This window comes from Choloepus didactylus, chromosome 24 (genome assembly GCF_015220235.1).
Source record: "Choloepus didactylus isolate mChoDid1 chromosome 24, mChoDid1.pri, whole genome shotgun sequence".
Lineage (NCBI taxonomy): Eukaryota > Metazoa > Chordata > Mammalia > Pilosa > Megalonychidae > Choloepus > Choloepus didactylus.
Window position 1 is genome coordinate 17,028,457 of NC_051330.1, and position 68,778 is coordinate 17,097,234.

A 68,778-nucleotide genomic window follows, 5' to 3' on the forward strand; every position below is an offset into this window, starting at 1 on the left:
CTAATGATTATACAGAGATTTCCTTAAATGCCTTGAACCCAAAAGCCTTCTAGACTTTTCCAAAGGGCTCTCATGTGTTGGGACATGTGCTCAATGCTCTCATAGGCAGTTTACAACTCTGCCGTGGCCTTCACTTCTTGAGGACAGCCTCAAGATCAGACAGAGGTGAAAGCTGAGTGCCTCTTCAGGCCTTCCTGATCATGTACACAGTTCCGTGCAGACATGAAGCCTTACAGATTCCCAGGAATAGGTGAGAGCTCTTCAAAACCCACTATGGATATCTCATTTTTCTCCTTTTCCTTTCAGGTCTTGTATGCATTCCAACTTGTAACTCAGCCTCAGGCAGCTATGATGTTAAACAATTACTGCTGATTGTTTTCCTAAAATGTTTGTGGATACCTTTGCTCACATTTCAACAAATGCCCTTTGGATAGTGAGCTCTGAGTCAGGTCAAATAGAGAAGCCTTGAAAATGGAGCTTTCCATTGAGCCTCCAGGCAGATCAAATAGTGACATTCCTCAAGAAATGGGGATTTTGGGGAGAACCAAATACATTTTCCCCTCCAGTGGCAGCCAAGCTGTGGATTTTCACAACTATTATAGTTGTGTAGTTAGTTTCCAAGGCTACTGTAGAGGTGGGGAAAGAGGAATGGGATTAGGGAAAGTTAAAGCACCACAAAGCTCACCATTCTTACTGTGATTTACCTTTTTCTCTTGATAAAACTGATTTTGCTGCAAGCCTTTCTTTCTTAGAAGAGTTCTGAAAAAAAAATGGTTTTGGCAGATTTTCCTAGTGTTCTCATTGCTTTTATGGAGGAGCAGCATTTTTGTGACTCTTACTCCACCATTCTGGGACACTTTCCCACCTGGTTTTCCTTAAAATTAAAAGAGGAAAGGGTTAAAAGGTCTTCATGAATTTTCTGAACAACAATAAAACTGCTCTGTCTCTAGTGGAGTGTAAGCATTAACTAATGTCTGGAATAGTGCATTTATTATTATTTCTTTTAGTGATATTGTTATTGCTATTATTACTTTGTTCAGTCGGTTGCTTTATTAAGAAATTTTTAATGCTTTAAAAAGAACTGGTCCATTTGACATTGTTACCAGAAATGATTGAAAGATCCTATTTCTCTGCATCATCTCCAACCCTTGTTATGTTCCATTTTTTTAATAGCAGCCATTCTAATGGGTGTGAAATGCTATCTCATTGTGGTTTTGACTTGCGTTTCCCCGATGGCTAATGATAATGAACATCTTTTTGTGTGCTTTCTGACCATGTGTATATATTTTCTTTGGAGAGATGCCTATGACTTTTGTGTGTGCTTTCTGACCATTTGTATATATCTTCTTTGTAGAGAAGTCTTTGGCTCATTTTTTTATTTGGTCATTTATCTTTTTCTTGTTAAGTTGAAGGATTTCTTTATATATTCTGGATTTTGAATGCTTATCAGATAGGTGGTTTCCAAATATTAGACTGTCATTTTACTTTCATGATAAAGTCCTTTGAGGCATAAAAATTTTTCATTTTGATGAGGTCCCATTTATTTATTTTTCTTTTGCTGCTTATGCTTTTAGTGTAAAGTCTAAGAAATCACTGCCTAACACAAGGCACTGAGAAGCTTACTTACATTTTCTTCCTGGGTTTTGATAGTTCTAGCACTTATATTAAGGTGTTTGATCCATTTTGAGTTGATTTTTGTATATGGTGTGAGGTGGGGGTCCTCCTTTTTCTTGCAAGTGGGGATCCAGTTTCCCCAGCACTGTTTTTAGTGTTTTGGTAATGGATGGTGGTGATGGTAGCACAGCATTGTGAACACAAGTAACAGCACTGAAATGTATATCTGAATATGATTAAAAGAGAAAATGCTATATTGTATATACGGTTACAGAATAAAAATTTTTAAAAAGAGAAAATGTTATATTGTATATATGGTTACAGAACAAATTTTTTTTTAAGATGTATGGAACTACACTATACAATGGTGAACCTTAAGTTAAACCATTGACTTCAATTAATAGTGCAAGCATAAAAATGTGCTATCATCAATTGTAACAAATGCTCCACACCAATGTAAGGTGTTGTGGTGGGGTGTTTCATGGGAATCCTGTATTTTATGCATGATTGTTCTGTAACACCACAACTTCTCTAACAAAAAAATACTTAAAATTTTTAAAACAAAGGATTGGTGATTCATTCTGGGTTCATTTCTGTGTGTAGGTTAAAATCTAACTCAGAATACATTTGGAACAAATTTTTATTCAAAATATTTAGGAACAAGTTAATATAGAAACTCATTGCCATAACATTCTGGATTACAGAATTAGAAAATGTTTTAAATAAAAATTGATGAAGATTATACCGTTATAATATTGTTTACTGGACACAGTAAAATATCACTTCATTTTCCTTATAAAATTTTTATGCTATTAATTAGAGCAAGATACATTTAAAAACTTTGTAAGTCTGAAAATGTTCCACATTTTCTTTTTACTTTTCATATGCCCTACTATATGGCATTACAAATTTTGACTTGTATTTTAAATTATTCTTTTTTTTGTAATTATATATTTAATATCTAAACATGACCTTATACTGCAAAAAAATCAAATAATTTTTTCTGAATGTTATGGGGGTTATGTTTTTGAAAAAATATATTTAAATGTAAATACGATAACTAACACATTTTACAGCCACTATACTTCAGAAATATTCTCACTTAATCTCTAAAAGTACCCTACTATTATTATTCCCATTTTTCTCACAGAAAATGAAATACATAGAAGTTTGGTGAATTGTGCAAGGTCACATGGTAAGGGAATGGTAGAAACCTCCAACTCAAGCCTCTGTGACACCCAAACCCATGTTCTTTAGACTACACATCATCTAGGGGATTAAATGCCATTTAGCGGTTTTGTGACCTAGCTGAGGTCAGTTACTGTCTCTGAGCCACACTATTCTCATCTTTAAAATGGGGATGATAATAACCATCTTGCAGGGCTGGTGTATAGCTTATAAAGGACTAGCAGCAGGTTGGAGGCATAGCAGAATAGAATTAATAAATCTTAGTGTCCTCAGCATATGAGGTGGTTAACCTAAGGAGAAATTTTTCCTGTATCCACAAATTATTAAAATGCAGGCATATTTTTGTGGCACTTGCATAAGACGCTCAGCCCCCCTATGCAATGCTTTTGGTGGGAAACATACATTTCAGCCTCCCTATCCATTTCTTATCATATTAGGGGTTGTGAAAATGGGCATGAGTTTGCCCATTGGTAAAGCTGAGGCTAGCAGTGATGGCAAGATGAGGATCTTGGAGGAAGGACTCCCTGGAGTTATAGACTAAGAAATGTTGGAAGGGACTTCCTGGTGATTGCTCAGAGATCTTCCTTTCTCTGCCCTGTTGTCCACTAATTACCTGACTGTCGGAATTGTCATTGAGTAGTATTTATCAATTCTGTCCACCTTAACTAGCCCCTGTTCTCTGCTGTAGTGTTGCAGAGAAATTTGGGTTGGGCACAACTGGACTTCCTCAGTACTGTACAGAAGATTGCATCACGGGGACAATATTTATTTGCATTATGAATGAACCCTTTAAAAGATTGAGAAATACTCTTGGCATTAATTACAAGGAATTATCAGATTATTTGGATTAAATTCAGCAGAGGTTCAGATTACCCTCTAGTCAAGCTTCTGAACATGCAAGCACATCCCATAAATAAATGACTAATCATAAGAGATCTAGATTCTAATCATAAGCTTTGAGTTACCACCATCACTATGTTCCTTGCCCTGCCTGTGGTTTCTCCATCTCTACTTGCTCACTGCCCATGTGGCTTTTCTGTAGAGACTATTACCAAACAAGAAATGATTTTGTGGCAGTGATGCTGTGAGCTTTGCTCGTGTGTTAGTACATTAACGGAAACGTGTTGAATGACTGAGTAAACTAATTGATGTAAGTGATCTGGGGTCTTAACTTCTCCTTATCTGATCATTTACTACAAGCAATTCATAATGAACTTCAACATAATTGCTTCTTGGCAAATGATGCTGTCCTTGCCCCTCACCTGGTGCCCTCTTGCCCATGGCTGAGGGATCTGGTATCTTCACAGGGACTTGTCAATGAGTCAAATTCAGGGAGCAAGTGTCTGTAAAATTTCCTCATAAGAGGCAATCAGCACCACCTCTGGGTCCCTGAAAGTGGAGTAAGGCTTTATAATCTTATTGTTTTAACTCCTTCACTCTCACAGCCATAGACATAATTAGAGAAGTTATACACAAAAATGATTCTCAGATATTGTAGTCATATCCAATAAGCCAACAAAGAAGACAAAATGGAATCATAAATAATCAAAAAGAAGGCAGAAAACTAGGAAAGGGGAAAAAGAACAAATAGGACAAACAGATAATAACTTCAAACCTAAGCATATCCATGATCACATTTGAATGTAAATGGTATAAAAATCTATGGTAAAGTTGGATAGCTATTAAATATTGAATTTCTTGTTAACAACTTTCTCACAGAGAAAACTCCATGCCCAGATGGTTTCACTGGTGAGTTTTACCAAACATTTAGTGAAAAATTAGCACCAATTCTTCACAAAATCTTCCAGAAAATTGAAGAAGGAATATTTCCCAATTTATACTATGATACCAGAATTGCTGTGATACCAAAACCAGACAAAAATATTTCAAGAAAAGAAAATGATAGATCAATATCCCTCATGAACATAGATACAAAAATTTTAAACATTTTATTAAATGAACACAGAAGTATATAAACATGAGGATGCATCATAACCAAAGTGGAGTTTCTCTCAGGGAATGCAAGATTAGTTGGACATTTAATATGCTGATCAATGTAAACCATCATATTAACAAATTAAAAACAAAAAAAAGGATGCAATCATCTCAATAGATGAATATAAAGCATTTCACAAAATCCGATATCCATTTCTGATTTACAGAGATGTAATTTGATTTACACATCTGATTTATACATTTACACAATCTGAGGATTAAGACATGGACATTATCTTTTGAAGGACCACTATTCAATATGCTTATGCTTAAAGGTAAAATCTAAAACTATAAAACTTGTAGAAGAAAATCTTTGTCAATTTGTGTTAACAAAATTTTATAGATACTACACCAATACCATAGTGCATAAAAGAAAAGACTGACACATTGGACTTCATTAAAATGAAAAATATTTGCTCTTTGGAAGACATTGTTAAGAGAATAAAAAATCAAACCACAAATTGGGAGAAAATATTTGCAAATCATATACCTGATAAAGGACTTTTTTCTAAAATAAATAAAGAACTCTCGAAATTCAATAATAAGAAAACAAAAACCCAATTTAAAAGTGAGCAAAATATAAATCAGGAATTCTGCTTCCTGATGGTGTCAGGAGCTCTGCTGACACATTATCTTGTGAAATATGCAAAGCAGGGAAAAACAATTTTTAAAAAAGATCAATCATATAAAGTCTGGAAACTGTCCTAAGGACATGCAATGAAAGAATAAATATTTATGCAAGAAAATTTAGTAAAACTTAGATGTTTTAGTTACTCCTCCAGGAAAGTAGGTAGAAAGCCAGGAACTGCGTGGACTGGACACCACAGAGGAATCTGTCTTTGGGCATACTTCATACAACACTCATGAAAATGTCGAACTGCTGAAATCAGCAAAATCTGTAAGTTTTTGCGGCCAGGGGACCCGCGCCCCTCCCTGCCAGGCTCAGTCCCGGGGGAGGAGGGGCTGTCAGCTCCGGGAAGGAGAAGGGAGAACTGCGGTGGCAACCCTTATCAGAAACACATTCTACTGATCCAAACTCCAACCATAGATAGACTGAGACCAGACACCAGAGAATCTGAGAGCAGCCAGCCCAGCAGAGAGGAAACAGGCACAGAAAAAAAAAACAACACGAAAAACTCCAAAATGAAAGCAGAGGATTTTTGGAGTTCTGGTGAACACAGAAAGGGGAAGGGCGGAGCTCAGGCCGTGAGGTGCATATGCAAATCCCAAAGAAAAGCTTATCTCTCTGCCCTGTGGACCTTTCCTTAATGGCCCTGGTTGCTTTGTCTCTTAGCATTTCAATAACCCATTAGATCTCTGAGGAGGGCCCTTTTTTTTTTTTTTTTTTTTTTTTTTTTAATAATTTTTTGTTTTTATAAAAAAATTAATCTAAGAAGCCCAATACAGAAAGCTTCAAAGAATTGCAATTTGAGCATGTCAAGTCAAGAGCAGAACTAAGAGAGCTCTGAGACAAAAGGCAATAATCCAGTGGCTGAGAAAATTCACTAAACACCACAACTTCCCAAGAAAAGGGGGGTGTCCGCTCACAGCCACCATCCTGGTGGACAGGAAACACTCCTGCCCATCGCCAGCCCCATAGCCCAGAGCTGCCCCAGACAACCCAGTGTGACGGAAGTGCTTCAAATAACAGGCACACACCACAAAACTGGGCGTGGACATTAGCCTTCCCTGCAACCTCAGCTGATTGTCCCAGAGTTGGGAAGGTGGAGCAGTGTGAATTAACAAAGCCCCATTCAGCCATCATTTCAGCAGACTGGGAGCCTCCCTACACAGCCCAGCAGCCCAGAACTGCCCTGGGGGGACGGCACTCACCTGTGACATAGCACAGTCATCCCTCAACAGAGGACCCGGGGTGCACAGCCTGGAAGAGGGGCCCACTTGCAAGTCTCAGGAGCCATACGCCAATACCAAGGACTTGTGGGTCAGTGGTAGAGACAAACTGTGGTAGGACTGAACTGAAGGATTAGACTATTGCAGCAGCTTTAAAACTCTAGGATCACCAGGGAGATTTGATTGTTAGGGCCACCCCCCCACTCCAACTGCCCAGAAACACGCTCCACATACAGGGCAGGCAACACCAACTACACACGCAAGCTTGGTACACCAATTGGGCCCCACAAGACTCACTCCCCCACTCACCAAAAAGGCTAAGCAGGGGAGAACTGGCTTGTGGAGAACAGGTGGCTCGTGGACACCACCTGCTGGTTAGTTAGAGAAAGTGTACTCCACGAAGCTGTAGATCTGATAAATTAGAGATAAGGACTTCAATAGGTCTACAAACCCTAAAAGAACCCTATCAAGTTCAGCAAATGCCACGAGGCCAAAAACAACAGAAAATTATAAAGCATATGAAAAAACCAGACGATATGGATAACCCAAGCCCAAGCACCCAAATCAAAAGACCAGAAGAGACACAGCACCTAGAGCAGCTACTCAAAGAACTAAAGATGAACAATGCGACCATAGTACGGGATATAAAGGAAATCAAGAAGACCCTAGAAGAGCATAAAGAAGACATTGCAAGACTAAATAAAAAAATGGATGATCTTATAGAAATTAAAGAAACTGTTGACCAAATTAAAAAGATTCTGGACACTCATAGTACAAAACTAGAGGAAGTTGAACAACGAAACAGTGACCTGGAAGATGACAGAATGGAACATGAAAGCATAAAAGAAAGAATGGGGAAAAAAATTGAAAAAATCGAAATGGACCTCAGGGATATGATAGATAATATGAAACGTCCAAATATAAGACTCATTGGTGTCCCAGAAGGGGAAGAAAAGGGTAAAGGTCTAGGAAGAGTATTCAAAGAAATTGTTGCGGAAAACTTCCCAAATCTTCTAAACAACATAAATACACAAATCATAAATGCTCAGCGAACTCCAAATAGAATAAATCCAAATAAACCCACTCCGAGACATATACTGATCACACTGTCAAACACAGAAGAGAAGGAGCAAGTTCTGAAAGCAGCAAGAGAAAAGCAATTCACCACATACAAAGGAAACAGCATAAGACTAAGTAGTGACTACTCAGCAGCCACCATGGAGGCCAGAAGGCAGTGGCACAATATATTTAAAATTCTGAGTGAGAAAAATTTCCAGCCAAGAATACTTTATCCAGCAAAGCTCTCCTTCAAATTTGAGGGAGAGCTTAAATTTTTCACAGACAAACAAATGCTGAGAGAATTTGCTAACAAGAGACCTGCCCTACTGGAGATACTAAAGGGAGCCCTACAGACAGAGAAACAAAGACAGGACAGAGAGACTTGGAGAAAGGTTCAGTACTAAAGAGATTCGGTATGGGTACAATAAAGGATATTAATAGAGAGAGGGAAAAATATGGCAAACATAAACCAAAGGATAAGATGGCCGATTCAAGAAATGCCTTCACGGTTATAACGTTGAATGTAAATGGATTAAACTCCCCAATTAAAAGATATAGATTTGCAGAATGGATAAAAAAAAATGAACCATCAATATGTTGCATACAAGAGACTCATCTTAGACACAGGGACACAAAGAAACTGAAAGTGAAAGGATGAAAAAAAATATTTCATGCAAGCTACAGCCAAAAGAAAGCAGGTGTAGCAATATTAATCTCAGATAAAATAGACTTCAAATGCAGGGATGTTTTGAGAGACAAAGAAGGCCACTACATACTAATAAAAGGGGCAATTCAGCAAGAAGAAATAACAATCGTAAATGTCTATGCACCCAATCAAGGTGCCACAAAATACATGAGAGAAACACTGGCAAAACTAAAGGAAGCAATTGATGTTTCCACAATAATTGTGGGAGACTTCAACACATCACTCTCTCCTATAGATAGATCAACCAGACAGAAGACCAATAAGGAAATTGAAAACCTAAACAATCTGATAAATGAATTAGATTTAACAGACATATACAGGACATTACATCCCAAATCACCAGGATACACATACTTTTCTAGTGCTCACGGAACTTTCTCCAGAATAGATCATATGCTGGGACATAAAACAAGCCTCAATAAATTTAAAAAGATTGAAATTATTCAAAGCACATTCTCTGACCACAATGGAATACAATTAGAAGTCAATAACCATCAGAGACTTAGAAAATTCACAAATACCTGGAGGTTAAACAACACACTTCTAAACAATCAGTGGGTTAAAGAAGAAATAGCAAGAGAATTTGCTAAATATATAGAGACGAATGAAAATGAGAACACAACATACCAAAACCTATGGGATGCAGCAAAAAGCAGTGCTAAGGGGGAAATTTATAGCACTAAACGCATATATTAGAAAGGAAGAAAGAGCCAAAATCAAAGAACTAATGGATCAACTGAAGAAGCTAGAAAATGAACAGCAAACCAATCCTAAACCAAGTAGAAGAAAAGAAATCACAAGGATTAAAGCAGAAATAAATGACATAGAGAACAAAAAAACAATAGAGAGGATAAATATCACCAAAAGTTGGTTCTTTGAGAAGATCAACAAGATTGACAAGCCCCTAGCTAGACTGACAAAATCAAAAGGAGAGAAGACCCATATAAACAAAATAATGAATGAAAAAGGTGACATAACTGCAGATCCTGAAGAAATTAAAAAAATTATAAGAGGATATTATGAGCAACTGTATGGCAACAAACTGGACAATGTAGAAGAAATGGACAATTTCCTGGAAACATATGAACAACCTAGACTGACCAGAGAAGAAATAGAAGACCTCAACCAACCCATCACAAGCAAAGAGATCCAATCAGTCATCAAAAATCTTCCCACAAATAAATGCCCAGGGCCAGATGGCTTCACAGGGGAATTCTACCAAACTTTCCAGAAAGAACTGACACCAATCTTACTCAAACTCTTTCAAAACATTGAAGAAAATGGAACACTACCTAACTCATTTTATGAAGCTAACATCAATCTAATACCAAAACCAGGCAAAGATGCTACAAAAAAGGAAAACTACCGGCCAATCTCCCTAATGAATATAGATGCAAAAATCCTCAACAAAATACTTGCAAATCAAATTCAAAGACACATTAAAAAAATCATACACCATGACCAAGTGGGGTTCATTCCAGGCATGCAAGGATGGTTCAACATAAGGAAAACAATCAATGTATTACAACACATTAAAAACTCGAAAGGGAAAAATCAATTGATCATCTCAATAGATGCTGAAAAAGCATTTGACAAAATCCAACATCCCTTTTTGATAAAAACACTTCAAAAGGTAGGAATTGAAGGAAACTTCCTCAACATGATAAAGAGCATATATGAAAAATCCACAGCCAGCATAGTACTCAATGGTGAGAGACTGAAAGCCTTCCCTCTAAGATCAGGAACAAGACAAGGATGCCCGCTGTCACCACTGTTATTCAACATTGTGCTGGAAGTGCTAGCCAGGGCAATCCGGCAAGACGAAGAAATAAAAGGCATCCAAATTGGAAAAGAAGAAGTAAAACTGTCATTGTTTGCAGATGATATGATCGTATATCTAGAAAACCCTGAGAAATCGACGATACAGCTACTAGAGCTAATAAACAAATTTAGCAAAGTAGCGGGATACAAGGTTAATGCACATAAGTCAGTCATGTTTCTATATGCTAGAAATGAACAAACTGAAGAGACACTCAAGAAAAAGATACCATTTTCAATAGCAACTAAAAAAATCAAGTACCTAGGAATAAACTTAACCAAAGATGTAAAAGACCTATACAAAGAAAACTACATAACTCTACTAAAAGAAATAGAAGGGGACCTTAAAAGATGGAAAAATATTCCATGTTCATGGATAAGAAGACTAAATGTCATTAAGATGTCAATTCTACCCAAACTCATCTACAGATTCAATGCAATCCCAATCAAAATTCCAACAACCTACTTTGCAGACTTGGAAAAGCTAGTTATCAAACTTATTTGGAAAGGGAAGATGCCTCGAATTGCTAAAGACACTCTAAAAAAGAAAAACGAAGTGGGAGGACTTACACTCCCTGACTTTGAAGCTTATTATAAAACCACAGTTGTCAAAACAGCATGGTACTGGCACAAAGATAGACATATAGATCAATGGAATCGAATTGAGAATTCAGAGATAGACCCTCAGATCTATGGCCGACTGATCTTTGATAAGGCCCCCAAAGTCACCGAACTGAGCCATAATGGTCTTTTCAACAAATGGGGCTGGGAGAGTTGGATATCCATATCCAAAAGAATGAAAGAGGTCCCCTACCTCACCCCCTACACAAAAATTAACTCAAAATGAACCAAAGATCTCAATATAAAAGAAAGTACCATAAAACTCCTAGAAGATAATGTAGGAAAAGATCTTCAAGACCTTGTATTAGGCGGCCACTTCCTAGACTTTACACCCAAAGCACAAGCAACAAAAGAGAAAATAGATAAATGGGAACTCCTCAAGCTTAGAAGTTTCTGCACCTCAAAGGAATTTCTCAAAAAGGTAAAGAGGCAGCCAACTCAATGGGAAAAAATTTTTGGAAACCATGTATCTGACAAAAGACTGATATCTTGCATATATAAAGAAATCCTACAACTCAATGACAATAGTACAGACAGCCCAATTATAAAATGGGCAAAAGATATGAAAAGACATTTCTCTGAAGAGGAAATACAAATGGCCAAGAAACACATGAAAAAATGTTCAGCTTCACTAGGTATTAGAGAGATGCAAATTAAGACCACAATGAGATACCATCTAACACCGGTTAGAATGGCTGCCATTAAACAAACAGGAAACTACAAATGCTGGAGGGGATGTGGAGAAATTGGAACTCTTTTTCATTGCTGGTGGGACTGTATAATGGTTCAGCCACTCTGGAAGTCAGTCTGGCAGTTCCTTAGAAAACTAAATATAGAGTTACCATTCGATCCAGCAATTGCACTTCTCGGTATATACCCGGAAGATCGGAAAGCAGTGACACGAACAGATATCTGCACGCCAATGTTCATAGCAGCATTATTCACAATTGCCAAGAGATGGAAACAACCCAAATGTCCTTCAACAGATGAGTGGATAAATAAAATGTGGTATATACACACGATGGAATACTACGCGGCAGTAAGAAGGAACGATCTCGTGAAACATATGACAACATGGATGAACCTTGAAGACATAATGCTGAGCGAAATAAGCCAGGCACAAAAAGAGAAATATTATATGCTACCACTAATGTGAACTTTGAAAAATGTAAAACAAATGGTTTATAATGTATAATGTAGGGGAACTAGCAGTAGAGAGCAATTAAGGAAGGGGGAACAATAATCCAAGAAGAACAGATAAGCTATTTAACGTTCTGGGGATGCCCAGAAATGACTATGGTCTGTTAATTTTTGATGGATATAGTAGGAACAAGTTCACAGAAATGTTGCTATATTATGTAACTTTCTTGGGGTAAAGTAGGAACATGTTGGAAGTTAAGCAGTTATCTTAGGTTAGTTGTCTTTTTCTTACTCCCTTGTTATGGTCTCTTTGAAATGGTCTTTTATTGTATGTTTGTTTTCTTTTTAACTTTTTTTTTCATACAGTTGATTTAAAAAAGAAGGGAAAGTTAAAAAAAAAAAAAAAGAAAGAAAAACAAGGAAAAAAAAAAGATGTAGTGCCCCCTTGAGGAGCCTGTGGAGAATGCAGGGGTATTCGCCTACCCCACCTCCATGGTTGCTAACATGACCACAGACATAGGGGACTGGTGGTTTGATGGGTTGAGCCCTCTACCATAAGTTTTACCCTTGGGAAGACGGTTGCTGCAAAGGAGAGGCTAGGCCTCCCTATATTTGTGCCTAAGAGTCTCCTCCTGAATGCCTCTTTGTTGCTCAGATGTGGCCCTCTCTCTCTGGCTAAGCCAACTTGAAAGGTGGAATCACTGCCCTCCCCACTACGTGGGATCAGACACCCAGGGGAGTGAATCTCCTTGGCAACGTAGAATATGACTCCCGGGGAGGAATGTAGACCCGGCATCGTGGGACGGAGAACATCTTCTTGACCAAAAGGGGGATGTGAAAGGAAATGAAATAAGCTTCAGTGGCAGAGAGATTCCAAAACGAGCCGAGAGGTCACTCTGGTGGGCACTCTTACGCACACTTTAGACGACCCTTTTTAGGTTCTAAAGAATTGGGGTAGCTGGTGGTGGATACCTGAAACTATCAAACTACAACCCAGAACCCATGAATCTCAAAGACAATTGTATAAAAATGTAGCTTATGAGGGGTGACAATGGGATTGGGAAAGCCATAAGGACCACACTCCACTTTGTCTAGTTTATGGATGGATGAGTAGAAAAATAGGGGAAGGAAACAAACAGACAAAGGTACCCAGTGTTCTTTTTTACTTCAATTGCTCTTTTTCACTCTAATTATTATTCTTGTTATTTTTGTGTGTGTGCTAATGAAGGATTGATTTAGGTGATGAATGTACAACTATGTAATGGTACTGTAAACAATCGAAAGTACGATTTGTTTTGTATGACTGCGTGGTATGTGAATATATCTCAATAAAATGATGATTAAAAAAAAAAAACTTAGTGTGCCAGTTTCAATGTATTATGCCCCCCAAAATGCCATGTTTTTAATGCAATTTTGTAGGGGCAAATGTATTAGTACTGATTGGGGTGGAATCCTTTGATTGAGTGTTTCCATGGAGATGTGACTCTATCAACTATGGGTGAAATGTTGGATTGAATTATTTCCATGGAGTTATGCACCCTGCCCATTCAGGGTGCATCTTAATTTAATCACTGGAGTCCTATAAAAGACCTCCCAAACAAAAGGATCTCAGACCAGCTGAGAGTGACATTTTGTAGAGCAGCTCAGAGAGATATTTTGGAGATGGCCACGGAAAGCAGACTTTTGCTGACACTTTGGAGATGCTAGCCCAGTGTTTGCTCCAGAGAAGCTAAGAGAGGACAAAACACCCCAAGAGCAACATTTTGAAGAATGCACCAGAGCTGAGAGAAGAACTGGAACACAACCTAGGATCAGCAGACACCATCCACATGCCTTTCCAGCTGACAGTTTTTTCCAGATGCCATTGGCCTTCCTTCGCTGAAGGTATACTTGTGTTGATGCCTTAATTTGGACATTTTCATGGCCTTCAGACTGTAAATTTGTAACAAAACATACACCCTTTATAAAAGTGAATCCATTTCTGGTATTTTGCAAAATGGCAGCATTAGCAAACTAGAACACTCAGTAAGAACAGTAAGGGTCTGAAGTATTTGAGCCATACATCTTGCCCTTCCAGCTCAGCTTGATGGAAACTCCACTCTGAGTTAGTATGACCAAGAAGACAGGGCTCTTGCTTCCTTAGCTCCCAATAAAAGGGTACTGCATCTCATCAGAAGGGGTAGGTTGCCAGCATTTCTCAACCCCTACAACTTCATCAAAGAGGCTAAACTCCTGGTGAGTGTGTCCAAGAGATTGGGAGCTTATTTTCTGTAGCCAGCACCCCTCTGCAGGATAGAGATTATGGAACACAGAAAGCTGGGACTCTGGTTTCTCTCCTCAGCTTGCCCATAGAGCAAATGTTCCATAATGGGAGAGGCAAAATAAGGACACCAGAGACTATTTGCTGTTCAGCACAAATAGACTCTGTCCAGGGGTAGAAAGCAGTTCATAAGAAAAGGGAGCTCCATATCTCTTCCCAAAATAACTGACTTTAATATAGATTGTGGGGATGTTCAGGCCTAAGAGTGCTCTTGAAAACAACAGCTCTGATTATTTAAGAGTAACAAACTAAGCAATAGGCCAGCTAATTAACCAGAGAGAGACAGCCAATAAAAGCCCCCTTACCTCCCAAACAACATCCAAATTTAATTGAACCAGACTGCTGAACTGTTGAAGACCCACAGCACTGTCAAAAGCAATACAGCAATCAGTCAGTAATTAGTGACACCTAAGTGATGGGTGTAATACCAAATGAGCATACAGCTTAACAGAGAGATCAAAGAGAGAGACAAAAAGAATTCTGTGAAAAACACTTTCATCTTGGAGTGACTGTGTGCATGATTAGGACTAAGCCTGAATAGCCAAAGCCATCTTGAAAAATAAGAGCAAAGTTGGAAGACTCAAACTTCCTCATTTTAAAACTTATTACAAACACACAGTAATAAAAACAGTATGATACTGGCACAAGGACAGACATATAGACCAATAGAAATGAACAGAGAATTCAAAAATCAACCCTCACATCTTTGAACAATTGACCAAAGGTGCCAAGTTCACTCTGTGGGTGTGCTGGTTTGGATATATTATGTCCCCCACAAAAAGCCATGATCTTTAATCCAATCTTGTGGGATATTGGGATTAGGTTGTCTCCATGGAGATGTGACTTCACCCAACTGTAGGTAAAAATTTTGATTAGATTATTTCCATGGAGGTGTGGACCTGCCCATTCAGTGTGGCTTTTGATTAGTTTACTGGAGCCCTGTAAGTCCTCAGACAGAAGGAGCTCTGTGCTGTAGCCAGGAGAGATATTTTGGAGATGGCCATTGAAAGTAGACTTTTGCTAGTCCAGAGTTTGCCTGGGAGAAACTAAGAGAACACCCCAAGACTCAGAGAAAAATGTCCTGGGAGAAAGCCATTTTGAAGCCAGAACCTGGGATCAGCAGAAGTCAGTCATGTGCCGTCAAAGCTAACAGGTTTTCAGGATGCCATAGACATTTCTCCAGTGAAGGTATACTCATTATTATACCTTGATTTGAACACTTGTATGGCTGTAGAACTGTAAATTTGAAACCAAATAAGCCCCCTTTATAAAAGCCAATCCATTTCTGGTATTTTGCATAATGGCAGCATTAGCAAACTGAAACAGTGGGAAAAGAATAGTCTCTCAACAAATGGTGCTGAGAAAACTGGACGTCTGTGTGCTGAAGGAAGGTGGACCCCTACCTCACTCAAAATGGATCAAAGACTTAAGTATAAGAACTAAAACCACAAAACTCCCAGAAGAAAACATAGGGAAGCATCTTCAGGACCTTGCCTTAGGCGATGGTTTCTCAGACTTTAAACTCAAAGCATGAGCAACAAAAGAAAAAAAAGATACATTGGACTCATCAAAATTTAAAAATTTTGTGTATCAAGGGACATTTTAAAGAAAATGAAAAGACAACCAATAGAATGGGAGAAAATAATTTGGAAACCATATATCCAATAAGGGTTTAGTATACAGAATATATAAAGAAGTCCTTCAACTCAACAACAAAAATAAAAAAACCCAATGTAAAAATGGGAGAAATATTTGAACAGACTTTGCTACAGAGAAGATATACAAATGGTCAATAAATACTTGAAAAGATGCTCAGTGCCATTAAGGAAATGCTATTAGGGTAATCACCACAAGGCCTGTCAGGTTGTCCTCTCATAACCATGCCTACTTCCTTCCCATCCTCTCTCCTTCCTTAACACTTGGCAAACACTGATCTGTTCTCCATTCCTGTACTTTTCTCAGTTCAAGTATGTTATGGAGCCATAAATTTGTAATCTTTGGATAGGGGCTTTTTTTACCCAGGAGAATTCTCCAAAGCTTTATCTAGTTTGCTGTGTGTATCAATAGGTCATTCATTTTTATTCCTAAGGAGTATTCCATGGTACTGATATATCACAGGTTGATTAATCATTCATCCATTCAAGCATATTTGGATTGTTTCCAATTAGGAGTCTTATGAATAAAGCCTCTGTGAAAACTCATGCACAGGTTTTGTATGAACATAAATTTTCCTCTCTCAAGAATAAATGCCCAGGAGTACAATGGCTAGGTCATTTGGTAGTTGCATGTTTAGTTTTTAAAGAAACTGCCAAACTTTTCTGCACATTTTAATTCCCATTGGCAAGGTGTGAGTGATCCAATGTCTCCATATGGTTGCCAATATTCGGTATTGTCACTGTTTTTTATTTTAGCCATTCTGACAGGTATGTAGTGATATCTCATTGTGGTTTTATTTGCATTTCCCTAATGGCTAATGATGTTGCACATCTTTTATATGCTTGTTTGCTATCTGTCTTTCCTCTTCAATGAAATGTCTGTTCATGTCTTTTTGTCCTTTTTCTAATTGCATTGTTTGATTATTTATTGATAATTTTTGAGAATTCTTTATATATTATTCTTCATGCTAGTCCTTTGTTGGATATGTGGTTTGCAAATATTTTCTCCCAATCTATAGCTTGTCTTTCATCTTCTTGAGAGGGTCTTTTTCAGAGCAAAATACTTTTTATTTTGATGAAGTTATCTTTATTAATTTTTCCTTTTATGGGGCATGCTTTTTGTGTCAAGTCTAAGAACTTTTTGTCTAGCCTTAGATCCCCAAGATTTTTTCCTATGATTTTTGTATAAGTTTTATGGTTTTGCATTTGGTATTTGAGTCCATGATCCATTTTGAATTAATGTTTGTATGGGGTATGAGGCATAGGTTGTAGTTTTTTTCCCCCTATGGATGTCCAATTTATCCAATATCATTTATTGAAAATGCTATCTTTCTTCCACTGAATTGTCCTTGCAGCTTTGTCAAAAATAAGTTGGGCATATTTGTGTGGGTCTATTCCATTCCATTGACATACGTGTCTCTCCCTCCACCAATACCCGTCTTGATTAGCAAAGCTGTAGACTAATTCTGGAAATCTGGTAGACTGACTCATCTCAATTTATTCTTCTCTTTCAAAGTTGTTTTAGCTGTTCTTATTGCTCTGATTTTCCCTGTAAATTTTAGAGTAGTCTTGCCTATATCTACAGAAAACCTTATGGAATTTGATAGGAATTATGATAAATGTGCCTATCATTTTGGGTAGAATTGACATCTTTATTATGTTGAGTCTTCCAATCCATGAATATGGTATGCTCTCCATTTATTTAGCTCTTCTTTGATTTCTTTAATCAATATTTTGTAGTCTTCAGCATACAAGATCTGCAAGGCTGGGAAAACAGAGTGGCCTACAGGCATGGAAAGAGTGAGCTTGACCCAGAGGTCGAGGGTGGGCCTTCCACCTCGATGTTCAGGAAATGTGTTGCCACCTCAGGCCTCAAAGAGGATGGAGCACATTCCCAGGGGACTGGGGAGAACCTGGCTGCCACCCCATTGTTTTGAAGAGGTTGAGCATGTGCCCCAGATATGGAAGAGAATCCAGGTGTTGCCCCAATGTTTGAGGAGGGTGGGGCCGAGAAGGTGGTCTCCCCAGTGTGCAGATATGTTGAAGCACTCACCCCAACATTTGGAGACAAAAGGGCTGCCACAAAGGCCCTTAGGAAGGTTAGACTCCTGCTCTCTCAAGACCCAAGGATTCAACATCATTCTGTAAATGACTCTCAGACTTTGAAATCTAATGGAGTTTGTCCTGCAGGTTTTAGGAACTGTTTTGATCCTGTGAACCCTGTTTTCCTTTTCAATTTCTCCTTAGAGCAATGAGAATGTTTATCCTATGAATGTCCCTCCTTTGTATATTGGAAGCATATAACTTGTTCTAAGTTTATAGGTCCACGGTCAGAGGGGAATTTTGCTTTTGGACAGACCACAACTGTAACTGATTTAATGGGATCTTGTTCTTAACTATTGTTTCTGAAATGATTTAAATTTTTGTGATATTGCTGTGGGATGACTGTATTTTGTATATAGAAAGATCATGTCATTTTGGGGTCCAGGGAGTGGAATGTGCCAGGTTGAATGTGTTATGCCCCCCAAAACACCATTATCTTTGATGTAATCTTGTGTGGGCAGACATATCAGTGTTGATAAGATTGTAATTCTTTGAGTGTTTCTGTGGAGATGTGCTCCACCCAACTGTGGGTGATGACTGGTTGGATATTTTCCATGGAGGTGTTACCCCACCCATTCAGGGTGGGTCTGAGTTAAATCACTGGAGCCCTATAAATGAGCTGAAAAACAGAGGGAACCCAGTGCAGCTGAGAGTGACATTTTGAAGAGGAGCTGCAGCCAAAAGGGACACTTTGAAGAATGCACAGGAACTGAGAGAGGAGTTTCAGTTTACAGAGACATTTTGTAGATGACCTTTGAAAGCAGACTTTTGCTCTGGAGAAGCTAAGAGAGGACAAACATCCCAAGAGCACCTAAGAATGGCATTTGAGGAGCTGAAGCCTAGAGAGGAATGTCCTGAGAGAAAATCATTTTGAAACCAGAACTTTGGAGCAGACACTAGCCACGTGCCTTCCCAGCTAACAGAGGTTTTCTGGACACCATTGGCCATCCTCCAGTGAAAGTACCTGATTGCTGATGTGTTACCTTGGACACTTTATGGCCTTAAGACTATAACCGTGTAACCAAATAAACCCCCTTTATAAAAGCCAATCCATCTCTGGTGTTTTGCATTCCAGCAGCATTAGCAAACTACAATACTTTCCTTTGTCCCACCATTCTGTTGAACTCATTTATTGAATTTTTAACTCCTGCTATTGTATTTTTCAGTTCTAAAACTTCCACTTAGTTCTTCTTTACTTTTTATCTCTTTGATGTGATTTTCTATTTTTTCTTTTATTTCAAATGTGTTCATAATTACTGAATCATTTTTAGGTGACTGCTTTAAAATTTTTGTCAGGTAACTCTGATATCTCTGTCACCTCCATGTCACCATCTATTGATTGTCTCTTTTCATGAAGCTTCAGATAAGTGATTTTCAGCTAAAAGTTAGACGTTTTGAGTATTAGTTAATGGGACTCTGGGTATTATTTAAATCCTCTGTTTTAGCTGTCTTCCTCTGTCACTGCTTCAACAGGGGTGGAGGCTGCATCTCATTACTTCCATGTGAGAGGATAAGTTGAAGTTCCCCATTTGGGTTTTGTTGACACCCGGGGGAAGCATCTAGTTCCTGCTGCGTGGGGTGGGAGTTTTAGCTCCCACTAGATGTCCACTGATACCTTCCTGGCTGGGAAGGGTAGGACTGCCTCATAACTGCCCTCTGTATGACCTCCACTGACCCCACAGGGAAAGGAGAGGAACATGGCCTCATCAGTGTTGAGCAGTGGTGGAAGTTCTGACCCCTCACTAGCGGTTCTTCTGACACCACTCCAGCAAGGAGGGGAAGGGGTGCCACCTCCCTGCTGGATGGGAGTGGATGTCCAGGCTGTCCACATAGTATCTGACATCACTGGGAGGGGGGTTTACCTTGCCATCTAGCAGGAATGAAAAATCTGGTACCCTAATGGATCTTCTCTGACAACAGAAGGGGCATTGGGGCATCTTATTATAGCCTGGAAAGGATGGACATCTAGGCTCCCCACACATACTTTATTGGTGTGGGTGAGGTGGGATCACAATATATTCTGTCATTATTTGGCTACAGTAGAGTGGCTATTTTCTAAAAATGTTCTGCCTTGTTAGGCTGGGTTTTTTTAGTACTTTGACTAGGGAGAGAAGGTTTTTGTTGGGGGTTTTATGTCTGTGCCTATAGAGTTTCTGGGTTGCTGGCTTCTCCAGTATCTTGTCTGGGTTATGTGAGGCTGAAAGAAAACCAAGGACACACCATCATGTCATTCTTTGGGTCCCAAGTTCCCTAGCCAGTATGCCTTCCTTCTCCACCTTCCAGAGTCTTATGTTTGTTTTATATGCAATTTCCAAGGTATTTACTTGCATTTCACCAGAAGAACATGGAAAAATACATCTTCTCCATCTTCCCAGAAGCAGAAGTTAAGAGTATATTTTTAGTGCTTGACTTTGCCATTTCTTTTTGCTGACTGGCATATTTATTTGCTCTTTATTTTATTAACAACTTTTATTTTTCATTTTTATCTTAAAAATATCTCTGCATCCAGAGAGCTCCCTCAACTAGAGAACTGGAATGTCTCTCCAGATTCTCAGACTCATCTTTCTGTAAATCCTTCCTGTTATCTGAGATGGCTACCAAACGAGCCAAAGCTTTCCAGGGACTGGGCGTTTTCAGTCTGTGAAATTAAATCAGAAGCCGAGACCCCTGTTCACAGCAGCCTACCATTGGCAATGGACAGCCACAGCACAACCAAAAATTCAATCCAGTTTTCTTTTCTTATTTCATTTTTTTCTATTGAATAGTCAGTGGGCATAATGACATGGATGAGCTTTGCAACTATAATGTTTGTAACCAGAAATACTCCCCAAATCTCTTGGTTCTATAGGGTCTGAGCCCACTCACTTACATCAAAATGGGGCCAACGGTGGCAGAGGTCTTCCTAATCTGTCACCTCCCTAGCAGAACATCTCTGTGAGCCAGACAAAGACATAATGGGGACCCTGACAGGCACCCTGCTTCTTGCTTTTTTTAAGAAAACAAGAAGCTTGCACTGCAGTAGGGAGAAAGGCTCATATAGGTCAGTGCTTTAGAACCATGCTATCATGCCCAATGACTATTCAACAGAAAGAAAAGAAGGAGGAGGAGGAGGAGAAACAGGAGGAGGGGGGATGGTGAGGAGAAGGAGAAAGAGAAGAAAGAAGACAGCAGGAAAACAAATTGGAGTATATTTCTGGTATTTATCATGTAGAAGAATCAACAGGTCACTCTCTATTTGGCAGCTTCACAATGCATCAAAGATCCTTTATTCCAACAGGAAAGACAGATTGCGCATGTCTCCTGCATTTGGATGCATGTATCACCATCCTAAAGACAATCTTGACCACAAACAGAAATATCCAGGAAAAAAAGACACCCCTGAATGCATTTACACTTGACCTATATGTGTGGTGAACACTTTATTTCCCCACAAATGGATCAAGGCAAAGCACATTTCAGGGTTGAAAGGTAAGATGACAAATTGAAGTAAACGTTTTTAAGAAGCAGAATTATAAAATCCGGGAAAGATCAAAGCAGCAGGCACAGCATGTATCCCAAGTACACTTGCTGTTTTTTGTGGAGCAAGCTCAGCAATAGTATTTGCAAACCACTTTGAATTCAGACAAAAGTTCTGACCCAAGACCATGATTCTCACCCCACTGGGCAAGCAGAGCCAAATGCGTGTACATTCTCTCCAGGACTGAAAGGAAAGGTTGGCAGGGTGGATGAGATATGAATATATTAAGTTCCTGGACACTTGGTTTACTAAAGAAAGATTAACAGGTCCTTGATCCGTGAAAGCACTCAGGTTACTGACCCAGTTGTGGTGCAGAGAAAGGACTGCTTGTCGTGCTGGTATGAGGTAGCGACAAACTTGTGGCGAAGGATGTTACAACAAACGCTGCATGGAGCCCTGTGAACTTGCTCTAGCATTTCAGAAAAGCTGCGTGAAGCACACTCACTGGAGAAGTGCCAGTTTGAAGACAGCCTGGCAAAGGAAAGGTTTGGACCAAAGGCTAGTCAATTTCTAGAGCGAACTGACTAACTCCCACTCTTTGACTTTGGTCAAGAGTTGCGCTGGCCTTGCCACCACCGCTGTCAGCAACATTTAGACTAACTCAGGGGAAAGCAGCTGGACTTTTCCTGCCTCCAGGAAGAATGCCAACTGTGGATGACATTTTAGAGCATATAGGGGATTTTCACTTTTTCCAGAAACAAACATTTTTCCTCTTAGCTCTGCTCTCGGCGGCCTTCACCCCTATCTACGTGGGCATCGTCTTCCTGGGGTTCACCCCGGACCACCGCTGCCTGAGCCCCGGGGTGGCCGAGCTGAGCCAGCGGTGTGGCTGGAGCCTGGGAGAGGAGCTGAACTACACGGTGCCCGGCCACGGGGACGCGGGTGGAGCCTTCGCCCGCCAGTGCAGGAGGTACGAGGTGGACTGGAACCAGAGCGCGCTGGGCTGCGTCGACCCGCTGGCCGGACTGGAGGTCAACAGGAGCCTCCTGCCGCTCGCCCCCTGTCAGCATGGCTGGGTGTACGACTCGCCCGGCTCCTCCATCGTGACCGAGGTGAGCTCCCACAGAAACAGATGCTCAGGACTTACACAACAAAGAGGCAAAAAGCTGAACTTTGCTTAAGGAAGAAACCTGTAAGCCCTTGTTCTTAGGACAGTGCTGGGACATGCTCTTTGGACTCAATGTATCTTATAAAATCCTAGTTTCCAAAGGGAAAAGATGCAGCTTCTTATTTACCTGCTTTATGAGTGGTTTAGACTCCATTGAATTCTGACAATAGCAATCCTAGTTTATGCAAGTTTCCATGGTAAGACACAAACAAAAGCATGTCAGAACTCCTGGAAATAATGCTAAGAAAGGGACTTTTTCTGGAACCTCATACCTCTCCTTCTTTGTTCTTCCAACACGCACATGGATACCTGGAAACTTAGATGACTCATCTGATATGATGTACTCTTCCCCTGGTGGCTATTTTTTTTCCTCTTGAATTTGCTCAGAGTGTCCATATAAAACCATTTGGGTTTGGCAATGATGCTATGGTGTTATTATTTTATTAAAAAAATAGAGTCACAATTAAAAGTTAATTGTGATGTTTCATTTCTATAACCATAGAGAAAACAACAACCAAAAAATTGGAGACTCCCTTTCATTCAAGGCAAAGCAAAATGGGGAGATCAAATTATTCTGAAAATATTGAGAAAGCCAGTTGCCTCGCTTCATTTAAAGTGACAGCCTGGATAACGCAAAGATATTCTACATGAACAGACGTTGCTGTAGAGGAGCCTATTTTTAAGGAGCAAAAGGGTCAAATAGCTATGTCAAAGGTGGAGGATCTAATACTTATCACCACACAACTTCAAGAGGTCTTAAAGCATGGAACCTCATTCCCTCATAGAGAGATGGGGAAACTGAGGCTCAAAGCAAAGAAAAGTTTTGTCCAAGGCCAGAGACTAAATAAGCAGATTAGCTCTAGAAGCGTTTTCCAACTTTCAGGCCAGCACCTGTTGTCCCTACTGCAAAAAAAAGAAAAAGGCATAGTCTTTAATAAGACACTCCTAACCCCCTACATTTAAAGAGACACTTCATAGCAAAGAGACATTGAACAGCCCAACTTCCTAGTGGCAGCGTTTGTTGACTTCATGTTGACATATCTGTTTGCCTCTGTGCATTAAAATTAGAAAGGGAAAAATGCCTCATATATATGTCTATGAATGTAGTAATTATCCAATTTCAGCTAATTTAGCCAGCCTTATGGTTTAGCTTAATGACATACTCCCAGATGAAATGCAAAACAGTTTGAGAAACAAATCTTCTGGCTGTGTAAAGAAAATAAACCCAGCAAGAAAACAGTTGGTTTATTGCCATTCAGCCACATCAGTTCAACTCAAGTAATATTTAATGAGTGCCCCAGGCTGAGCTGTGTTGAACAGGATTCTAACTGGATTTTCTCTTCTTTCTTTTCTGGAATGCATCACACGCTTTGGCAGTTTAACCTCGTGTGTTCCAACTCCTGGAAGCTGGACCTGTTTCAGTCAGGAGTGAACGTAGGATTTTTTATCGGTTCTGTGGGTATCGGCTACATAGCAGACAGGTAGGTGAAGCACAAACGTGGTAGGATTCAAACAATCCCTCAGATTCGGAAAACACCCAGATACACCTGCCCTGCATAAATACCACCCTTTCCCCAAGTTTACACAGATTACACTTTTCTTGGCCTCAATGTCAATTTTCTTTACAATCTTACATATTTTTCTGCTGCTTTCATAAAAATAACCAGCATCCTCGTTTTCAAAATCCCAGGGGTCATAGAGCAATGTTTCAGCCTTAGGTTGCAATTTTTCCTTGAAGGCTATCATAGATGTTTAGGGTGCAAGGAAGAGTAATAGGTGATTTAATTCCTTTTATAATTCCCAATTCATTCTGGTGATGAGATCCATCCTCTGCTTCCCTTTCAAATACAGGGACCACAGTAGGGGTAGATTCTCCCATTTCTGTTCTTACTCAGTTTACCAGATTTCCAGATTCCTGAACTGAATCCCTGTAGCCACATGTAATTATACGTATGAAACTGAGGATTCAATTTGGTGAGATGGCAACAGAATCCGTCTACATGGAGAGATGTAAATGTCCACTTCTGTAATGTTAGTGTCTCTGGAAAGAGATGAAGAGAAGTGTCTCCGTGTGCAATGCACAGCAAATGGCATTCTCACATGGTTCCAAGTCCTCAAGTAGGAAAGTTATTCAGGGATTCATGCTGTTGAAGATACCTTTGTGGCTTTTATTTATCCATCACTTTAGAATCCCAAACTCTCTGTGCTGAGAGTTCTGTATGGACAGGCATCTTTGCTCTGTTGGTGCTCAACTAGATATTTTTCAAAGTCCTCAAAAGGGAAAAGAACAGAAACATTATTTTATGCTTGATAAGCACTTTAGATAATTTGGCCACCAGGGTTAACTACTTAATGTGGATCAAATCTTTTGTTTATTGATTGTTTTCCATGTGCCAGGCCCAGTGCTCAATAGTTTGGACAACTTTAGCCTTGTGAGGAAGGGTTCATTTGTCAAAAAATGCTGAGAGGGGTGAGGTTCATCACTGGGAAAGGGCAGAGGCTGGCATCTGGCTCCAAAGACCATGTTCTTGTCTCTAAGGACTCACTGCTCTAGCGCCTTCCACCATAATCTCAGAACCGGGAAGCAGACTTAGCAAACAGAGGTTTTGAGACCCCACAGTTAAGAAAAAAGCTCACACTTCAAAACACAAAACCAAAACCCCAATCTTGAGAACCGAAAGTTAAACTGAATCACAAAACTTGGGGTTGCTCATTGCTTTATCCTCAATTGAGGTGTTAGATGCAATTCCAGTTTTAGCTATCATGCACATTGCTGTATTTCTCACATTAGATGGTAAGTGGCCGAGCAAGCGTTACCACATCATTTCACTCTCAATGTGAGCCTGCTGCTCTGGACTCACAGGAAGCCCGCCATAAATGATGCACATTGACACTGAAATTGGTCTAGTGGCAAAACTAAAATGTGTGATCTTATCATTTACGGCTATTTAGAATCCCAAGCAAAACATTCAGAAATGGCTTCCTTTTCTTTTTTATATTGCAGAAAGAAATAACCACAATAGAGCAGTAGCTCCACTCCCTACCTGAAATGCAAAACTGCTTTGATATTTATTTTGCCATGGATCTATCAGATCATGCGTGTTTGGCTTAGTAAACAGATAGATACGGAAGTCAGCGTGGGCAACTAATAAATAATATTGGTGGGATGAAAGCTTATAAATCCATCTGTAATATATGTATAATTAATTATAGATGGATATATATCATATATTGTTTTAAAATCCATCTGCTATATACATATATATATTTAATTAAAGATGGACATATGTATCCATCTCTATAAATAGTTTTAAATCCATCTGTAAATAAATTTATACGTATCAAATAAATGGTAAAGTAAGTATACTTGATGCTTGTCACCCTCCCACCCCTCCCCAACTATACCTATAATATAGATAAACCCAAATATATGAGTATAACATCAAATGTAAATAGAATATTTTCTATTATATTGTCAGACTGGAGTAGAACTTGCAGACGTGTCAAAGATTGATTACAATGAGTTAATATATCATCCCATCCCCCAGGGCATCTGCATTTTCACAGTGGCCTGTGCCTGCTGGGCAGCAGGAGGGAAACAGAGTAAAAATCAAAATCGCCTGGCCCAAAGGCGGTCCCTTCAAACATTTCCCCACTTCCATAACTCTCTGCTCTGGCTATTCCCAAAACTTTATGTGGGTGACTTGTGAGGTAAAGAAGGCTCATTGTTATTTTCATTACCATAGAATTGAGGAAGCCTTGTTTGGAGATCACCCATTAAGTCTGGAGAGACATATTAACAGGTCCAGTCTCTGGACCTTGCTCCACTGTCTGACTATCTTGCCAAGCAGGATTCCTCACTCTCTTGGCAATTCCCTCCTTCCCCTGTAAGGTGGAGACATCAACACTGAACTTGTCGGGTAGGATGTGAGCAAATACATGACTGATCTTCAAACAGTAGATTAAATAGATGAGTTAATTATTCTCATCCCACTCAAAGAGTAGGAGACCTGTTAAAATTCTCTACTGACACTGCATTCCTGAGTTATAAATCCCTGTCAATTATCCACCTGCTTGAATGGCTTCATTATTTTGTTCCTATTGTGGAAACCTCCTGTGGAAAGTCGACTGCTCATTATTCTTCCCAAAGAGGCTATGTACATATCTCAATTTCTTTTTCCTAAATGATCTAAAGTTTCATTGGCTGTTCCCCTTCTTTCGCCCTATTTGTGCATGTGTATAAGGGCACGAAAGTTGATCTAAAGCACTAATGCAGCCACCATAGGGTTCCAGAAAAATCTGTGTCCTTCTTCGGGACTTCTTGTCTCCCAGTGAAGCCTTTCTGCCTCATGGATTTGGTTTTCCGAAGGTGTCCTGCTCTGAAATTCAAATGATGATGTTCCTTCTCATCATCCAAGGAAACATCACTGTGGTGCTTTGTTATCTGGCTGAATCAACTGTGGGAGCTGAGGAATTAATTACCACTTAAGCAGATGTATAAATAAAGCCAGATTATAAACTCTTCGAGGGTAAAGAAGGGTGTTTGGGTAGGAGAATGTGGGAAGAAAGGCTGAAAAATGATGTGGGGACATGACTTTAGAAGGCACTTAATAAAAAGCTAAGGAGTTATATATTTACAATGGGAAACCATGGACTCACAATTAAGAAATGATATAGTTAAAACAGGGATTTAAAAAAATTTAATAGTTTCCATTAATTACAGAGAACTGCTTGATCTTTAATTTTAAGATCATTTATATACTATAATTATATTAATTATATATTATATATTATATTATAGCATATTAAAAATATTAAATAATTTTGTTTATATATTAAGTATATAAATGCATTAAAAATATATTTTATTTTATAAAATATATTTTATAAACATATTAAATATATAAAATATATTTAATGTATTGTAATTAATTGTAGTTCAATTAATATTCCAAAGTTAATTATTAATGATGCTATCAATTATTTTCAAATAGTTATTATTTGAAATAGGCATTAGAATAAAGATGTCTAATAATAAGAGAAACAAATAAAAATTGTCCATCCACCATAATGTGCAATTCTAACGACATAGGGCACTAATTACTATTCAGATTAGAGCGGGTAAACCAAGATTAAATAAAATATTGGGTTCAATGAAGAATTTTAAAAATATTCACTAATGGCTGCTTTGGGTGCCTGTTCTAGTTAGCTAGTGCTGCCATTATGCAAAATACCAGAAATGGATTGGCTTTTATAAAGGGGGTTTATTTGGTTACAAATTTACAGTTCTGAGGCCATAAGTGTCCAAACTAAGGCATCCACAAGAGGATATCTTCATCCGGAACACCTCTGTCAGCTGGGAAGGCATGTGGCTGGAGTCTGCTGGTCCTTTGCTCCTGGCTTGCATTTCAGAATGGCTTTCTCCAAAATGTTTCTGGATTTCTCTTAGCTTAGCATCTCCAAATGTCCTTCTGTCTGCATCTCCAAGCATCTCTAAGCATCAGCAAGTATCTCGGTCAGCTCCTAGCTTTGCATATCCAGGGGCATTTTCATCTCTCTGCTCTCAGTGTGAGCTCCCTTTAAAGGACTCCAGTAAACTAATCAAGACCTACCCTGAATGGGTGAGATCAAATCTCCATCAAAACATTCAATCAAGAGATCATACCTTAAGCAAAAAGATTAATAAATTTGACCCCACAGGATTGCACTAAAGAATATGGTTTTTGGGGGGACACAATATATCCAAACCAGCACAGTGCCTTTTAGAACAAAAGCAGGACTTTATGAAAATGTTCACAATAAGAGTACTGAGACTAATCCCCAAATCAACTTTCTGAGAACCAGGAAATAGAAGGGAGAAAGGAAGAGAGAGGGGAATGGAAGCTATATGCCCAGTTCTCATGCACAAGATCTCATTTAATCCTCTTGTCAGCTGGGCCAGGTAGGTATTGTCCAGATGAAGAAATTAAGAACAGTTTAGTAACTTGCCCAACATCATAAGAAGTGGTAAAGCCAAGATTAAATCCTAGTTTCCATTTCTTCCTCTAATCTGGATACTGAGACAACTCACCCAAGTCCCTAAACTGATGAAATCTAAATCCCTGGAATAAAACTGCTTTACTCCTAGGGCACTCCATAACAAAGGCCTATGACATAGTAAACTGTGAAGAGCTAACACCAAAGACTGTTTCCATGGAAACATGCAAATACTGCAGAGTCCAAAGCAGGGTTAAAACGAATGGGAGAGAATACTGAAAATTGAGTTTTGTTTTTTTTCCAAAAGAAAAACTCTCTTGAGTGGGCAGTTGGTTGAGGCTGTTAGTGCAAAGGTTCTGACTCATATGAGACCTAGAGAGGCCCCTGGGGCATTCAGCATTGGGTGGCTTGGAAGAATTATTCACTCCCTAAAAACCCTCCTCTGTGTGGGGCTGAGAAGTATTTTAGCTCTGGGATGAATGCAGCTCCTTGTGCTTACAATCTATACTGACACAGAATAATAATGAGAAGTCCTGACGTGAACTGACCTGAAGTCATGGGCTCTCTTTGTGGGTGTATTAGTCAGGATTCTTTAGGGAAACAGAACCAACAGGAGATACCTGTAAATATTATGAGGTTTTATAAACTTTACTCACCCAACTGTGTGGATGCATGATCCAAGCACCATTGGGCAGGCTGGGAAATCTGTTGAAGGTTTTCAACTAATCCCCCAGGAGAAGCTGGCCAGCTGAAGTAGAGATGAAAATTCTCTCTTCTCACTGCTGAAATCACCAGTTCTCCTTTTAAAGCCTTCAACTAAGTGGATAAAATGTTTCTCATTGCCAATGGCAATCTCCTCAGATGATTGTAGATGTCATCAGCCATAGATGCCATCAATTTACTGATGATTTAAGTCCATGAAATATCCTCATAGTAACAATCAAGCTAGTGCTTGCTTGACCAGACAACTAGACACCATCACCTAGCCAAGTTGACAAAGAACCTAACCATCCATGCTGGTTTAAATCTATTATGTACCCCCACAAAAGTCATGTTCTTTTAATCCAATCTTGTTAGTGCAGACTTACTGTGGGTGGGATCTTTTGATTAGGTTGTTTCCATGGAGATGTGCCCTGTCCATTCAAGGTGGGTCTTAGTTTACTGGTGTCCTCTATGAGAGGATAAAAGGCAGAGACATTTTGAAGAGAGCTTAGAGATGCTTAGAAAGAAAATGCCCAGAGACATTTTGGAGACAGACATTGAAACCAGAACCAGGAGAGAAGCTAAGAGATGAAATCCAGAGATTGCCCTGGAGAAGCTAAGAGAGGACCCCCAGATAATTAGAGAGAAATGCCCTGGGAGAAACTAGCAAGAACACACAGTTGCTGAGAGAGATAAGCTAAGACAGAAGCCCAGAGACATTTTGGAGAAAATAACAAACTAGAAGCTTCTCTGCTTCCCTGAGAGAGGCCCAGCAGACTCCGGCCACGTGCCTGGCCACGTGACAGAGGAATCTCAGATTCCATGGGCCTTTCTCCAGTGAAGGCATCCTCTTGTTGATGCCTTAGCTTGGACACTTTTATGTCCTTACTACTGCAAATTTGTAACCTAATAAACCCCCATGGTTAAAGCCAATCCATTTCTGGTATTTTGCATTCCATCAGCTTTCCCAAAGCAGAATACTGTCACAACAGGTAACAATCCCAGCCTTCTGTATTTCCATAGCTCAGAATTAATGTCTGTTGTTTCGTTTGTTTGTTTGTTTTGTTTTTTAGATTATCCCAACTTCCGGTGAATTATCCACAACCTTCACGAATCTCATAATATTCCCTTCCCTCTCTTTTGTTTCTCTACCTACAGGTTTGGCCGTAAGCTCTGCCTCTTAATTACAATCCTCATAAACTCTGCCTCTGGAGTTCTCATGGCCATTTCCCCAACCTATACATGGATGCTAATTTTTCGCGTGATCCAAGGACTGGTCAGCAAGGCGGGCTGGTTGATAGGCTACATCCTGAGTAAGCAGGCTTGCCTGGCCTCTGTGAGCGCAAAGGACAGTGCTGCCGAAGTATAGCCGGGGGAGGGTGGGGTGGGTAGCTGCACAGAAAAATGGACCCAGTTTTTTCCCCTGTATCAAAAGAATTTCTAAATCTTTCTGGTCAGCTCATTCTGCATTCCTTTTATAAAGAAAATAAAACAATGAACACATAATCAAGGGTAAACATCATGCTACCTACATTCTTATATATTAGAATTTTGGTTTTCTGTATCATGGAGTGTTACATAGAGAGAAAAGCTAACCTACCAGGCCTAGTCATAAAGAAGATTTGATGGTGAATAATATGATCTATTTGTAAAAGGTTATAACACTTTGCATAAATCCAGTCTGGTAAGTCACAATTTTTTGGAAATTGAAAATAGAATCTACCTAGTAGAAAATATAATCTACCTACATTACTCAGCCAGTCAATTGTAGGACCAGGAATATAATTGGCATTTCACTGTTTATTAGCTAGGGTCCATAGAATTTAGCTTCATAGAGTGCAGGAGAATATTTAATTCATTGTACCTTTTTAAAGCAATATTAGAAAAATGACCTCCTCTTTACTTTCACCTAGGCCACATTCAAATAGGGAAACATGCAAAAGGTAACGAAAACTTTGAAATCATCTAGAGAAATAAAAAAATTAAAACCTCTTATTATACCTGAGACAACCCAGGTATGGGTCCTTACTATTTTGCCTGGTAAAGTTAATTTGTGGAATTATGTGAGATGAAGAGATGATGCTTAATATTATTCCTAGCGTGGGAGGTACCTTATAAATGTTTGGTCAATGAAAGAAACCAATCAGTACTTTGGTTTCTAGAACACACACTATGTGGGACTTAATTGTGTCCATTTAAATTTCAGGCAAAATTAATTTCAGCCTCCTCCCTTTAACTTCTTCTCCAATCTCTCTGAAAAGTCGTTGACACCTCTTTCCACTCCACTTCCCGCAAAACCCATCCGTGACCTCAGCTACTTTGAAAGGCAGGCATTTCTATTTACTGAGCTCTTACATCATTTGGTTTAACTCTGTTTTAAAATACTTTGGAGGAATTCACAGTAATTTGTAGAAATACTTTTAGAGTGCATTTCTATTTGGTTTACAAATAATCGAAATTTTTAACATGTCTACTAAACTTTAAATTAAAAAACTGTGGTTTGTGAAATATCTGAAATTTAAATTCTAGTGTGTGCTTTTTTAATATAAATTTTGTATGAGAAGTTGTAAGTTTACAGAAAAATCATACAGAAAATACAGAATTCCCATAGACAACACCCCCCCACACACACTATTTACAACTTGGGTTAGTGCGGTGACTTTGTTACAACTGATGAGAGAATATTATTATAATTGTACTATTAACTGTAGTTCATAGTTTACACTAGGGTTCACTGTGATGTACAGTCCTATTTTTCATTTTTATTTTACATTTATGCAACCTAAAATATCCCCCTTTTAACCACACTTAGATTTGTAATTCAGTGATATTAATTACATTCACAGTATGTGCCACCATCACCACTATCCATTACTAAAACTTTTCCATCACCCCAAATAAAAATTCTGTACCAGTTAAGCATTAACTCCCCATTCTCACCCAGGCCCCTGATAACCTGTATTCTAGTTTCTGACTCCATTATTTGCTTGTATTTGATATAAAAATAAATATCCCTATTTCCACATACCATAGATCTCATTCATCTGTCGTGAAAGGTTGGGATAAAGCTTATTATTATACCATGTGGAGTGGAATTCTGGAAAACCAGCTCCTGGAAAGCAAAAAGCCCTGATTTGTAGTGTGGTTTGATTGCCAAGGCATAAGCACTCCCACCATAACTGATTTTAAGATACTAATGGGTTTAATGATCAGCTTGCAAAAATCCTGAAAATTTAAAAATCAATTCTTGCAAGCCAGTACTAACTGGCTCCAGCATACTGCTAGGTTTGCAAACCATTTAAACAAATTGACACAATTGCAAGGAAAATGCTTGAAAGAGAACAAATTGTATTCAGGTGTTCATATAGATAAAAATCATCTACAATCTAAATTCAATTTTTGATTCATTTATTCAGGTTTGAAGTAGCACTGTCTTATTACTCGAGATCAAAATTGTGCATGTGTGTGTCTGAAATGCAATTGCATTTGTCCTTGAAATTATTCTATAATTCAAATGTTTTTGCTCATCTTGGTAGGTCTTTCACTCCATCTAAAGAGGGATTATAAAATTTCGCACTAATTAATGCAACAAAAATGCCCACTACAACAAATAAGCCCCAAAGATCATTTTAAAATTTCTAGAGAGCTATTTAAAAAAAAATCTAGGGTTTGGATTATTTTTTTGAGGTTTGCATTCTAGTTTCTCCATGTTTGGACAGTGACAGCCAGCTTGTCGTTGCATTGCATTGTTCTCACCACCTGGGTTCTTTCCGCAGTTACAGAATTTGTGGGACTGGGCTACCGGAGGACAGTGGGGATCCTTTACCAAGCTGCCTTTACCTTCGGACTCCTGGTGCTGACCGGGGTGGCTTACGCGCTCCCTCACTGGAGGTGGCTGCAGTTCACGGTTTCGCTGCCCAACTTCTGCTTCTTGCTCTATTACTGGTAAGTCCATTTGGAGCGAAAAGGAGAGACATTGAACTATTTTATTTTGCTAAACCGTCTGCTCTCCCTGACACATACCATCCTTCCAAAGTCAAATTTTCCTTCACTTCCCAGACCCGTTTCACAGGAAGACCAATTCCCTGTTTCACAGATAAAGATCATGAGCTTCAGCCTTTCTCCGTCTTTATTTGGGCTTTAAGATTTTGTGAGCTGGGTCTTACATTTCCACATTATGTATGTGGTGCTTAATTTAGTTTCTAGCTGCTATGGTACAACTGGGACTGCAGATACTTTGAAGGTGTTAGCAATATTACTGCGGCTTTTCTATCCCTCCTCAGAGGAAACGTTAGGGTAGAAAAGGCTTGAGTGTGGCACTTGAGTGGCCACTTCCCAATACCCATGCCCAAGGCAGACATCCCCAATCAATCTCATCCCAGATAAGGCCAACAGACAGTGCCAATCAATCAGAGTTACCATGATAAGTGAAATATACTTGTCATCTCTCATCAAGAGAAACATTTGCAAGACAACAAAAAAACAGCAAAAACTCTTAGAAACCCCTAATATGAGGTTACTTAAAATAAAACAAGGGGGCTATGCTGGATTACCTGACCAAATATCTCTCCCATGCAGCAGGCCCACATGTTGAGTTCCTCCAAGATCTAGCCACCTGTTCTCCCCATTTGCCTAAGAAATATTTTAACCTATGAAATAGCTTAATCCAGGAAGCCTGTTCCTCCTCCAAAAGCCAGCAAAACTCTGAGAGTAATCCTTGACTCCTTCATCTCTGTCTCATCTGATTCAACCTCCTTTGTATCTACAAATCTACCTCCTTTTTTTTTTTCTATTCCCATTAGGAAATCATTATTGTTTGCCAGAATTGCCGAGATAGACTCCCAGCTGGTCTCCTTGCCACTTGTTTTACTGTCCTCTACATCAGTGTCCACTCTACATTTCACATCACACCCCTGCTTAAAGCTTTTAGTGGATTTTCCTGCAAAAAAATACCCAATGCTTTAGCATAGTAGAAAAGGCCCATCTCTTCTCCAACCTCTGTCCACTTCTGGAGCACTTCCTCCTGTCACTTTCACTCTCACCAGAATCAAACTGATTTTACTCAGCACTCTACAAATGCTCCATGATGCTTACATTTTCAAAAGATCCCTGAAGATGCACACTTGAAGAAATGTGCTACAGGGGGGATCAATTAAGAGACTTTTGCAGTAATCCTTGCAAGAGATGACAAGGGCCTGAATTGAAACAGAAGCCGTGAGGACAAAAAGGAACGAACGATGAATCATTGTAAGTGGAGGAGAAATGACAGAGCTTGGTGATAGCCTGAATGTGGAAATTTAGAGTGCAGACCAATCTACTGAGATGACCCCAAGAGTTCAGGCTTTTGTGTTTATGTGTTGGTGAGGATGTCATTTGGAAAGATGAGCAACACAGAAGAAGGAGCAGGTTTGGAAGGAATGGTGATAAGTTGTACTTTGGACATACTGAGCTTGAGGTGCCACAAAGACATCCAACATGATGGGGCAATTATATTTAAGGACCCAGAATGCAACTTAAGTTTGTTTCCCTCTTTGAGGGAAGATGAGAGATCACTCAGAAAATGAATAGAGCTGGGAGAGGAAGGCAACATGGTCAGAACTCTAGCAAACACCATTTTTTGACAGCCAACCAGAGGAAGAGAAGCCAGGACCAAGAGTGGGGTGGAATCATCATTGAGAAAAGAGGGTGTTAAGGAAGTTACTGGACAAGGGACTTGGGTCAGGCCTGGCCTGCCTATGCCTTCTGTATCTCTGTAATCCTTATGATCATTTTTGGAGGAATCAGCTGTGTACTTGACCTTGCATTGTTTGATTGTGGGCCCCCATGGCTGAGAACTCTTTGAGATCAGGCAGTCTTAGGGGTCATCTGGCCCAGCTTCCTGCCCAGGGTTTGGATTCCCATAAGACCCCACCTGATGAATATCCAGGCTTTGCTTGAACACTATCATGGATAAGGTTTACTTCATCATAAAGCAAGCCACTTTAGTGAAGAATCCAGAGTTCTTATTAAAGAGACTTTTGATGGAGCCAGAATTTCCTTTCCTGTGATTTGTACCAGGAAATCAGTGTTCTAACTCTGTGCTTGGAGCTTCACAACATTAGTTTAGTTTATGTGCTACCCAGCAGTTCTTTAACTATTTGGATAGGACTCCCAGGTCCATGAAGATTTTCTAACTCTAAGCTAAACATTTCTGCTTCCTACCATCTCTGACCTGGTTTCCAAGTCCTTCACCCCCTTGGCCGTACAGCTCAGGACACCTTTGGCTGAGAAGGCTCCAGGATTCCTGAAGCATAGTGGCCTGCACTGAACACTGGGCTCCAGGTGTGATCTGAAAAAATTACACAGCAGTACTGCAAAGGAGGGTATCTGCTGGGAGCTGTGGGGTGGCAGCTGTTGAGCACGCCGTGATTCTATTCCTGATGTCAAGTTTTAATCCAGGAATCGTTGTGATTCTTCTCTCCGTTGCATTAGCACAAAAACCTCCATTCCAAGTTCTCTCCAGAGTGAGAATCCCAACTGGGGCCTCCCTAGCTTTGCACCAGAACTACCATAAAAGCAGATCTGCCAGCTCCTTCCTGCCCTGCCTTCCTCCTTCAATCCACCCTGTCTTAGTTTGCCAGGACTGCTATGACAAACACCACATCAAGGGGTGGCTAAAACGTCAAACATTTAGTGGCTCATGGTTTTAGGGGCCAGAAGTTCCAAATTGTGGCACTGACAAGGCCACACTTTCTCCTGGGGCCATTAGCATTCAGGGGATGGCAGAGCTCCATTACATGGCAATGTCCTGGGTCTCTTCCCCTGTCTTTCTCTAACTTCTGGCTTATTACCATTTCTGATTTCAACTGACTACATTTGAATTTCCCCTCTTTATAAGGTCTCCAGTAATATGGGTTAAAACCCACTCTGATCCAATTTGGCCATGCCTTAACTATTAGCAACATATTCAAACAATCCTGTTAACAAATGTGTTCACAACCACAGGAATGTGGATCAAGATTAAGAACGCATCCTTTGTTGGGGTCCATGATTCAATCTGCCACATACCCTGATACCAGCTGCTAAGAGTCCTATGCTCCAGACTCAGATCCAAATTGTTATATTCCTGCTCAAGGTCTTACAGTGGGTCCCTGTGTCCTGCTGTATCAAGCCCAAACTATGCAGGCTTGCCTTGAAGTTGTCACCATCTCATCTCAAACTCTCATCTCATTCTTTTGCTTTCAGCATTAAAAAGAAAACCGGCTTGGGTTCCTCCATGATGACTTGCATATTCCCAATTCTGTACCTTTGCACCATCTGTCAGTTCTCACCCCTTGTGCAAAGCCTGGGTCACACCCAAGCCAACCCTGCCTCTCTACCATGTAGCATAAACTTGGATATTCAGCAGCACCCTGCTTTGCAGCTTGCTTTCTGTGGTTCTACTCACAAATCTCTTACAAGGAAACTGAAGGCACCTGGACAAAGCAGATGCCAGGTGAACATTTGAAGGAGGAAAGAGCTGTATGTCTCCCTGCATAATCTTCATTTTCCTTTAGTTCCCACCACACGTCATCTTGTGAGATCCCTTGCAGAAATATGATTATGACCATTTTGAGGGGGTTCAGTCACCTTTTCCCCCCTCCTCTCAACAGCGCTGATTACATTACACTGTCCCTACCATAGGTGCCTGCCCGAGTCTCCAAGGTGGCTGATCTCCCAGAACCAAAATCCTAAAGCCGTCAAGATCATTAAGCATATTGCTGAGAAAAATGGGAAATCCCTGCCTGCCTCTCTTCAGGTGAGCCAGGGGCTGAAGTGTAAAATCAGGGAAGGGTGGGAAGCAAGGGGTTGGGAAACATGTGCACATAAGGGAACCCAATAGTTGCTCCAGGAAGGCAACCTGCCTTGCATTTTAGCCTACCTTTAGTAAGAAACAGCAGAATATTTCATGGGCTGAGAGTTGTGTTTCCCTAGTGGAATTTTTGAAGTGGATGGAAAATACAAAACTGAAAGAGATCCAAAACATCAAATGAGGAGTTTCTATCTTGTGCAACTCAAAAATATAGCCAGCCATTCACTTTTCAGTCCACCAATGTCTTTCCTACTTGTGTGTCTGCATCCCCAGGGAAGGAGGTATCCAACAGAGGTCAAAGTCCAAGGGAAGTAAAACTTAGCTCTTCGAATACAAATAATTTCTGAGGGTTTTAAACATTTTGGATAGAAAGTGTCCTAATGTGTCTTAAGCAATATCCTGCCTTCTTAAAAAGTATCAAGTTTTCAGAGCATCCATTTTCTCTGTATTGACTGCTTTCATCCAAGTAGCTCTCATGCACTTTTTTTTATTATTATTATTCATTTTATTGAGATATATTCACATACCACGCAGTCATACAAAACAAATCGTACATTTGATTGTTCACAGAACCATTACATAGTTGTACATTCATTACCAAAATCAATCCCCGACACCCTCATTACCACACACACAAAAATAACCAGAATAATAATTAAAGTGAAAAGGAGCAACTAAAGTAAAAAAGAACACTGGGTGCCCTTGTCTGTTTGTTTGTTTGTTTGTTTCCTTCCCCCACCTTTCCACTCATCCATCCACAAACTAGACAAACGGGAGTGTGATCCCTATGACCCCCCCAATCCCACTGTCCCCCCTCATAAGCCACATTTTTATACAATTGTCTTCAAGATTCATGGGTTCTGGGTTGTAGTTTGATAGTTTCAGGTATTTCCTGCTAGCTATTCCAATTCATTAGAACCTAAAAAGGGTTGTCTATATTGTACGTAAGAGTGCCCACCAGAGTGACCTCTCGGCTCCTTTTAGAATCTCTCTGCCACTGAAGCTTATTTCATTTCCTTTCACATCCCCCTTTTTGTCAAGAAGATGTTCTCCATCTCACGATGCCGGGTCTATATTCCTCCCCGGAGTCATATTCCACGTTGCCAGGGAGATTCACTCCCCTGGGTGTCTGATCCCACGTAGGGGGGAGGGCAGTGATTTCACCTTTCAAGTTGGCTTAGCCAGAGAGAGAGGGCCGCATCTGAGCAACAAAGAGGCATTCGGGAGGAGGCTCCTAGGCACAATTATAGGCAGGCCTAGCCTCTCCTTTACAGCAACAGTCTTCCTAAGGGCAAGTCCATGGTAGAGGGCTCAACCCATCAAACCACCAATACCCTATGTCTGTGGGCATCTCATGTACTTTTAACTAATACCTTCTCATCTGACAGAGGCTGGAAAAGAGATAATCAAACTAACTAGGCAATTATGTCAGAGAAGAGTAAACTTTTTCTGAATGAGGATCTAAGCTAAGTGACCTGTAAAAACTTGTAATTTACATGAATGAGGATTTGGGGGTTCAGAGGCTTTTTTCCCTTCACTTCCTCTCCGGTTTCAAGGTGGTTGAAATGTATATTTTCTTCCACTAATAACTGACATAGTCCCTGATTCTTAAGTTCTAGGTCCTTTCAAAAATTGGTCACAGAATAAAGCATATGTGAGTCATTGTCTCACCAATGGAGATGAAGTTCATGTAACAGCTGTAAGTCTGGTCATTGCCAAAGTCTGGCTGGGAGGTGTCTCCCCTTCATTCTCATTCTGCTGCCAGAAACCTGGAGCTGGAATCTCAACTCCACCACTTACTATTTTCTTCTAGAGCAGTGCTTCTCAGACTTTAGTATCTGCTGCAACCAGAGTTCTTGTGAAAATGCAGATTCTGATTCAGTAAATCTAGGGTGGGACCTGAGATCTAGAACATGCTCCAGTTACTCGGGATGCTGTCAGTCTGAGTATAAGGGTCCCAGAGCAGAGCTTCTCAGCTGATGGGCCCCAGGTGGGGCCAGGTGTGCTGAGAGTTGATTCCCTCAGCCTTTGGGGCAGCTGGGTGGGCCTCAATTTACCCCACTGCGCTTTACAAACAGTATCACTTTGTACATTGTTCCATGAGTTGCCTAACTTCTCTGGGTCCCAGTTTCCTCTTCTGTAACATGGGGTGAAAAAGAAAATAGAACCTAATATATAGGGTTGTTGAATGGATTAAATGAGATAATGCATGTGAAGTAGTTAGCTTAGTACTGGGCACATTGTAAGCACTCGAGAAATGTGAAGTATTATTTACATTATTCCAAATATGACCCACAGATACCATAATTAAATATACAATGCTGTTCTTATTGTTTCCATTCTTAGAGCCTTAGACCTGATGAGGAAGTTGGCGAGAAGTTGAATCCTTCATTTCTTGACTTGGTCAGAACCCCCCAGATAAGGAAACACACCTTGATCTTGATGTACAACTGGTAAGGAATATTTTTCAATCTAAAATGCCCCCAAATTATTTTAATCCCAATCATGCACAAACGGGAGAGAACAACAGCACCTTCAAAAATGTAGCCTAATCCTGTATTAGCACTGAGAGTAGATGCCAATGTAAGGCTAATTTATAGCAGGTTTTCCCAATATCATTTTTCTCAGGCAAATGTTGAAATCAGTTTACCATCCTAAGCATAGATCAGTACATTCTCAACCTTGGCTTCATGTTAGGATCACCTGAGGGAGATTAAAAATACTAAGATCACAACCCCACCTCCAGAGTTCTTGATTTATTTGGTCAGGAATAGGACCCAAGAAAAATATTTTGAAAATTTTGTAAGTGATACTAACATGTGGCCAAAATTGAGAACTAGTCATGTAGATCAATTGAAATGAGGGTAGCTCTTTCTTTATTAGGCATTTACCTGGGAAAAAATAATAACCTTATGAACAAGAATAAGACTCAAGAATAATCCACCGGATCCATGATACAGTGACTTGAACTTCACTCTTTGTCACTGCAGCTGTACTTTGAGCTGTCTGCTATGCACCATGCTTCTGTAGGGAGCCACACGTCCTTTCAGTGAGCGTTGGATTTCGCACCAGCCAAATGAAGGCTTATAATGAGGCAGACAAACTGACAAAACCAAGGCCCATCAGGAATTAATTTAGCAACCTTCACAATATTGCATGTGAAATGCAGCAGTGAAATTGGGCTTCATTTTCCTAGTTTCCTTTTCTGAATAATTGTGACGCTTGCTAGTTATCCTTGTAGTCTCCATTACAGATAATGAACACTTTTAGTCAACAAAGCTAGAAACACCATCAACGTGGTGCTTGCATCTGATCACAAGATAATCATTGCTGAGTGAGGATGTAGCCATTTTGTCTTCAAGTTTCCTAAAATTCAAATAGTCAATCCTTTCTTATCCCAACTCCATTAGAAGACCACAAAGAAAGAAATACTTGAGCAACCACTAATAACATGATATGGTTCTGCTAGAGAAATCACTCTGATGGTTAAGACATTTCTCCTTGGCTTTCAATATGGCCAAGAAATGCTATCCTGACTTCTACCCCATTCCTGATTCTCAAGTCACAGCTGGTCACTACAACAAGTCAGGTAGCATAAAAGCGATGGTACAGAGGGAGCAGCAATAAGGTCATATAAGGTGATCTATAATCAAGTCTTATTTTTCTAGAAGCTTCTCCCAGTTACTTGCTTTCAGTGCTTGGCTTGACCTGAGTTCTCCTCTTTGCTCAGGTTCACGAGCTCTGTTCTCTATCAGGGCCTCATCATGCACATGGGCCTCTCTGGGGGCAATATCTACTTGGATTTCTTCTACTCTGCCCTGGTTGAATTCCCAGCCGCCCTCATCATCATCTTCACCGTCGATCGCATCGGTCGCCGTTATCCTTGGGCTTGGTCAAATATGGTGGCAGGGGCAGCCTGTCTAGCCTTGGTTTTTATCCCTGAAGGTAAGTTTCAGAGCAAGCTAGGGTTTTCCAAGTCCCTGAGAAGAAGATACGTGGCTTTTTAATAGGATGACCATATAAGTTAACATCCAAATGGATTTGGAAAGGAAGAGGGCAATATCTGGGACCTTCCTAGGCAAACCCATATGGCTACTTTGTCTTTAAGAACAGTGGTACTCAACTGTTCTCTGATGTAAAATAATGAGAGAGACTATGAGAACCCATGAAACAGGCCTAAAATGGAGATTGTGAGATTTGGAATAGAGCCCAGAGTCAAAGTCTTATCCCATACTTCCCAGATATTATTTAGGCAAATACCTTGACCTCTCTGCATCATTGTCTGCTGATTAAATGAGATAACTTGAGTAAATGCATTCAATCAGTAATTATTCAGTTATTTTCTTTCCTTTTAAAATGCTTTCTCAATGAAGAGTAACAAGCTCTATGGAGCTTGGTTTGAATCCTGCAGTTATTAGCAATTATTTAAAATATACCATATTTTGCTATTTCTTTTGGTTCACCTCTGTCGGCTAAAGTTGGCCTAGCTTTGGAAATAAGTATAATTCCATTGTCATTCACCAATGAGGTCTAAAGTTAAGAAGGTATTAGGTTAAAACAACAGAGATGGAGAATTTGCAAACAATGCCTTGTTTATACAAGGACCAATTTTGCTTTCTTATCCCATCCTGGAATATGGAATTGCTCCCTCTGGAGCACTGTTTGAAGACAAGGGATTTTGTGCAGTAAGTGTAAGTTGTGTGTGTGTGTTTTTTTTTCTCCCTCAGATCTACACTGGCTAAAAGTTACCATCGCGTGCTTGGGTAGAATGGGAATTACAATGGCTTATGAAATGGTTTGCTTGGTTAATGCTGAGTTGTACCCCACATTCATTAGGTGAGTATGTTTCCCTTAGCATGGAGGGGGTGGCAGGAACATTTATTTATTGGCTTGTACTAATGCAGGTGAAGATAGAAGACATATTACTTTTAAAAACAGTGTAAGAGAAGATAACATTTAAATGCAGTAGCCACATAAAACAGTTCACATCTCACATTGGTAGACTGGGGCAAAATACAGAAACTATGTGGTGAGAACAGGAGATATTGAATTGCAAGAGAATCTACTGGAGAGACTGATTCAGAACAGCAAATACAGTTTCATAGAAATGGTGCAGGGAAGCCCAGTGATGAAAGTAGAAGAAAAAAGTTGCCCCCACCTTCCCCATGAAGAATCTCAAAGTAAGTTCTGTAAACAAGTGCATCAGAATATGAATGGAATTACGTAGCTTATATCATATTTGTGCATTGAAAATAATGTGAATGCTTTTTTTTTTGGTTTGCAGACCTTGTCGTGATTATGACAGCATTTGTTTGGGGGAGGGGTGGGAGATAACCAGGGTGCAGTAATAAGTTAAAAAGTTAAACCAGGTGCCTACATTTTAGGAATCTTGGGGTCCTCGTCTGCTCCTCGATGTGTGACATCGGTGGCATTATGACGCCCTTCCTGGTGTACCGGCTCACTGACGTCTGGCATGAACTCCCGTTGGTGGTTTTTGGTAAGAAATCTTCATAGATGTGTTTGAACAAAAATCTATTACTTAGGGACCTCCATTTTCCCACTTCAAAATAGGTATCATGACGGTAACTACTAGTATCAAAATAGGGGAAGTCGCTCAGACTCCCATCCTTATGAGGGGTACAGGTCAAGAGACGAGCGAGATGGAAGCAATCTTCTGTGAAGCAGTCCCTACTTCTCTCTCCACCAGCTGCCATCCCTCCCTGGGCCTCTGTCAAAAAGCGGTTTACAATACCCAAAGGTGGAAAATACAAAGCCCCTTTACATCCTTACTTCCAAAAAAACAGGTGGTTGAGATATTTGAAAGAGCGATTTCAAAGCCAAAGATAAGCAAATACCAAAATACAGAAAATGCAGTAGCCCAATGGCGTACCTGTCTTTGTTACACTGGCACAGCGTTTCCCTTCTAACACTGTCAGTGGACTCGGGGACGGGCAGGACTGTACCCTCGCCGTTTCTTCCTCGCCCCTACCAGCCTGCAGGATACAAGTTTCCATGGACATTTTTAATTCTCAGCAATTGGCACTTGGGGGCACATACTGAGCATGAAGTCTGTAGACTCTGAAAGGGTCCTGGGAATTCCTGGACACTTCCATTCATTCAGCGTCCATTGCCCTTTCCCACAGCTGTAGACTACAGGGACAGAACCTCTCCCTTCTGTGTGTCCCCACAGATGTGAGTCTGTTTCCAGATTCGTGCACACAGCATACATCTTCTCATGGCAATCAGAATGTCTCTAACTGCACTCATTCCTGTCTCCTTCAAGATCTGCAAGACCCACACTGAGCCACTTTTAATTTGAATGTTACACTTTCTCTAGGATGCCTACGACAGGCACTTAATTTAGGGGAGGGGAGGAAACAGTCCTCTAGATGTATACGAGGGAAGCACGCCCATCGTTTCTCCCCAGTGCTGCACACTGCCCTACACATGGGCCTCTGCTTGTTCTTTCTCTTCCCCATCTTCTCAAGGGATTTGAGAAGGGAAAAGAAATTTTCCACTGCTATAGACCTGCCAACAAAAGTGCCAAACTGTTGATAGAACTTGTAAATGAGAAGTTAGGATTTAAGGGATGATTATGATTACAGAATCATTATATAGGTATTCCTTTTTTTTTCTTCATGGTATATTAGAGCAGACAGAGGGAAATACCTGAAATCTCTGAACTGTAATCCAGCTGCCTTGATCTCTGATGATGATTCTACTATAGCCTTTATCTTGTGCTCTTGTGGTTGTAAAAGCCTGTGACTGACCCTCACTTGTGCCCATTTTATCCAGTTTTTTTACTTTGGAGTCTTATAATCATGAAAGACAGCTTCTAATGTTTATTAACAAATGACCTTGAGTCAGCACAGAACTAACCCACCCCAATTCCAAAGTTATCTTTATAACTGAAGCTGGATGTAACCAAAATGGGCCCACCTAACATGTGCAGTAGCTTAGACTTTAACCTGAAGTGATCTATACCTCATTATAACATTAGAAATCATGCCCATAATCATATTAAGGCCACCATTTCTTACTTATTTTCTATGACTAAGCATGTAATCAATCAGCGCATGCTCAATAATTGCATCATCTGGAGCCATTGGGCTCATTATCCTAAAACCTGCCCATCTTTTAATATTATATAACTATCAGAATTACTGCAGTACAAGGAGACAGATTTTTAGGCCAATAGACCATCTGATCTCCTGCTTCATGCCTAGAAATAAACTCTTTCTCTCTTTGAAACCCGAGTGTCTCAGGAATTGGTCATTTGAGTGCATCAGGCAAAGAATCCATCGCCTTTTTCTGGTAACAAACTCACCCTCAAACAGACCTGGTGAATTCCTCCATATTTCAACTTAATATTTCAAAAATGGCCGAAGTTCATTGAATGCAAGTTCTTTTTCCTGAGATAACCATGGGTTGGCCACAGGGTGCCTTGCAATGCTTATAGGACATACTTGCTCCCCATTCCTTTCTCCCCTCAATTTTGGCTGAGGAACCTGCCCCCATCCCCCCCCTTTCCACCTTGGGGCAGTGCCCATCCCAACCCCTGGACATCTTCCTTCCAGGAAAGAAGTGGGAAGCACCACAATCTCCTCCACTCCAAGGTGGACAGTGGATGGTCAGTGGGTCACCAGGATATTTCTGGGTAGAGAATAGATATTTCATTTTTCTCCAAGCACTATTTAACAAAGCAATAAAAGTTCATGTCCAGGGGAATTATGATTGACCCTTCCTCATGTCTTGCTTTCCCCTTGGCAAAGGTAAAGGATCATAACTGCATTGCAACATTTAAAGTAAATTAAAAAACAATCCCAAACTTTATTTTTGCCAGTAGTTTCATCCCCTTCCCTCACCAACCTTTAATGTGAGTAGCTAGCAGGGAGCAAAACTAGTAGTTTTGTGTTTCAACTTCTATTCCTTTCTTTTCCACAAATAATGGTGTGCTGATTGTGGTCTTGAAATAGCCATGAAACAGTAATCTAAGAAGCCTGAAAAATCAATTAGCTGGAAAATCTGGGTTGAAAGAGCACTGGAAAAGTGGATAAAGAACATTCCAGTTAATTAGGCTGGGCTTTGCAAATATAAAATATTCTGTGGTTGATAATTTGATTAATATATGGTATTCTTCATAATTCACTCACTTCAGAGACTCCACTCAGATGCCAGCTGAACGTGTTTATTGTTCCTGTTAACTAAGTGACCCTTAGAGGTTTATAGAGATTTTGAGGTTTATAGAGATTTTCAGTAAGCACTTCCGTAGTTCACACCTACGTTCCTGACACTGTCCTAAGCATATTGCAAATATTAACTTATTTAAACTTCATAACAAACCTGTGAGGTTGGTACTATTATCCCCCTTTACATATGAGAAATGGCAGCATGTCCCAAGGCCATACAACTAGTACATAACAGAGTCAGAACTGAGACCCTGGCAACCCCATGCTGGGGCTTGGGCTCTGAACCCATGTGTTCTGGGGCCTCTGCTTCTGCCATTTTTGAGGGTGCAAAAGTGGAATTAATAGAAGTTATTCTCAAAGGCATACTGCAAGGCTCTGGTTCAAAATGAGAGCCCGAGGACAGGCAGCTGCCCCTTTCCTGTGCATTTGTGTATTTAACAAATACACATTTAGCCTTACTATGTACCAGACACTGTTCTGGAAGCTTACGACAATTAGTGAACAACATCTTGCTAAAATGACAGTGAAATGCAAAAAAGGAATAAGCCCTAATGAAAAAAAATGAAGTATGCTGGAATATAGAACAACAACAACAAAAAAAAAAGCAAAAGAAAGGAGATTTTGAGAAAAAGGAGCAAAAGGAGGTTTGATGTTCATCTCTCAGAAAGAGAAAACAGAAAGAAGTAGGACTTTATTTTTAAATATTAGGAGAACATTTCCCAGAGCTAAATAAAGACATGACTCTTCCACTTTAAAGGATCCAACAAATGCCAAACAGGATGGATTAAATAAAGAGCCACTGTTAAACACTTTAAGGTCAAACAGAAATTTTGGAATAAATAGAAGTTCCTAAAACTTTCCAGAAAGGAGGAAAAGTGTCACCTTTAAAAGAATAAGAATCCAACTGGTATCCAACATCTCATCAGACACACAGAAGGAAAACTTATTTTGAACCTAGGGTTCTACACTAGCCATACTATCCATCAAATGTGAGGGCAAAATATATAATAAGACATTTTTGTACATGCTAGGATTCAAAAGGTGTACCTCCTTCACATGCTTCCTGGAGAAGTTAAAGTGTATACACCAGCAAAATGCAGTGGAAGCCAAGCAATAAGAAGCCATGGAATGCAGAAAATGATAAATTTGACCCAAGAGTGCAGATGAAGAGATCCCTAGGCTGACAGCTGGGCCACAAGCATAGTGCGTAAGGAGTCCAAACTAGCCAGAAGGACTGAAGGTTTGGACGGAGGGTGGGGGACAAAACTATGATGTAGCAATTCCACTGGAGTGGAGTGTATGTGGAAGAAGAGATTCCATATAATAGGGCAACTGACAAGCAGGATACACTTAAGAACATATTGACTTGGGATGATTGCATGGTATGTGAATAAATCTTAATAAAAAAAAAGAGAACATATTGAAGGCATACTATCCATTTATTCGGCAAACATTTATGGAGTTAGAAGCTAAGTCCTGGGGATAAAGCAGTGAACTTGACAGTCCCACTCCAGAAAGTTTTCATTCTATTGGCCAAGTCAGACAGTCAATAAGTAAACAAATAAATATATGATATAATTTCAGGTTGTGATAAATGCTCTGAGAAATATTAAAGTAGGGTAAAGGGGAGTGACAGGGCAGGGAGGGGTGGACTATTTTAAATAAATAAATAAATAATGCATTTAGAGGAAACCTCTTCAAAGAGTGAAACTTGAGCAGATGGAGAGTCGTAAAACAGTCTTCCAGGCAAAAAGAATAGCATAAGCAAAGGCCTCAAGAGTGAGCTGAGAAAGAACCAGCAAGAAGGCAAACAGGGTTGGAGGATGTCACAAAGCAGGCAGTGGACAGGTCCTTGAGCCCCAATTAGAAATTTCAACAAAATCAAAAGCTAGACAAAAAAAAAAATTCATGATCCACACGTGAAGCAAAATAAATTTGGCATAGCTGTCAAGGCACAGGGATTGTACAAGAAAAGAGAATCCCTTTGATCCTGATAAAAAGGACAATCTTCCCTGAGTGGTCCAGGGGGAGATATTTGGACTCAAAGATAGTACACTACCTGGCCCTGCAACAAACAAAATTTACATTGTCATAGTGAAATTTTCAAATGGTAGAACCAAATAATAGATGAACGTGGAAAAAATAATGATGGCTATAGAACCAAATGGAAATGCTATCATATTGGATATTGCTAATGGAAGTTGGGCAGTGAAAAGATGGGGAGGAAAAGTGGAAGGAAGACCAAGAGGTACAAACAGACTTGTGTAACACAGAGATTTTGCATTTTATTAAAAGTTAAAAAAAAAAAAACATTGAGAGTAGTAAAAATAATATTACTGTTAAATATTCAGAAGAATGAAGGGAAAAGAGGACTAGAATTGCCTAAGTTTTATATTCTTCAATACAGCATCAATAGATACTGTCTACATTTGATAGATCAGTAAAAAGAGTTTAAGTATATTATTTGGGTTTAAGGAATGACTGCCAGAACAACTGAAAACAGATTCAGGTAAGGGAGTTTGTCCTTAGGGACTCAGAGTAAAAGGGGAAGGGGGGTTGGAGCAAGAAGCTGTCATTTTTATCATAAATCCATTGAGCCTTTGGTGTTACTTTAAATAAAAATAATCATAATAATAGTAAATAAATAAAATAAGCTATAAAATAGTGCCAAGTATACTATTGTTTAATTTTAGTTTAAAAATTCACTGGAAAGTTTACCGGATGTCTTAATAAAAAGTAAAGATGGCAGTGAGAGTCATTGATGTGGAAACATAACATAGCAGACACAGAGGTGGGAATCAAAGCAAGCCTGTTTTCCACAGGCTTTTTGATACTGGGAAAGTTGAGTAGCCACTTTGAGTCTCAATTGTCTCACCTACAGGATGAGGATTTTAGTATTTAGAGTTTTGGTAAGGACTAACTGAGTCAGTACATATAAAATGCTTAGCATACATCTGATACTTTCTACATGCTTGATAAACAGTAGAAAAATGGTGTGCATTTGGTCAAGACAGATGGTCAGAAGTAGATTATAGTCTTGGAATCAGAGCTTCTATATGTAGCATAGTTAGGTCACACACCAATTGACATCAGACTATTTAAAATGTGCAAGACCATCCATTTTAAGCTCAGATTCTTTCCAAATTTCAGAGTGAGATTTACCAAAAATACCACTATGGTATGGAATACTGCCCACCACCACTCAGTTTCCTTTTTGTTTCCTTGCAGCCCATACCCAGAGCCAGACTTGGAGTCTTTGGAAAGCATCCTCATGCAAGGAAGAGCAGAGCCCAGCATGCATTTTCTTGAAATTCCCAAACTAGTGAATAACCCAAATCCCACTTCCTGTGTTCTATTACAGAAATACATATAAAAATGTAACTTTAAAAGTTTGAGACTTTAATGGAAATTTGGAACATCAAAAACATTAGAGTGAGTTTATTACTACCCTACTACCGCAACTACCGCCACCACCACCACCACCCCAGCATACACAAAAGATTACATCTGAAGAAAAAGGAAAAAAGGAACAATAGCATTTATTGAACCCCTGAATTTGAACTAAAAGGCCTGGTTATACTTTTCAATGCTATGCAGCAATACATGATTCTTTGCTTTTATTTGCTAGTAAGAATCCAAGTTTCTTACTTATTTTTATTACCAAGTAAGTGCTTTATACTGCCAGAGTTATGTTCTTCCTTTTTTTACATTTAATTTTTTTTCAGAGTTATTTCTAACTCCAGAGTATCTTAATATTGTGGCAATGTCCTCTAGCCTGGAATAACCTTGACTCAAAATGTTAAGTATTTCACTTCCCTATAAGGAGTTGTAACCCAATGGAGTTTGGAATTGGCATGATTTTCATGATGGAAAACAGAGCAGTCAGAAATGGCAAAGGAATCTGTGAACAAATATAGGAAAAAAATAAAAAATTTAAAATAATTGAAATTATGGGAGAACTAATTATAGAACCTGCATTTTTCAGCTAATGTGATTTGCATATGTTTCCGGGATACTGATTTGATTTAAGTCTGTCTGGCTTTCAGCTGTGGTTGGCTTGATTGCTGGAGGACTGGTGCTCCTGCTACCTGAAACCAAGGGGAAGGCGTTGCCTGAAACCATCGATGATGCTGAAAACATGCAGAGGTAGGGAATTCAAATTCCCAGCCACCTGGAAAGAAAGATTAGGTTGGATCCACACCTCACACCATACATTGAGATTAATGCAAAATTAATCAAAGACTTAAAAGTACCAAAAAAGAAATCACCAAATGAATGAAGGAAATCTGGGAGAATTCTTTTATACTTGCATAGCAGGGAAGGTCTTTCTAAATATGACACAAAATCCAGGATGCATAGAAGAATGGATGAATAAACTTATCTTCATAAAAATGTAAATTCTGCATTGAAAAACTACCATAAGCTAAAAAAAAAGGACCAACATGGAGAAAATATTTACTACTCTACTACAAAGGGCTAATTTCCACAATATATAAAGAGCTCTAATAAATCCATAAGAACAACCACCTAATCGCAAAAAGTTGGGAAATGACTTAAACAGAGACTTCAGTGAAACGGAAATAAAATCAGCTCTTAAATGTATGAAAATAGGCTTAACTTCATTCATAATAAGAGAAGTGCCAATTAACAATGCACTAAAATGTGCTATTTCTTGGCTTGTTAAAGATCCAATCACTTGGTAGCATAATGTGTTGGGAAAAATGTGGGGAAACAGGCAATCTCACACATTTAGTGGTAGGAGTACAAATCGGAAACCTCTATGAAGGGCAATTTGACAATAGCTATTCAAATTGCCAAAGTGCAGGTTCTTTTACCTAGCGGTTCTGCACTTCTAGGAGTTTATATGTGCAAAATGACATGCACATAGTTATTTATTAAAGAATTTGTTAAAACAACCTAAATGTCCATCAGTTGGAGGCCACTTAAATAAATTATTGCATGCCATTCAATAGCATACTGCAGCCATTAAAAAGAATGAGACAGCTTTATGCACACTTTTCTGGAAAGTTCTCCAAAATGCATTATTAATGACAAAAGGGTAAATGTATAGAAAAGTATACATTCTAGCATTTGTGTAAAATGGAGGAACAAAAGTATATACACATATTTGGAAGAATATGCAAGAAATGCATGACATTTGTTGTCTATAGAATTGTGGGGCTGTGGGATAGAAGTAGGAGATGCTTTTCAATGCATACCTTTTGTACTGTCTGAATTTGGACCATTTGAACCTTTCAAAAAGTAAACTTAAAAATATCCAAATAAAGAGAAAGCTATAAGGCACCATCTCTACAAGTTTGTTTATGCAGACTGCTTAGATGTTTTTATTTATTTTATCCAAATTCCATTTTTGCCCATTGGTGCCATGAGCTATACTGAATTTTATCCATGCTGCAAAACTTTCACATTTAACATATTCAGTTCTTGAGCAAAATGTTGCTGGAGAGGACTCTCATTGGTATGAGCCTTTCTGTAGATTTTGGATCTTAGAGTCGAAAGAAGATTTGAATTTGACCAGAGGTTGCACAGTGGTAGACCACAGGATACTAAGACCTCAAATGTTTTGCTTGGCCCACAGAATATTTTTTAAAGTAGGAAATTCCACATAAACTGGAATCCCAGGATCTGTTTGTTTGTTTTTGTTTCAATCAGAAGATTTAGTAACACAGAGCAAGCTTTTCCTCCCCTTAACAGCTTGCGGGAGCGAGTGATAGCTCAGCTTTTTGATGGGTATGCGCTCTGCAGTTAGGCTGCAGTCCCCACCATTCCCTGCTGTCTCATGTCTGGCCCACTTTAGTATATACCTGGCACTTGTAGACTTTTGAGTTTGAGACCCCTGATCGAGACTGACCATCTCCCTGTACCCCTATCTCGATGCAGATTCAACCCCCATGAGTTCCTCCCCCTGAGGATAGAGATTATATCCTGTTTACTCTCATATCCCTAGATCTTAACCCAGTACCTGGCAAGCACAGAGCTGGAGGCCACCGAATATTTGTGGAATAAATGTTGGAATTCCTTCTACCACATCCCTAATTGGAGTTCCTCTGGGCTTTTCCCAGCCAGCTCCAGGGTCAGAAAGGCAGTAAGCTGTGGTGTTGAAGACCATGGGTTTCAGAAACTGACAATCCAGGTCTGCACTTTTCCTATCTGTGTGGCCTTAACTTCTCCAAGCCTCAGTTTCTCCATGTGTAAATGGGAACAACAGCAGTACCTACCTCACCAGATTGTCATGACAATTCAATGAGAATGCATGGAAAGTGTGAGACACTTAATAAATGTTTAATAACCACCATCATTATTCATAGAAGATTTTGAAGCACTTCTATAAAACAGGAAAATATCTACCTAGATGATTTACTAGAAGTCAAATTTTTAAATGTATCCTGAATTGTTTCAAGATATAGAAATGCAGCCAAGTGATGTACACTGTAAGAGTTTTCAATTATTTTCATCAGGCTGGTTCAAAATAAGCTAATGTATTTTAAAATATTATTCCTGTGGTTATTCTATGTGCATCCCATTTATGTGATCTATAAAAACTTCTGTGAGGGTTTGCACTTTTCTTTTTTCTATATTTTATAACCCAGTTGGCTTCTCAAAGATGTAAGAGATCTGTGTATGGCTGGGGAATTGCAGAAAGAGGATGAGAAGGTGAGAGCAGAGTTGGAGCTGGGAGAAGGGTACAGCTGCAGGGGGACAGCCTCATTCTGGTATGATGTCCCAGGCCTGAGGGAGAGTCTGCAAGAACAGGGTAGAACAGCACCCTCCTCCACTGCCACCCGAGTCATTTGACTCCTGAGGACACCAGCCCACCTAGACCTAGTGAGAAATGCAGTCCATATCACTTAATCTTATTTCACCTCTTAAATCCCAGTTTCCTTTTCTATAAAATGAGGATAATAATAGCTAACATTAATAAGGAGCTTGCAACAAATGCTTTCCAACCCCTTCTCATTTATGACTGCCTCGAACCCTTACAACAATGCTATTGCATAGGTATTCTCAGGAACCCCATTTGACCATTGAAAATGCCAAGGCACAGAAAGATTAAAGAATTTTCCCCAAGTCACACAGCCAGGATGTGCTGAGATGATTCTAACCCTGGCCATCAGATTCCGCAGGCTTTGCATTTACCACGTGCTGCCTCTGCCCTTGGAGGCTGGGTTCACAAACAGGATAATGCAGGTGCAGCACCCGGTGCAGGGCCTGGCATTTAGTTAGTAGCCATCCAGCTACTGCCATTGCTGTAATTGCTGCTGGTGAAGAGACCACAGGAGCTCAGCAGCCTTGACTGGGCCCTGATATCTGGAGCCTGAAAGGACTTCAGCACCACTGGATGGTTTGGTGAGCTTCTGCTACCCTCCCTGGATCAGAAGGGAGTGGTCCAGAAACTGAGGCAGGACTAACCACCTCCAGGTAAACAGAATTCTGTGATGAGCATGGGGACCCAGGAGCAGCCCCACACCTGATTTCAATATCCCCATTGACAAGGTCCTGTCTAAAGAGCATGGCTGGGAGTGACAAGATGAGGCAACCAGCATTTCTACAACAAGCATCAGCGACAGCCTAGCATTTGTAAAGACAGTGCCAATTGAGAAAATTCACCATTGGAACAAATTTCAAATTAAATTTTTCACTTGTCAAACTGTTGAAAAGTAAATAAACTTTGGTAGAAAAAATTCTCAAATTGTATTTGCAGAACTGATAACAGTGGCAACCATCTTTTTAAACTGATATGAGATTAAATTTAGCTTTTTCCATGTTCTCTATTGGAAAGGTAAAACACTACATAAGGAATATATTTAGGCAAGTGCCACTTCTAGAGAGAGCCTTAGGAACCACCCCACCCACATTAGTTAATCACCAGGCTCATTCCATCTTCTTTGTTGAGAATCACCACTCAGGACACACAGCAGCTCTGGTCTTACACAGAGAATATAGCCATCCATTGTTCCACTTATTTAATATCCACTTTATTTTGGTTTTCGGTCTCCTCATAATTTCATACTCACCTCCTATTTTGTTTTATTATTTCAGACCAAGAAAAAATAAAGAAAAGACCATTTATCTCCAAGTCAAGAAAGTGGACATTCCACCAAACTAAGAAGAGAGGCCATCTCTCCTGCTATGGCTTTGCTTTGATGATGCCAATGCTGTAATCAAATATTTCTTCATTCATCACAAAGCCCACAAAATCCAACCTTACTTCCCTTTGAATCCTGTCATCTTAGATTTTAGTTTGGGGACTATCGTGCAAAAAATCTACCCATGGGACCAGATCCTGCCAAGCTCCTCCAGCTCACTCTAACTCAGGCATTCCTAGGACAATCGTTATTGGTTGGCCAGGATTTTTTCCCACCATTGTATTTCTTTTTTTTAATTCCTTTCCCTATAATGACATCAAACCAAACACAAAGGGAAATTGTGTTCCAAAGAAACAGAAATATACGAAAATCAATAAAGATGGGAGCAGAGAGTATGTTTACTTAAAGATAGAAAACACCCAAAGCAATATCATATTGTCCAGAATGTGTGTCAAGAGCTTTAAATCAGATGTGGAGAAATTTTTAAATATGTTGATTATTTTCTGAGTTCAACTTTAAGGAACCAAAAACAGAGCAATCAGGAATACTTGAGGAATCACGAAGTCCTTTATTTAGACAGGATAAACATAAATGTGTGATTTTTACAAAAGGTATTGAGAAGAGTTCAATAAAGAGCAAGTGCTGACACTGGCAGTATTAAACTGTGTGTGATCATTTTTCCATCTGGTGAAATTTTCTGTAGACTGGTGTATTTTAAAAATTATATTGATTTTTTAGCAAAGTAATATAGTAAATAGTTTTTTTAAAAAAGTAAATACTACAAGCCCTATAATGAAAAACAAAAATGCCTTGCCCTATTTCACCTCTACCAACTCCTCAGACACAATTTTCAACTATTTTAGTTGGAATTTTCTTTTCCTAGAATTTATCTCCATACTTATTGCTTTATGGCATTTCTTAATTTTTCAGTTTTAAACATTATCTATTGACTTTTCAATATAAAATATGAGGATTTAGCTCTCTTTACCTGCCCCCCATCCCAACACACAAATTCTCTCTTCCCCTCAAATACTTTTATTTATTAAATCAATAAATAGTCAATGTTCACATTCTTATGACTATGCAAATGTTATTAACAGCTGAACCACATAGTGTACTATGATTACATTTCATTTCTTTTTCAATATCTTTTTTTCCTGAGCCTTGCTTTTTGTTTATTTTTTGTTTTGTTTTGTTTTAAATTTTTTATAAGAGCAGTTATGGTTTTAAAAAACAATTGTGCATAAAATACAGGATTCCCATACCCCACCCCACCACTAACACCTTGCATTGGTGTAGGACATTTGTTAAAATTGTTGATAGCAATTTTTTTATAATTGTACTATTTTTAACAATACTTAAATTTGTTACAATTGATGGAAAATTATTAAAATAGTATTATTAACTATAACTGTAGTTTACATTAGGTTTATTTTTCCTATATACCTATTATTAATACCCTATGTATGTATCATACATTTGTTATAATTCATGAAAGAACATTCTTATACATGTACTATTAGCTACAGATCTTTGTCTACAATAGGGTGCATTGTGTTGTACAGTTTTATGTTTTATCCTTCAATTTTTATTCTAGTAAAACATATATCCTATAGTTTCTCTTTTTAACCACATTCACTGGTACAGTTCAGTGCTGTTGATTATACTCATAAAAGTTTACTACCATCACCACCATCCATTTCCAAACCTTTACCATCAGCCTATATAGAAAATCTGTACAAGTTAACTTGTTGAGACTTGTTTTGTGACCCAACATGTGGTCTCTCCTGGAGAATGATCCATGCACACTTGAGAAAAAGGTATATCCTGATGTTTGGGAATGCAGTGTTCTATATATGTCTGTTGGGTCTAGTTTTCATTTGTTGTATTATTCAAGTTCTCTGTTTCCTTATTGATCTTCTATCTAGAGGTTCTACCTATCGATGAGAGTGATGTATTGAAGTCTTCATCTATTATTGTAGAGATGTCTATTTCTCCCTTCAGTTTTGACAACATTTGCTGAATGTATTTTGGGACACCATGGTTAGGTTCGTAAATATTTATGATTGTTATTTCTTTTTGGTGGATTGATCCTTTTATTAATATATAGTATCCTTCTTGGTCTCTTATAACAGTTTTTCATTGAAAGTCCATTTTGTCCAATATTAGCATAGCTATCCCAGCTCTTTTTTGGTTACTGTTTGCATGGAATATCTTTTTCCAACCTTTCACTTTCAACTTACTTGTGTCTTTGTGTCTAGGATGAGTCTCTTGTAAACAGCATATAGTTGGATCATACTTTTTTATCCATTTTGCCAATCTGTGTCTTTTTATGGGGGAGTTTAATCCACTAATATTCAGTGTTATTACTGTAAAGATAGTACTTGCAGGCATTTTATCCTTTGGTTTTTATATATAGTATCTTTTATTATTTTTTTGTCTTTTTACCCTTTTAGTTACCCTGATTGATAATCTTCATTTCTACATTCTACTCCAAGCCTCTCTCTCCTGTCTTTTCCTTTCAGCCTGCAGAACTCCTTTTAGTATTTCTTGTAGGACAGGTCTCTTGTTGATGCACTCTGTCAGTTTCTGTTTATTTGTGAATATTTAAAACTCTCCCACATTTTTGAAGGACAATTTTGCCAGATAAATAATTCTTGGCTGGCAGTTTTTCTCTTTCAGTACCTTAAATAAATCATATTACAGCCTTCTTGCTGCCATGGTTTTTTGTAAGAAATTGGCACTTAATCTTATTGTGGTTCCCTGGTATGTGATTAATTGTTTTTCTCTTGCTCCTTTCAGAATTCTCTCTTTATCTTTCGCATTTGACAATCTAATTAGGATGGGTTTCAGAGTAGGTCTGTTAGGATTTATTTTGCTTGAAGTATGTTGCACTTTTTGACCATGTACATTTATGCCTCTCATAAGAGTTGGGAAATTTTCAGCTATTATTTCCTTAAATATTCTATCTGCCCCTTTTCCCTTCTCTTCTCCTTCTGGGACAACCATGATGCATATGTTTGTGTGCTTTGTGCTGTCCTTCAAATCCTTGAGACCTTACTCAGTTTTTCTCATTCTTATTCTATCTCTTCTGCTGTCTGTAAGGTTTCAACTGTCCTGTCTTCTAGCTCACTGACTCTTTCTTTTGCCTCTTCAAATCTGCTGTTGTTTGCCTCTCGTATATTTTTAATCTCTTCTATTTTGCTTTTCATTCCCATTATTTCTGTTATCTTTCGTTTTAACTTTCAAATTCTTCTTTATGCTCACACAGTGTCTTCTTAATATCCTTTATGTCTTTAGTCATGTTTTCTTTCATCTCCTCAAATTGATTTAGGAGATTTGTTTGAATATCTTTGATTGGTTGTTCCAAATTTTGTGCCTCATCTGAAGTTTTGATTTTTCCTTTGACTGGGCCATATCTTCCTGGTTCTTAGTATGGCTTGTAATTTTTTGTTGATTACCTTGATGAGTTTACTCTGGAGGTCAGTTTCTCTCTCTCTTGCCTTGGGTTTTATTGTTGATTGGCTTTGTGTTAAGGCTGTTCTTTGATACTTGGCTCAACTTACTCTAGCTCCTTAGAATAGCCCATGTTTAACTGATAGGATTTTCAGCTCTTCTTCATCTGATTCTTGTCCTGAATATGCAGTACAATTTTTGAGAGTGCACAATTTGTCCAATTGTTTTTTTCTATAGGAGAAAGCTTCCTTTCCTGTGTTCCTTCTCTGAGAATGTTCATCCATTCTCTTTGTTTTTTATTTGACTCTACATATTTTTAGCACTCCTTTCATACTCTCTAGCTGCTTTTGCCTGGAAGGCAAATTCTGGGAGAATGGTCTTTGTGGAGAGGACTTTTCTTAGTCAGTATTTCCCAGCCAATACAGGGACAGGGACCCATGAAGGGGGCATTACCCACTTCCAAAGATCCCAGGAGGGGATACCAGGAAGGACACCAAACACCTCTTTGACTGCTCCCCAAATCTGTGCTTTCCTGGCCTTCCCAGCCAATGGTGCTCTTCAGCACACTGTTCCCTGCAGTCCTAGGGAGGCACTGTGCCTTTAAGTTTCCACCAACTCTGCCACTGTTGTGGGCAGGGTTGAAACAGGGGCTGTCAGCTGCTCTTGTCAGGGGCAGATTGAAACAATTGCTGCTGCTCTCAGAGCTGGGATGTAGTGATCTGAATTTGCTATTTAAGCTCCTCCTCCCCATTTTTTGATTCTTGATGATAATTGTATAACCATATAGCTTTTGTCAAGTGACTGTGTGATAGTAAAAGCCTGGTGACTGACACTCTCTTTAACCAGTGTATGGGCAGATGAGTAATGAAATAATGACAAAAAATATATACATAATAGGAGGGATAAGGGGTATGGGATGGTTTGGGTGTTCTTTTTTATTTCTTTTTTATTTTTTAATATATTTTTTCTTCATTTTGAAGTAATGAAAATGCTCAAAAATTTATTGTGGTGATGAATGCACAACCATATGATGATACAGTGTGCCACTGAGTCTATACTTCGGATGGATTATATGGTGTCTGAGTATATCTCAATAAAATTGCATTAAAAAAAGATTGTGATCAAAGGCCAGGTATAATTATTTAAAAATTATTAAATACAGATATCAATAAAGTAAAAAAGATGTGGGTGATCAATGATAAAAAACCAACTCATACATAGAAAGTAAGTAATTTTAAAAGATAGAAGTATAAATTAATAAAATGACAAAAAGTGGGGTTATAATTATGAAATTGTGGGATTGATCAATAGAAATAGTCAGTTTTTGAAAAATAAAATAGGCAAAAAAATAGCTAATCTGATTTTTCACAGCTTTATTGAGATATAATTTAAATACCAAAAAGTTCTCCTTTTTAAAGTATATGATTTAATAGTTTTAGTATATCATCAGGGTTGGCAAAAATCACCAGAATCTAATTTTAGAACATTTTAATCATCCTAAAATGCAACCTTATACCCTTTAGCACTTACTTCCTTTCCCCACCCTACCCCATCACCAGAGGCAACCAATAACCTGCTTTCTGACTCTATGGATTTGCCTATTCTGAAGATTTCATATAAATGGGGTCATACATTGTGTGGTCTTTTGTGAATGACTTCTTTCACTTAGCCTAAAGGCTTTTGAGATTCATCCATGTTGTAGCATGTATCAGCACTTCTTTTTATTGCTAAATGATATCCTGGTTAGATATACTGTGTTTCATTTATCCATTAATCAGTTGATGAATAACCTAGTCTGCTTGTTAAAATAACAAGCAATGTTAGAAATAAGAAAAGGGAATTTGTTACCAATATAAATATGTGTTTTTAATTGGAAAGTAATTGAATGTACATTTCATAATAAATTGGAAAATGTAGGTGCTCTGGTTTGCTAATGCTGCCATTAAGCAAAGTATCAGAAATTGGTTGGCTTTTATAAAGGGAGTTTATTTGGTTACAAAGTTCCAGTCTTAAAGCCATAAAGTGTCCAAGGTAAGGCATCAGCAATCGGGTACCTTCACTAGAGGATGGCCAATGGTGTCCGGAAAACCTCTGTTAGCTGGGAAGGCACGTGGCTGGCGTCCACTTGCTCCAAGGTGGTGTTTCAAAATGACATTCTCCAAAATGTTGCTTTTGGGGCGTTTTGTCCTCTTTTAGCTGCAGCTGCTCTTCAGAATGTCACTCTCGGTTGCTCTGTGTCTGGGCCTTTGTGTCTCTTTTTAAAGTACTCCAGTGATCCAATAAAGACCCACTCCGAATGGGTAGGTTAACACCTCCATGGAAATTATCCAATGAAAGTTCTCACCCACAGTTGATTGAGTCACATCTCCATGGAAACACTGAACCCATAGGTTCCAACCTACTCAACACTAATATATCTGCCTCCACAAGACTGCATCAAAGAACTTAGCATTTGGGGGAACATAATACATGCAAGCTGGCACAATAGGTAAAATGGAGAGTAGTCTAGAAGGTTACAAAACTGACTGAAGAAGTAAGTTAAAAAAAAAAAAAAAAAAACCCTGGAAAGTACTATAAACCAATTAAGAAATGAAAAAGGTAGTCTAAGACACATTTTACCAACATTTTCAAGGAACAGATAATCCCTCTTTTATATAAATTGCTCCAGAACATAGTTAAGGGGAAGATTTCAAACTTAGTTCACAAGATAGTAAAACCTTGTATCAAAAATGGAATAAGCATAATAAAAAAACAAAAACTATAGACCAATCTCATTTATAAACATGAGTGTGAAAATCCTAAATGATATATTAGCAAACAACATCTAGCAGCATATAAAAGGAAAAATGCATCATAACCAAGAACTTCAAATCAACAAATTTCCATTAATATAATTTACTACATTGGTAGATTAAAAGAGAAAAAGCATATCATTAAGCCAAAAAATATTTTAAAGTATTTGATAATGTTTTATAGTCACCCATTTAAAAAAGAAATTCTTGGCAAGATAAGAAAGATAGAAATTTTTTTATATTTGATAAATGGTGTTATGGCAGAGACAGTGCTATATATTCACTAAATATCATTTTATTTTCCTCCTTCTGGGCACAAAGCATTCCTTCCAGTCAAGTTGAAGCCTTGTGACTGATTTGGATGGGGACGTGCATAGGGGTGACAGCCTGGCTCATAAAAGGAAGGAAGGCTTGGCTTATGAAAACATTCCTGAGAACCATCCTGCCTTCTCTTCCCCTTTGACTACAATTGTGGAAGCTGTGGGTTAAAACCGCAAAGATCCATGATGAAAACAACCTGGATTTCTGGGGTCACCATTTAGACATAATACAACAATTAGGGAGTCCATAAGCAGATCCAAATATAAATGGGGGTTTAACATATGAAAAGGTGGCATTTCAAATTATGAAGGAATGGGTGGAGTATTCAATAACTCTATATAGAATAGAGTTCAATATAGGGGATAATTAGTTATCCATTAGACAAACGGAACTGCACCTGTAATGGTTAGAAAATGGCTGAGCTGTTATCACAGAAAGACACCAAGTTTCTTCCTCACCTGATAGTTCTCACCTGACAGTGGTTCAGGTGGCAACTCTGCTCTGTGGCCTACCCGGGAGCCAGGTTCCTCCCTAAGTGCCACTTGTGTACATTGTCTCATCTTCAGGGTTCCAGCTGAGTCACCACCATGTCCAGGTGACGGCCAGCATAAAAGGAAAAGAGAGGATGAAGGAGGTGTCTTCAAGTCCCACATTGGAAAGTCACCCAGACCTGTATTCACATGCTATTGGTCACGCCAATTACCAGGGAAGCAGGAAATGTAGTCTTGCTGTGCAGCTGTGTGTCTGCTACCATTGTATTCACATGAAATCAGGGGAGAACAAATTTTGGTGGGTGGCTGGCAGCCTGATACTGAGACCTACCCCATATACCATAGACAAAATATATTCCAGCTGTATTTAATGTAAAAAATTAAACTCCAATATTGAGAAGATATAGAGAATATTTCTATAGTATGGATTAAGGAAGGACTTCTAAGGCAAGAACAAAGTCAAGAAGTCATAAAGCAAAAGATTAATTCATTTGACTGCACAAAACAAGACTAAATTAAGTGAAGCTAGCTGTGTCACACACACACACACACATATGCAAACAAATTTAAAGGATGGTTGACAAATTTGGAAGAATATTTGTATCATATATATAACAGTCAAAGAATTAATATCCCAAAGAAAGGAATGACCAAAAAACTAGTAAATAACCTAGAATAACTGTGGGGAGACAAAAATGACTGTCCACTCATCATCCACCAATCTGAATTGGGAGGAATGCCTGAGATTGCAGCATAAAATCTGTAAGTAAAACTGCAGAGCTGCACTGAGAGCTAAGAGCTGAGAGCCCCTCCCTCATGGAAGCTTCACAGTGCTAGAGAGAAGAACTCTCCAAACAAGCTAGTGGACCTCAGCCCAGCTCCAACTGGGGTTTTAATGTTAGCTGCTCAATACAGACAGTGAATCTTCAACAAGCAGACAGAGGCTTCTGGTGACAACTGACCTTGGGAGAGTCGGGGGAAATATCTGTCTCAGGATGGGGAGCCTAAAGGACTGAGTGCTATCTTTGGCTGACAGGTGAACCTGGAAGCTTTTCTGTCTATTTCTCTCTCTGTGGAGAAATCCTCAGCCATTTTCAGCTGGCAGCACTTTGCAGTAAAGACAGCCTCAGCCATTTTAAAAGCAAAACACTTTGATCAGCAGAGTCAGAGAAACAAGGAACTTATTGATATGCAGATGACATCTCTGGAGGGGGCATAGCTTCCCAAGAGGAAAGGGAGGGGCCCAGCTCTACTGCCTGCCTTTCTGGAACCAGACCCCAAAGCCTGGGGGAGGAGAGCCACAGGCCACACCCCCTTACAACTGCCAGTGACAGGCTGACAGGTGCACCTGCCGGGCAGAAAAGCACAGGTGTATCAATCCTCTAAGAAAAACCATCAGGGAAACCAGATACTGAATATTTCCTCCTTCTGTGACCTGAGCTTGTTCTCATCTGGGAAAACCTGATTGGGGTGGCCTAGGAGGTCAGATTCCTAGACAACAGAAAACTATAACCTATAAAAACTATAACACTAAGAAACATGAAGTTATTGCCCAGTCAAAGGAACAAACTTACACCTCAACTGAGATACAGGAATTTAAACAACTAATGCTAAATCAATTCAAAAAGTTTAGAAAAGGTATAGCAAAAGAGATAAAGGCTATAAAGAAAACACTGGGCATACATAAGGCAGAAATTGAAAGTTCAAAAAAACAACTGGCAGAATCTATGGAACTGAAAGGCACAACACAAGAGATAAAAGGCACAATGGAAACATACAACAGCAGATCTCAAGGGGCAGAAGAGAACACTCAGAAACTGGAGAACAAAACACCTAAAATCCTACATGCAAAGGAGCAGATGGAGAAAAGAATAGAAAAATAAGAGCAACATCTCCAGGAACTTAAGGGCAAAATGAAATATAATAATGTACATATCATTGGTGTCCCAGAAGGAGAAGATAAGGGAAAAGGGGCAGAAGCAATAATAGAGGAAATAATCAATGAAAATTTCTCATCTCTTATGAAAAACATAAAATTACAGATCCAAGAAGTGCAGCATACTCCAAACAGAATAGATCTGAATAGGCCTATGCCAAGACACTTAATAATCAGATTATCAAATGTCAAAAACAGAGAGAGAATCCTGAAAGCAGCAAAAGAAAAGTGATCCATTACATACAAAGGAAGCTTAATAAGACTATGTGTGGATCTCTCAGCAGAAACCATGGAGGCAAGAAGGAAGTGGTTGATATATTTAAGATACTGAAAGAGAAAAACTGCCAACCAAGAATCCTATATCCAGCTAAGCTGTCCTTCAAATATGAGGGAGAGCTCAAAATATTTCCTGACAAACAGACAATGAGAGACTTTGTGAACAAGCCACCCACCCTACAGGAAATACTAAAGGGAGCATTACAGAGTGATAGGAGACGTGAGTGAGAGGTTTGGAAGACAATTTTGGGAGATGGTTACACAGCAATGTAAGTACACTGAACAAAGATAACTATGAATATGGTTGAGAGAGGAAGGTTGGGAGCATGTGAGACACCACAAGAATGGAGGAAAGATAAAGACTGGGACTGTGTAACTCAGTAAAACCTAGAGTGTTCAACAATTGTGATAAAATGTACAAATATGTTCTTTCACGAGGGAGAACAAGCAAATGTCAACCTTGCAAGGTGTTAAAAATGGGGATGCATGGGGGGGATGCAATCAATGTAAACTACAGACTATAATTAACAGAATCATCGTATTATGCTTCCTTTAATGTAACAAAGGAGATATACCAAGGTAAGTGCAGATAAGCGGTGGGGATAGGGGAGGAGTGTGAGACACTTGACATTGGTGGTGTTGTCTGATTCTTTATTCTACTTTGATTTAAGATTATCTTTCCTTTTGCTGCTTCCTAGCTGTTATGTTTTTTTTTTTTTCCTCTTTCTTTTTTCTTTTTTTTTTTGCCTCTCTAACTTCTTTGACTCTTCCTCCTGCTTTGTGGAAGAAGTGTAGATGTCCTTATATAGATAGTGGTGAGGGTGGTGAACACATAAATATGTGACTATACAGGGAACCATCGATTGTTTACTTGGGATGGAATGTATGGCATCTGAACAAAACCATTTAAAAAAAAAAAATGGGTTGATGATGAAACCTTGAGAGCAATATACTGAGTGAAATAAGCCGGAAAGATAAGGACAAATATTGCATGGTCTCACTGATAGGAACTAATTATAATATGTAAACTCATAGACATGAAATATATGTTACCAAGATATAGAACAAGGCTAAAGATTGGGGAGCAGTTGCTTTGTATGAGCAGAATGTTCAACTAAGATGAACTTAAATTTTTGGAAATGAACAGGGGTGTCGGTAGCAAGATGTGAGAATAACTAACAGTGCTGAATGGTGTGTGAATGAAGTGGAAAGGGGAAGCTCAGAGTCGCATATGTCACTAGAAGGAAAGTTGGAGGTCAAAAGATGGGAATATATTAAACTGAATCCTATGGTGGGCAATGTCCATGATCAACTGTACAAATATTAGAAATCTCTTCCATGAACCAGAACAAATGTATGACAATACAACTAAAAGTTAATAATAGAGGGACATATAGGGAAAAAGCATATACCTATTGCAAACTGTATACTACAGTTAGTAGTATTTAGACATTCTTTCATAAAAAGTTACAAATGTACTATATAAAACTATGCATCAACAATGGACGGGGGGTGGTTAGGGATATGGGAGGATTTGAGTTTCCTTTTCTTTTTTCTTTTTTTTTTTTCCTTTTATTTTCTTCACTTCTTTGTCTTTATTTCTTGCCTGGAATAATGAAAAGTTTCTAAAAATTGAACAAAAATTAAGTGTGGTGATGGATGCACAGCTGTATGAGGGTACCAGGAGCAAATGATTGTACACTTTGGATCTTTGGATAATTGTATGGTATGTGAACAATCTTAAAAAAATTAAAATTAAAAAAATTAAATATAGAATTTTTTTAAAAAATGAAATGCTGCAGCTGCCCAGAAGAAGCTTAAAGGTTCTTAAAAATTTCAACCATGGGGGCCTTTGAAATCTGAAGAAGATTATGGCCCCTCTCCCCAGAAAAATACATACTCAAAATCTGCATATGCTTTTCCAGATTTTACTGATCCTTTACCTATTTAATGACTGTTGCTCTCCATCTGCCACAAAGACTAAACTAGTTACACTCTGGACCTTTATGGTGAATGCCATCTCTGGAATGTGAAGGAACTTTGGAATATAAAAATAATAAGAGCAAAGGGAAGGCAGTATCATTAATATTCTAAAATTTGCATTCCTTTTCCTGTATGTTTGTAATTAATTTCCATTTTTTTGTAGGCAGGCAAAAAGGGCAGTGTGCTGGTTTGTATATTTATGTCCCCCAGAAAAAGCCATATTCTATAATGCATTCTTGTGGGAGCAGATGGATTAGTGTGGATTGGGTTGGAATCTATTGGTTCAGTGTCCATGGATGTAGGTGATAACTCTGATTAGATAATTTCCATGGAGGTGTGGCCCCACCCATTCAGTGTCAGCCTTGTTTAGTTTACTGGACCACTATATAAGCTCAGACAGAAGGTGCTCATAGCGAGCTGGAGCTGAGAGACATTTTGAAGATGGCCGTTGGAGGCTGATGCAGACATTTTGGAGAACACCATGTTGAAACACAACCTGGGAGCAAGCAGACACCAGCCACGTGCCTTCCCAGGTAACAGAGGTTTTCTGGATGCAAGTGGCCTTTCTTCTGTGAAGGTACCCTTTGTTGATAGACAATTTATGGCCTTAAGACTGTAACTGTGTAACCAAGTAAAACCCCTTTTATAAAAGCCAATCCATTTCTGGTGTTTTGCATTCTGGCAGCATTAGCAAACTAGAACAGGCAGTAATCAGACAAAATGGCAGCAATCTGGAAGGAAGAAGAAGAGCTAACATTCAGGGAGCACCTGGCTGTGTTCAGTAATCTGGGAAACTTCCCACATGGATCCCTCTCTACAGTCCCAAGAGGGGCTGGGCTGCCACTCTCCCTGGAACCCAGAGACCTTAGGAGTATGTTCAGGATATCATAATCCCAGAAAGTGCCCATCACTCTTGAGAAAGAGAAAGGCAGTTGCCCATACAGACTCTTAGAGGAGACTTATGAATGAAAGGTCAATAGACCATTGCATCCACATTATTCAAAACAAATTCAGTAGAATCCCTCTTATCCCAAACCCCATTTATCAAAAGGATATTACTGAATTTAACCTAAAACAAACAAACAAAAAGATGTATACTGATTTGTCTATGACGATGGGCAAAGATCTTTTCTTTAAACATGGGTCTACTGGTTGGAATTCTACAGGGTCTTTCTTGATCTTTTTTAATGCATTGCTCATGATTTCCCATTTTGGTTTCTTTAAATTACAGCTAGAACTCAAAACACTGGAACAGTCTGAATCCAAAATCCCAGATTTTTACATTACTTTTCCTGGTTCATTCAAGTCACCCACATTTCATTAGACAACAGTTTTTAGTGATTCACATTTACTGCATCTTTAGAAAGCATTCAATTTTGTTTCATAGAAACAAATCTATGTTTACATTCATATCTCACTGGGTAACAAAATAAGTAATCAAATTTGGTAATTTCCATACTGAGTTCAGGAGAAAAAACAGATTTGGGAATAAATCCAGTCGACCGTTGCTCGGCCTAGACCATGATGGCGGGTGCAGCAGAGGGTAGACACAATGGAGAAAGCCTGCCTAGCAGAAGCCATGGACACTGGCAGTTGGATTTCAGAAGGAGGTGTAATCTTGTGCACTGATTAAGAAGAGGCTGGTTTTGAGAGCTTCTCCTAAACCCAAAGCTGATATTTTAAGCAAAACAGAATTTTTATTTCTCTCCCACAAGCCTCTATGAACAAAACCCTGGTCAATCACCAGAATAAAACTCCCCTTTCCCTGTTTAACTGGTCTTGGCACAAAATCCATGATGAACAAGGAACTGGAAATTCTGTCCCTGAGTAACCAATCCCATTTGCTTCTGGAATAAAAGGTGACTTTGCAAAGATGTCTCTTTCAAAACAGTTTTGACTCCACTTTATATCATCAGACAAATGTATCTTGGGCACATGTTTTCTCCAGCAACAGTTTCTTCAAGGCAGGCAAATGTGGAGGAAGAGACTTTTTGGTCCACTTCCTCTCCAGCTGCTATGGTTTTCAGGTTTCTAAGCCTTCCCTGGCAAGCCTAGAAAATAATAAATCTTACACCACAAATGCTTGGCTGAAAGAACAGAGCACACAAGAACACCACTACTCTTCTCTGAGGACTGATTCCAGCAAAATTTCCCTGCTTCCACTCCTCACCCACCCACCCCTGGCTAACCCAGGACCCTTCTCTCATAAGGCCAAGCATCTCCCCTCTGGCCCCTCATCAAAAGATACATGCACCATGTTCCGAGATCTTGGAACTCTGCTACAGAGTGATGTGTGGCGGCCAAGGATATTAATCCAATAAACCAGTCTGGCAGTGTTATGGCAACGAGTAATCAGCCATCCCAGCACCAAAGGGTCTTAAATCATTTAAAGTGCTGTGTGCCCAGAAACTCTCAAGAGCTCTTTGCTTGCTTCATGGAACCCACTCTCTCTGAGTGACCTTATCTAAAGCAATGACCCTGCATGCCAGGTCCAGACATCCTGAGAGTTTAGATGTCCTAAGGGTTTCTTGGAGACAGCATTCCTCCTTGCACTTTTACTGCCAGTGACTAAAATGTTTATTATTTTTAGATCTTGAGAAGAAAAAGAATCTTGAAAAAACTTATGTTCATATTTCACTTGTGCATTTCTGAAGTTCTCTCTTGTCCCCAGGAATACTTGTGGAGCGTCATAGCTATCTACCCCGACAGCTTTAGTTCAGTGACTATTTTCATGTCAGGCAGACCCAGTAGGCTCAGAGGCATGAGGCAGAGTACAGCATAATCCCTGCCCACCTGGAGCTCACAACCTAGCAGGGGCCTCAGGAGTGAATAGACAAAGGATGAAGCTGCAGTTCCAACTACATTGTGTGTGCCGTGTAACACCACCATTAAATTACCACCAGAGAGGAATGTCAAGAGTCTGCATTGGCTTCTCTCCCACCCATCATTCCCCAGCCCCAATGGGCTCACAGGCTGTCCTGAGGAGGCAGGGAGGGGAGGACTGCACTGGCCAGCAGGTGGGAGACTTCTGTGCTGCCCCCAAGTGTACACAGAAGAGCACACAGTCCATCCTGCCCGTCTTCAGGTTCCCAGAGACCCGATCACATGTCAGAAGTGGGTGGAGAGTTGCTGGAGAGCAGACTTGGAAGATCAAACACCTGATCAAGCTAAATAAACATTATCAGTTATGTGCCAAACACTTTGAGACTCTATATCTGCAGAACTAATCCTAGTAGGACAGTTCTTTGAGACAATGCTATACTGACAATATTTGATCTTACCAGTCATTTGAGCAATCCACATAGTAGACACAGAAAATGAATAAAATAATTGAGTGAAGATGAAATCAGGACACTAAAACAGAAAAAAAATTGATGAAACTTCTGAACGGGCACAAAAACATAAAAAAAAAAAAAAAAAAAAAAAAAAAAACCAGCAATGCTCAGAACCCAAACGCAGAAGAGGGTGAAGATATTTTACCTTGAACCCTTGAAGAGAAGAAAAACAAAGAATACTTAAAATCTTTATTTAAAATTTTGATTCTTATGGGAAAATGAAACATACCTCTGGATGGACATGAGGCTGATGAACTCCCCAAGGGTCTCTTTACTCCTGATAAGTTTCAAGCACTGCAGGAGGGCTCAATAAATTCTGGTGAAGAGGTTCTGAGAGAGCACTTTGAAACTGTAGCAGTTAACCTGTTGTTCTGTTTGAAAACACAGCAGAAACAGATGCTAGAGATATGTGAGAGCTGCATTTGGGAATAAATTCTCAGGGAAGTGAGAGACTCACACTTTTCCATTACCACTGATGATATTGTGGACATAGTAGGGGAAGAGCCCTGCCTTGTTGGTGAGGTTTGTGGATGAATCTCTTAACTGAGAGAGGAATTTGGGCTTTCTGCCTAAATTCCTGATGCGGAAATTTGGGCTGTGAAATTTCACACTACAATAACTGAGAAGTGGGAGCTAAGCATGGAATGCTGTCATGGCCAGGTTTACATTGTGTCCGTGGATTTTCTT

General features: G+C 39.3%; 1 protein-coding gene across 1 annotated transcript; it reads left to right on the plus strand.

The window, feature by feature from the left end:
• The first annotated feature begins 21,903 nt into the window (after positions 1–21,903).
• Positions 21,904–54,336, plus strand: SLC22A2 (solute carrier family 22 member 2). Its single transcript, XM_037817691.1, has 11 exons — positions 21,904–22,639; positions 24,073–24,176; positions 30,532–30,686; positions 33,150–33,318; positions 37,036–37,150; positions 39,551–39,657; positions 40,935–41,149; positions 41,932–42,040; positions 42,589–42,701; positions 49,440–49,539; positions 53,455–54,336. The coding sequence occupies exons 1-11, from the start codon at positions 22,229–22,231 to the stop codon at positions 53,519–53,521; spliced, it is 1,665 nt and encodes a 554-aa protein (XP_037673619.1). The 5' UTR covers positions 21,904–22,228; the 3' UTR covers positions 53,522–54,336.
• Positions 54,337–68,778: the final 14,442 nt, after the last annotated feature.

Excerpts from the sequence above, each read along its gene's own strand:
- SLC22A2 (XM_037817691.1), top strand. The coding sequence starts at position 22,229 with ATGCCAACTGTGGATGACATTTTAGAGCATATAGGGGATTTTCACTTT. Across the intron at positions 22,640-24,072 it reads GCTCCTCCATCGTGACCGAG|TTTAACCTCGTGTGTTCCAA; the intron begins GTGAGCTCCCAC and ends ACGCTTTGGCAG. Across the intron at positions 41,150-41,931 it reads CTTGGTTTTTATCCCTGAAG|ATCTACACTGGCTAAAAGTT; the intron begins GTAAGTTTCAGA and ends TTTCTCCCTCAG.